Here is a 72089-nt window from a genome sequence, read left to right as displayed (position 1 = left end):
AAAATAAATGTTAATCCGTGTATATGACAATAATACAAAATATTGAATAGTAAAATTGCCATTGGTTACAAATATACAGTAACTAATTTTTGAATCAAACATATACTTTTTTCGCTATTGATTCCTACAACATATTCAGTGGCGCATAATAAATGTTAATCCTTTTTTGATGACAATCATAAAACATATTAAATAAGTAAATTGCCATTTGTTACAAATATACAGTACTAAATTTTGAATCAACCATAGTTCTCTTTTCGCTATTGATTACTACAACATATTCATGTGCGCATAAATAAAATGTTAATCCAGTTTAATGACCAATAATACAAACATCTTAAACACTGCAAGTATAAATTGACCCATTGTTACAAATATACAGTTACAAATTTTGAAATCAAACATATACTTTTTTCGCTATTGAAATTTCTACAACATATTCACAGTGCGCATAATAAATGTTCATCCTGTTTATGACAATAATTACAACATATTAAATAGTAAATTGCCAATTGTTTACAAATATATCAGTACTAATTTTTGAATCAAACATATACTTTTTTCGCTATTGATTTCTACAACATATTCAGTGCGCATAATAAATGTCTAATTCCTGTTTATGACAATAATACACACATATTAAATAGTAAAATTTTGGCCATTGTTTAACAAAATATACTGTACTAAATTTTGAATCAAACATATACTTTTTTTCCGCTATAGATTTCAACAACATATTCAGTGGCGCATAATAAATGTTAATCCTGTTTTATGACCAATAATACAACATATTAAATTGTAAATATGCCATTGTTTTATCAAAATATACAGTACTAATTTTGAATCAAACATATACTTTTTCGCTATTTATTTCTACAACACATATTCAGTGCGCATAATAAATGTTCAATCCTGTTTATGACAATAATACAACATATTAAATAGTAAAAATTGCCCATTGTTTAGCAAATTATACAGGTACTAATTTTTGAAATCAAACATATACTTTTTCGCTAATTGATTTCATTACAAGCAAATTCAGTGCGCATAATAAATGTTTAATCCTGTTTATGAAAATAATAATACAAAATAATGAATAGTACATTGGCCCATTGTTTTAACAAATATACATCAGTAACTAATTTTTGAATCCAAACATATACCTTTTTCCGCTATTGATTTCTGACACACATATTCATTGCGCATAATAATATGTTAATCCTGTCTATGGACAAATAATACAACCATATTTAAAATAGTAAAATTTGCCATTGTTACAAATATACAGTACTATTTTGAATCAAACATATACTTTGTTCGATATTGATTTCTACAACATATTCATGTGCGGCATAATAAATTGTTAATCCGTGTTTATTAGACAATAAATACAACATATTATACATAGTAAATTGCCATTGTTACAAATATACAGTCCTAATTTTTCGAATCAAACATATACTTTTTTTTCGCCTATTGGATTCTACAACATATTCAGCGCTGCGACATAATTAAATGTTAATCCCTGTTTATGACAATAATACTAACATAGTTAAATAGTAAATTGCCATTGTTACAAATATACTACAGTACTAATTTTGAATCAAACCTATACTTTTTTTCGCTATTGATTTCTAACAACATATTCAGTGGCGCATAATAAATGATTAATCCCTGTGTTTATGACAATAATAACAACATATTAAAAATAGATAAAATTGCCATTGTTACAAAATATACAGTACTAGATTTTGGAATCAAAACATATACTTTTTTTCGCTATTGATTTCTACAAACATATTCAGATGCGCATAACTAAATGTTTAATTCCTGTTTATGCACAAATAATACAACATAATTAAATAGTCATTGCCATTGTTACAAATATCACAGTACTAATTTTGAAATCAAACATATACTTTTTCGCTATTGATTTCTACAAACAAATTCCAGTGCGCATAATAAATGTCAATCCTGTTTTATGACAATAATACAACATACATATTAAATAGTAAATTGCCATATGTTGACAAGTATACAGTACTAATTTTGAATCAAACATATACTTTTTCGCTATTGATTTCTACAACATATTCAGTGCGCATAATAAATGTTAATCCTGTTTATGACAATAATAATACAAAATATTGAATAGTAAATTGCCATGTTACAAATATACAGTACTAATTTTGAATCAAACATATACTTTTTCGCTATTGATTTCTACAACATATTCAGTGCGCATAATAAATTTTAATCCTGTTTATGACAATAATACAACATATTGAATAGTAAATTGCCACTGTTACAAATATACAGTACTTATTTCGAACCAAACATATACTTTTTCGCTATTGATTTCCAATCAAGAAAGTATTTTCTTTATTTGCTATAGTTGTGTTGCGTTGTACCACGTTCAAATAGAACTTTCTCAGTTATTCCAAAGGTATACTTCCAGTTAATCACGGAGTTATAATGTTTTTATATTAATGAATACTATGGGTAGATTTAGGAATAATGTCTTTTAATAATTGTTCGGGGCAAACTCTGAGAAGAATAACAGTTGGAGAAGAAATCTAAGAGCTTATATTAAAGATGTTTAATATGGCCAGTTTTTCTTTTAAATCGATTAAATGTGGATAAAATTAATCAATAATATTAGTTTAAAATCCTAAAGTTTAAAAAATGCCCTAATATATTAGGGCCCTAATATATTCCCACCGTTTAAATAATTTTATGACATATTTAAAAAGTTCATTGTTGAAGCAGCAAATTAGGCCGACACATTGAGCTATTAAAAATTGTGACTTTGCATACAAAATATAAGTAATAAAAAGGTATTGTAATTGTAATTCGTTCACTTATTCTCGCTGCGAATGATAAGGAGTGCGTATAGTGGACGTCATCGTCTGAACAATTTCCGTAATTTATTGCATTTTAATTTCCATTGCTTTCCTATTTAACCCAATCAAGCCCAAGTACACACTGGAGATGGACCTTAGTGACTAGAACCTTCTGACAGGCCACCGAACCCAACAAACCACGCATCTGAAGCATAAATATACTGAAACTGGTGTGAAATATGAACAATTGTTCAGGTCACATCTTAAAGTGCAAATACCTTGGATGCAATGAAACTAGGGTAGAAAGGGGGTGGGGGTTTCTATGTCCGCCATAACTCTATAGAGGCTATAGATTGCATTAAAGTGTCCAGATCATATCTGGATGGTGAAATTATAGAATATACTATTAGAAACTAGTTCACAGGAGTTCGCAATGTACTATTAGCTAACAAGAACATCCAAGAAGATGTAACGCAGCTATGGTGGGAAGGGTTGATTCAATGCGAATGCTCAGTTTAGCTTCAGTTCACCTTCCTCTTACGTGCAGCATCTGAAATCTGATCCTGTCGCATACGTGAACCCTGAAATATGGAGTCATTATGTGTAGAAGACTCGATTGCTCCACCGTGCTTTGGGATCGTCTCAGTCAACATCGTAGTGCGCTCAATTGTACATCTGATGAGACAATGAGAATACCTTTTCACCTAGATTGCACAGAATTTTGTAGTTTAAGTGTGTCTGATGTCGAAAAGATGCAAAGCGTTCTTCGTCACAGCCTATTTTTGGGCCTCTTCAGACAAACAAACATGCTCCAGAATCCAGGAATAATGTCTGCAACAGCATAAGGTTTCATATGGTGTACGTAAGAAGTATTTGTGGTGGAGCTAAACTCAAAATTCGTATTAGAAGATAGTTAGGACTTTTTCTAGTACTATTGGAATTATATACGCACAAAGAGACTTCTTAATCTTACCTAGTACCAAGGCTGCACCTTGCTCACTTACTAAACCTCATTACATATATACTTCACTGACGTTTCAATTTGAATAGTTGTGTACTTTCGCTTATAATAATTATAGTCCAGGAGGCTACAACCGATAGGTCTTGGATAAAAACGTAACCCATTTTTTCGTAAAACCTATTACCTTTGGTAAGAAATTGATAAACAGCCACGCTAGTTTTGGTAAAGTCGAAACGGGAACATTGTGAAAGAACTACAGATACGAAACGATAAATTTTCTGTCAGTCATATTGTTTTAACATGATACACTTTGTTAGTCATTCAAATGGTAGTTTTATCGGCGCCACTTAACGAGATAAAGAGATTGAAAATGGCGTCGTTTTAACTGTTAACTATTATTTACGTGGTTGTCTCAATAATAACAGATTATTGTTTCTTTTAACTTTGAAGCTAAAACTATCTGTGAACAGATTTATCGTTTGGTATTTCCTCGAATTTCGATCCTATACCAAAACTAGTGCTTTTGACAACTGATTTTCTTCTTCGCAGAAACCCCTGTCGACCTAGTTCCTTATACAATTCAAATTGTGACTCGTTATAAAAGGTTATACTAAAAAACTAGATTTTTCACAGCTCATGTAATTTTTTCACTTGTCGTTTTATAGACATTACACTGATTTGTTGATATCAACAACTTCATTACTTTATAGGGTACAACAGTGCGAGTAAAGTTTATTATTTGTTATAGGAAAAACAATGTTTTATGAGGATAACACAGGTTTAAAGCTCCCACAAAATTGGGAAGTAAAACAATATTGACATTTATTTTAAGAAGCGCATTTAAAAAATGCAACAAATTACTTACAGTTTCAATCAAATAAAGTTAAAAAAATAAAACCATGCAAATTGATCTATTTTCCTTCACCGTTAATTTATTTAATTTACAATGTAAAATGTTAATAAGTGAAGTCGATTAATATTAATCTACTATGGTTCGCAAGTAGGTGAGGAAGAGGACGTGATGCAACTGAAGTTTAGAAGATTAGCGTCACCGTCTTCAGTCTTGAGCTGTTGGTGTTCTGTGAAGTTACCCGTCAGAGGAGCTCAGTCACGTGACTAAGTGTCTCCACTGTATTCCTCAAGTCACTTGCCGAACACTAATTTTAAAATTAACAACATACACACGGCAGGCATTACTTGCCAGTTCAAAAAAACCAGATCAAATAATGAGGTTTTAAATCAATCATCCTACTTCAAAGTTTTCCATAACATTTTGTAATGGAATATATGGAAATGATAGTCATTTCGAAGTTTGCGACCACTAAATGTAAGCTACAGTTCTTCAAGAAAAACACTATATTTATTTAATCTATTTGATCGATTAATGTTAGTACAACGTTACTCTGTATGGATACGGAGTGATTACAACAGCAAAAATAATTACATTTAGTAAGCAATTTCTATCAATACTGTTTTGAAAAAAATGTTAAATTGTTTAAACGAAGCTTTTTCTAAGCCACTCGCATTTTAGTAAAAATATGAATGTAAAAAAACATTAAGAGAAAACGGTTAGCTTTGTTGAAACAGTGTGCTAGAAATATCAATTACACAAATATATGTATTTGTTGTACAAATGTTTATTAGTTACTTAGTTTATTAGTTAGTTATTAGTGTAGTGTAATTTTATAATGAATGCGTCAAGTGTCGGTAATAAAACATTAAATTTGGTATACATTAAAAAAAGAATTTAAAGGGTGGAGTTTCCTTTACTTTAATACTAAAGTAAGTAAAGCGTTAAATGTGTCATGCATTTTCCATACTATTGTTGAGGGTAGAGCTCCCTTTGCTTTTATACCGGATAGCTTAAGAATATGTCTCTACTCTAACCGGAGAACTGAGGCCGATGAACGATTGCAGACCCCTGCGTCTTATAATGAACATTCATCTGCCATGATTTCCTAAAAAACGTGATTTCATATGATGATTCCGTTTCTCAAAATAATGTGTTTGTTATATTTCAACAAGTAAAAAGACAATTACGAGTTACTAAAATGAAATTCGAATGCGGATCTCGAAACAACTATGTTAACTGAGTTTCAGGGTCACAGACTTGACTCCTGGAACCTGGAATTATGTTTGTCTGATTAGATTACAAAAAGCTGGCAACGAAGAAGCTCCAAATGAAGTCATTACATCGTTCCACATATAGAGAGACATCTAGGTTAAAAACTACAGTGATATCTAGGTGAAGAGTCTCATTGTATCATCAAATGCACAATTAAGTACACTACGATGTTTTAGAGACGATCTCTACTCACTGTGGAGAAACTGAGGTTTCTCCACATAACGTACGTAGGCATGGTGGGAAGGATTGAATCAATTTGAGTGTCGAGTTTAGCTCCAGATACTTCTTCAATTAAATTACAGCATATTTTGTAGTCTAGGTGTCTCAGATATTGAGGCAAGGTAAATAGTTCATTTTGATTTTTCGTCGCTGAATTTTTTAATCTTTTCAGATGAACATGACTCCAGATTCCAGTAGTCGTCTGTGACAACGTCAGATTCATGATGACCACATGACGCTGCACTAAGAGGAAGATGAACTGTAACTAACCTCAACATTCACATTAAATCAACCTTTCCCATTATAGCTACATTATAATGAAATTAACAAATACTTTTTAAATTTATATACAACTTTTATGTACAACATCTGCAAACGTGAACTCTTAAGTCTAGCGGCATGCACCTACGTACTCTCACTCCAGATGGCAGGTTCGAGAACTCATTTGGCCTCAATTTATAGCGTTGGATGAGTTATCTCTTGTATAACTAATAAAATCAAAGGTAGTACGCGTTAAATGCAAGTGGACTACATTTAAAATACGTAGGTAATCGGGAAGTGGTAGATCTAGAGTACTACTTGGTTTGGACCTAATCCAGCTAACAGTGAAATACAAGTGCAGTTTATGTTATAAAGTTCAATTAAGTTATGTTAAAATGTTATATATAACACTAGCAGTTACCCGCGGCTTCGTGACAATGTCGAGTTTACCTTGTTGCCACAAAAATTTGCCGAAAAGTGAAAAAATATGACCATTGAAATTTACTCCGTATTAGTATTTTTGTGCTATTGTTGATTTTGCCTTGCTTCCCCAATCAAGAAAGATATTCTGAAGATGCCGTTTATTCCATTTTGTATTGTTAGATATTTGATGGGAAACTATGTCTTGTTGCATTACATCTGCTCTAATTCGGTTGTTTATTATTCGGTTTAAATAAATTTGGTATCGTAAGAACTGTGATAAAATCCAGTAAACATTTTATTATTGAAATATTTTAATATAATTGTTTGTTTTCAAGGCATTCAAAGTTAAAGGGTTTTAATGGCCACATAAGAAAATTAAAGATAATATTCTAATATTTTCTTTAGTAACTGGCCTAGTTATTATAAAGATTTAATCCCAATTTGCTAGGACTTAATTTATTTTTAAATATTTATTTACATATAACACATACAGACAGACTGATGGGAAACTAAGTATGGGAAACCCATGTGCACGGGTCGAAATGTGTTTGTCTTTATCTGAGCATTAATATGCTGTATCTGTGTCTTTAGAGTTACGGGACACTCTGTATAATAGTATATATTGTTTCACAATACTCACAGTGCTGTAGGCTTACGTAGAAAATAGATATACATATTTATTTTGTGTCTAATTCCAGTATATTGCTTTCATTTTTATTAAAAATTCGTCTTTACTCTTCTCTATCTAAATATCTTTACTAGCCTATTACATTTATGTTATGGTAGCCTATATTTTGTTGCCTTTATCACTGAAGGAGGGTAATATATTTTTTATATATTCCACGTTGATGAAAAAATGTTATGAATTATGTTCTGACCCAAATCAGATCATTTAGTTAAGCAGCGAGATCGGTCTCTACTAGCACATGTTTCGGAGATTAAAAAGAAGAGAAAACACGAATCTTGTTCATTGTTAAAATGTACTCATGCGAAAGAAAGCGTGTAGAAAACAAATACTGTGATTTAAAAAAATCAATGTTAAACAAATTTTTTGATTTTTTTAGTGTTATTGCCGTTGAGATTTAAAAAAGTACACGATTGTAGTAACATATACAAGAATTATCTGTTCTTAACTAATACATTACGTATTTCTACTTAAAATTGACCAGGATGTAGAGTTGCAATTTTTTATACACGTTATAAATTCCCATCTGTATACAAAAAGTGAATAAACTATATTAGTAATTTAAAGGAATGCCCTTAAAAATTCTAATCTTTAGTTTTATGATTTATATTGCCTAAAAGTTATTAGAATATGAAATGGTAGATATTTTGCTAAAGCGTTCCTCTCTCTCTCTACTAAAGCAAAAATTAGGATTTCTTAAATTTTATTCACATTGGAATGATAAAATTTAATATTACACATTTACTTAAATCCCTCAAGTAATACCCTAAATTGATAAATCTACGCTTCATTACAATATCGCGCCTAGGGAAAGATACGTTCTCAGAATTGTAAAATCTGGTGGGGTTACGAAGAAAGTTCCTTATTTACGAGGAAGAAGAAACAAAAGAGAATTAAAAACTAATCAGAAATACACTCACCCAATCAATTTGAGTTGTAAAAATTACATGAGTGTAAAAGTATACTTAGTGTTCTGAGGAGAGAAACCACTCCGCTCATTTAAAACCTCAAGCAACTGTTAGGATGTGGACCCATCAAAAGTTTAGCCAATATGTGGCCCTGATGAAGAAGTTGTGCAATCTCTATACTCCCCTCCCAGCACTTCTTTCTTTTAATCCCTAATACCCCCTGAACCATTTGTAAAGAAGAGTACACTACATCAATTTAAACTAGATTTCCCCTTGTATAAAACGGTGCAGTATTAATTTATTATACATCTTTGATTAGAATATAAAATAGTCAGAAATCCATTTTAAATTCGGTAAAACTCTTTTTCTACGTTTCGCTCTGGTGTTGGGTTATTATACTTCGCTCACCGGAAACGTCACGTTTGTAAATTTACCATAGGTTCCATAAACCACGTTTATGGAACCTACCAAATAGCGTAATCTGTAATTCATCTATAGGCCTAATAACTTTACTGAAACTAATAAGTAATAAATTATGTAATATGCTGACATGTTTACATAATCGTACATCTCGATTCTCTCTATAAATTGTTTTTAACTGTAATTTATTTCATATTAATGCAAATATTAATGGCGTTAATAAGGTAGAATGATTGAGATTCACAATTCATAACATAAACAGACCTTCATTATATCCATATATTTACTCATAGATACGTTTATACATTATACTAGCATTATTTAAAGAACTTTGTAAAAGTAAAACATATTGAATAACAATTAAAAAGGTACGGTATGTATTTATAGCATATGGTACTTTGAAATTAGTAGTATCTCTGGCCAACTCAAAAAATGTGACCGAGACAAATGCATTCTTCTTATTAATGTTCACTAGAACGATACTATTTCAAAGCAAAAGGAGAGTGGGTAGTGTATCTAGATTTTAATTGGCTGATACAATTAATTTATAATTGTCATCTGTTATAAACGAATTAGTATAATCCGGCTAGGATTAGTAGCCTATTATCTCACTAACTCACACGTAGAGATGGGGTCATAATTAATTTCTTCTTCTTCTTCAGTTATGGGTGCTAGTTGGGCACGTAACCGGAAGAGACGCTAATCAAAATCTCGTTTTTGATTGGATGAATGTATTTCAATCGTAAGGTCAAGGTGTCAGGTGGGATAGATAAATTAATTAGAACTATGACGTAATATTTGTAGTTCAAATACGTATATTGGCTGTAAACGTGAGTTACTCAAATTTTCTTAATTATTCCCTTAAAATTTAACTTATTTTAAATAACTTATTTATATTAGACGCATTTTCTTATATATCTTCTGTCGCACTACTCTTATCTTCCTGACACTGTTTCTGAAAGCACAATCCGAAAAATTGACTATATGTAGTTAGTGACTGATTAATCTCACAGATAAGTCAAGATTTTTTGTAAGAGCCCTGTTGGACACCACGATCTTCCGGATTTCTCGTAGTGAGACATAGTTAAATGTTTTCTCTACAGCCATCACAGATTAATCTCACAGATGACCATGGTTATGTGAGCTCAAATCACGATTTCCAGTAAGAGACATGTTGGAGACCACGATCTTCCAGATTTCTCGTAGTGAGACATAATTAAGTGTTTTCTCAACAGCAATCACAGATTAATCTCACAGATGACCATGGTTATGTCGAGCTCAAATCACGATTTCCAGTAAGAGACCTGTTGGAGACCACGATCTTCCGGATTTCTCGTAGTGAGACATAGTTAAATGTTTTCTCTACAGCCGTCACAGATTAATCTCACAGATGACCATGGTTATGTCGAGCTCAAATCACGATTTCCAGTAAGAGACATGTTGGAGACCACGATCTTCCAGATTTCTCGTGGTGAGATATAACTAAATGTTTTCTCAACAGCCATCACAGATTAATCTCACAGATGATCATGCTTATGTCGAACTCATGTCAAGATTTCCGGTAAGAGCCTGTTGGAAACCATGACATCCCGTATTTCTCATAGTGAGACGTAGTTATATGGTTTCTCAAGAGCTGTCTCTGATTGATTTCATCGTTGGATTGGGTGTATGTTACTGATCGTGAAAAATTATTTCCGTTGATATCCCAAATGAAAATTTCAAACCTCAAGGGCATTTCAAGGAAAGAGACTAGAAACTGAAAGTTGGTGGATGGAGTATTATTCAAATATGGTTTACTTCCTCACAACATAAACTTATAATTTATCAAATAGCTAAACTATTTACAACATTTATTGTAGTGTAACATATAATGTTATTGTTAGATTAATATGGTATATATTTGAATTTGTAATCTATAATACTCAATGGACTGCCTGCACTAAGTATACACCTCTCTAGATACCTCTCTAGATTGTACTGATATCACGTTGTCGGTATGGCGTACTCACGATACTCACGCCGACACCGGGATTTCCATAATGTGAGTCGGTGTGTGGTGAATGTCGATCTCGTTGCTCGTTTGAGTAGGGCACATACCTCTTAAAACACTATTTAATTGTACTCTCATTTAAAGGCATTCCATAATGTAACTCTGGCACGTGTTTACGTTGATTTCGTTGCTCGTTTGACGCGAGCACATGCCCGTTGTTCTTTTATTCTCTGAAAACTATGAAAATTCAGAAACAAAAAAGGAGCGGGTATTTTCTCGAATCCTCTTAATCTGCGTTGAAGTTTTGGAGTTGGTATTTTGTGGCCATAAACAGATTTGGTTTCCTACTACGTTTTCTTCCGATACCATTGAAACTTATGTGCCTATGAACCGTATGCTGTTGAGTGCCTGTGAAAGTCATCTGAAGAGACATCTCAGAGCGTCGTGATGATCGTGTGCCACTCGACTTTTTTGAGTGCCATCCTTCATTCAACAATTCTCTCTCTATCCACAACAACACTATCAACACTTCCCTTTAATATCCAAATTTGTTCTTAACATGTATTTAAAGTGAAATTAATTTAAATTACTCCAAATTATTCTATTTACATTAAATACTCAGCTCTATAATATCAGTTTGCAATAAATAAACAGTGTATTTTCCATTGGCACTGTCCGTCAGGTTATATAATGAATATACATTTAAAAATGTAATATTTTATAAATCTATGTATTTTCCATATATTGTTGTATTTTTATAGTAAAAAATTAATTAGGTAATTTATTTTCTTACGAAAAATTATAAAAACAGCTGGAAAATTAAATGCATTTGAATTGTTGGTAAAAGTAATACTAACAATATAATAAAAAAAATATTTACCAAATTACCGCTATTGAGATGTAGTATTTCGGGTACGGATTCTACCAAGCTCATCAAGTATGCATTAGTAGAGTCACCGACTCAATAGGATAGTGACAAACTGCCTTTGATGTGTCGTCTGTAACTTCTCCACACAAGCAGCACTCACACCACCAGCAGGATAGATATACAGGTATAGGTAGTCTGTTCGGTGATCAAAGTGGAAGCTTTCGTCTCGACTACTTTGAGATGTGTCTGTAGCTTCTCCATAGAGGCAGTATTCACATTACTTTCAGGCTATATCTACAGGTACAGGTAGTACGTTCAGTGATCAACGTGGAAGACCTATCTCGATTAGATGTGTCGTCTGTAGCTTCTCCATAGAGGCAGTATTCAAATTACTTTCAGGCTATATCTACAGGTACAGGTAGTACGTTCAGTGATCAACGTGGAAGACCTATCTCGATTAGATGTGTCGTCTGTAGCTTCTCCATAGAGGCAGTATTCAAATTACTTTCAGGCTATATCTACAGGTACAGGTAGTACGTTCAGTGATCAACGTGGAAGACCTATCTCGATTAGATATGTCGTCTGTAGATTCTCCATAGAGGCAGTATTCAAATTACTTTCAGGCTATATCTACAGGTACAGGTAGTACGTTCAGTGATCAACGTGGAAGACCTATCTCGATTAGATATGTCGTCTGTAGATTCTCCATAGAGGCAGTATTCAAATTACTTTCAGGCTATATCTACAGGTACAGGTAGTACGTTCAGTGATCAACGTGGAAGACCTATCTCGATTAGATATGTCGTCTGTAGCTTCTCCATAGAGGCAGTATTCAAATTACTTTCAGGCTATATCTACAGGTACAGGTAGTACGTTCAGTGATCAACGTGGAAGACCTATCTCGATTAGATATGTCGTCTGTAGCTTCTCCATAGAGGCAGTATTCAAATTACTTTCAGGCTATATCTACAGGTACAGGTAGTACGTTCAGTGACCAATGTGGAAGACCTATCTCGATTAGATGTGTCGTCTGTCTAGTAGCTCATCTCGATTAGATGTGTCGTCTGTAGCTTCTCCATAGAGGCAGTACTCAAATTACTTCCAGGCTATATCTACAGGTACAGGTAGTACGTTCAGTGATCAACGTGGAAGACCTATCTCGATTAGATATGTCGTCTGTAGCTTCTCCATAGAGGCAGTATTCAAATTACTTTCAGGCTATATCTACAGGTACAGGTAGTACGTTCAGTGACCAATGTGGAAGACCTATCTCGATTAGATGTGTCGTCTGTAGCTTCTCCATAGAGGCAGTACTCACACTACTTCCAGGCTATATCTACAGGTACAGGTAGTACGTTCAGTGACCAATGTGGAAGACCTATCTCGATTAGATGTGTCGTCTGTAGCTTCTCCATAGAGGCAGTACTTCACACTACTTCCAGGCTATATCTACAGGTACAGGTAGTACGTTCAGTGACCAATGTGGAAGACCTATCTCGATTAGATATGTCGTCTGTAGCTTCTCCATAGAGGCAGTATTCAAATTACTTTCAGGCTATATCTACAGGTACAGGTAGTACGTTCAGTGATCAACGTGGAAGACCTATCTCGATTAGATGTGTCGTCTGTAGATTCTCCATAGAGGCAGTATTCAAATTACTTTCAGGCTATATCTACAGGTACAGGTAGTACGTTCAGTGACCAATGTGGAAGACCTATCTCGATTAGATATGTCGTCTGTAGCTTCTCCATAGAGGCAGTATTCAAATTACTTTCAGGCTATATCTACAGGTACAGGTAGTACGTTCAGTGATCAACGTGGAAGACCTATCTCGATTAGATATGTCGTCTGTAGCTTCTCCATAGAGGCAGTATTCAAATTACTTTCAGGCTATATCTACAGGTACAGGTAGTACGTTCAGTGACCAATGTGGAAGACCTATCTCGATTAGATGTGTCGTCTGTAGCTTCTCCATAGAGGCAGTACTCACACTACTTCCAGGCTATATCTACAGGTACAGGTAGTACGTTCAGTGACCAATGTGGAAGACCTATCTCGATTAGATGTGTCGTCTGTAGCTTCTCCATAGAGGCAGTACTCACAATACTTCCAGGCTATATCTACAGGTACAGGTAGTACGTTCAGTGTTCGAGGTGGATGATCTCATCGTGACTATTTTAAAATGAGTTTTAAGGGGCATTTTAATCACTCTGTGCCAAAATGTTAAAATGTCTATGTCATTCTTACTATTTGGAAGAATAAAATTGAGGTTAGTGGTAGCATACATACAACAATGACTAAATAAAAATATCTGAGTTTATGTTATGGTACCTACAGGTATTCAAAAATTTTTACATGACTTATAATAACATTAGAGGTCTCCTTATAGTCAAATTAAAAAAAACGTCAAATAACCGTTTTGTGTTGTTGGTATTTAGCAAATACACTAATATGACTGGTTGGAAATCATCTGATTATGGGAAAATATGTTGATTAATACTAATGGTTTTATTCTTAGAACATATTATAAAACTAATTCATAACAGCATAAACATGTTAGATTTACTCGAACAACGGCATAGAGTATAAATATAAAATCGGTAACTGTAAGTCTTACTATAATAACATATCTTTATCATTATTTATTTAAAGATGACTAACTTTATGATTATTATAAATTTAAATTACTTCCTTTAATACTGATATGAAGTGTAACAAAATGTTCTTTTATTAACGGTTCCAGTATATACACAGTTATTATAGGTATATGTTTTGAGTCAGTTTTGGTTATAAAAATAGTTTCTTCGTCAATAAACAAATTCAGAGACAACACAAAGAATTGTTTGTTTTATACTCCTCTATATCTTGATATTAAACAAGGTTTAATCAATATAAGGAATGAGTAAGATTAACTGAGGGTAATACCATCTTATGAGGATCCTTAGAAAAATAATTTAGCAAGTCATATGTATGCTTTTGGATACAAAGCACCAAGAGATCACGCTCTAGTGGTCCTGTACGTTACCTCCGAAACAAAGATGAAGTATAAGGTGGAGTCCGTTAGCACCGAATCCGCCAAGACCACAAAAACGATACGTAGGGTATAGCTCCGAAAGATTCGACGTTCATAGGCAGAGTGCAAATTATCCGGAACTATCGGACTAAGGCATTAAAAATTCTACGCTCTCGGACGATGCTACTTTTTGGTACTAACGAGTTGGCGGACTGTCTCAATATTCGGTCCTGTGGGACTCATAAATACTTCAACTATGATCAAACCATATGTTCTCGCACTCTATTCTCACAAAAGTGATCTCTTTATTAACATTGCTATGTCCTATTCTAAGTGTGACGTACGTAATTTGTAAAAGCCGTAATGTTTTTTTTGTCAATGCATTAGAGACTGTTTATACTTTAGTGTTTGTATTTACTGGGCAGGTGGTAACGATCCGTTACGATATTGAATTCTCAACGTGAATGACGAATTTATCAATATTGCATTTTATTTGAGCTGTTAATACAATAAAAATATTGATTTTGTGTTATTTTAACTAATCTTACGTCAAAGACCCAAGATCAAAGTGATGAACGTTTTTCGCTAAACTGGAGAGAGCTGTGGTTGTAATGTGCCACTTTACTTGAGTTAGACTGAACAAAGAAAGTTTAATGTGAAAGTTCTTGTAGAACGAGATATTGGCCTCCCCTACACCCAAGAGCAGCTGTATTTGTTAAGCAATGCGATACAAATTTTGAAACAAAAATAAACTGAAGAAAATGTAAAAATGGATTATGGTCGTAAAACAGCTTTTATCCTAAGAGATAAAGTTATTCGATTTCAATACTATAAAATTTCTGAATACTACACCAAAAGTATTGTAAACACATACAAAACGTGTGTAATAAAGGTATCAGCTATGTGCACATTTTCAAATATTGTATTCCTTCCAATTATACAAGGCAATATCCAATGAAACAATAATAAAAACAAGTAATTGACAAATATGACTAATAATAATAATACTGATAACTAGTCATGCTTTTTATTTCCAAAGTGAAGCCGCCGGAAATGCGCCCTTGGCAGTATGTGTTGTTGTCTTAGAGACAAAAAGGCAAAGAGCTAATCATGAGCGTACAAGGATACACATTAGTGTGGGACACATGAGACAAGGAGAGAGAGAGAAAACAATACATCAAACAGCTAACAGACTCTTATAATTTAACAACGACTCTTTCTCTTCTTCTTTGAGTTTAGCGTCTTTGTGTGTTACGCTCTATCTATTTTAGCCTGAATATTGAATCTGTTTCTTAAGTGCGAAATACCTATCTATTTACGCCACTTTGAGTTTCAACCCGATTCATTTAGTGACGTTAGAAGGTCGATGGTTAAAACTATAAACTAGATAAAAAGACCGTTTTCAGTTGTTATCTGATAACGATGTCTAATTATAACCCTTTAAATTCCATATTTGAATTTTAATATAAAGCTTGTAATTAAATCATTTGCTAATTTTAATATTTAAAAAATGATCTAGTAAGATGAACTTCTTGAATTTATAAGCCCTAACAGAGAAAAAGAAATTATAAATTAATATCTAAAACCATGATTATAAATGCGGATATTTTACAACATTTGTAGCAGAGTGAAGAATTTAACTTTAACTAGTAAGAAACCCCAGCTAATCTATTCGGATATTGATATAAGTTACAATATTGCTTGGAATTCAGTTTAGGAACGGAAATTGAAAACCTAAATAAATAAAAAAAAACACTAAATAAAACGCCTTTAAATATTGTAGTTTTTATATTCTTTTACCATTATATTTTTATTTTATTCACTATAGTTTTTAATCACATAGTATAACTAAGTTTGGGGTATACTTTTCGTAAATTTACATTTTAATTTATAATACCTTTTACCTGTACGTTACATTTTAATAAGTTTAAGACATATATTTAAGTTAGTTTATATCTTTATTTAAATTATGAAAGCAAATAAAAATGTAAGTAGATATGTATATAAATTTACATACCATTAATAAATACCATTTTTGCGATTAAATTTTATTATTTTATTTAGATTTGTTTGTCCTATTTAAAGGCGTGTTAAAACAGATAAACAATTGGTGTATGATAAACTCTAATCTAATGAGATATAGATAACAATTAATTAGTCAGAGTATGATTATATATAATATAATAAGCCACAAATAACAATTGGCTGCTTATGTCAATTAGTTCATTATTAAATTTTATCTAATCGAAAATAAAAAACTGAGTTCAGTAGTTTTTAATAAATATGCCAGTGGGTCATGAACATATATGTTATAATAGTTCGACGCATTAGAAGTATCGAATCTAAAAATATAACCTTTGGAATGTTGAAACATTATTGGAACCTAATGTACCTGTATCTTTATTCCGTCTGACTAGGATCTTATTATACTATCTCAATAGAAATTTACTAGACATCGATTGACATTGTTAATACATTAGTTATTATTGCTGCCCTATGGAAAGTATATGTGTAAAAGTAATCATTTGAGACAGAAAGTTCTTGCAAGCTGTAACAGTTTATTTAATGTACTCTGACACCAAGAAGGGTTTAAATACAATAAAAGTGTTGCCTGAATGTATGGAAACTGATCTAGATTATACAGAAATCTATGATGAGTTTATATGAAAACTAACCGTAGATTAAATTTAAAATATTTTCAGAAAATGTTTTGATATTAGATTATTTTAGAATTTGTAACTATAACAATCATTGCATCTAAGATAAAACGGAAAACTATTATTCTTTGGGTGAATATTTGATTATAGTCTTAACAAGTACTAGTAATCCCTATCACACCTAAAGACAAACAATTAAGTATAATTAAAGTAACACTACATTTTACTTCAAGTGTTAAATATATATTATTGTTACTTTAATTGTATATATATATATATATATATATATATATATATATATATATACACATTAAATTGTATAAATGGCAATAGCCTTATTTAATTTCAATAAACATTGAATCGCAAAAAGTACTTGCTCCGCCGGGAGTCGAACCCGGATCTCTCATTGTTTAAATTTTTACATACTTTAGAAATCCCTTCATGGAATTGAGCTTAGCGTTAGGAAAGTCTAACAGCCCGTAGGATTTTTCGACAACGAGTTGAGCTACAAAGTTTGCATATATCTATATAGACTAGATTGAGTTCGGTGATGTCCTTTGTGGTGGAATTTGTCTTAAAGTCAGCGAAGTCTAACTCTCTAAGGTATCTCAATAACGAATTTACTTCAAAATTTACATGAAACTGTATTTTTAAATAGGTAATATGGTGAATGTCAAAATCCATCCATGCGATTTGACACAGAAAATTGTTCTGTCTGTCTGTCCACAGGAGATCTAGAAAAAATGAACTATAAATTTGAAATTTTGCATGAAAATCCAGCGAAGCCTCATATGTGACACAGATCTGAGGTATTCTTACGTTGTTCCAAAAATTTCTAAATTTCCTAATTGAGTTGGATAGATTTTTTACGAGCTCTATCTACATCTACGTAACAACACCGAATATCCGGTTCCACATAAGTCATGTTTCTGTTGTATACCATTGCCGTTTGTCTGACAGGTATTCAGTCTTCTGACGATACGTTAGATGTTCGTTTTGTTATTTAAACACATGTCACAGAAACGGTCAAATACAAAATAATTAAATGGTACAAAGCAAGGCGTCTGTGGTGTAGTGGTAGCACACTCACCCGGCAAATATAAGATCCGGGTTCGAGTCTCGGCGGAGTAAGTAATTTTTGTGATTCACTCATTATTGAAATTATACACCTCAAAATAATTAAGGGGCCACTTATATTGCTTGGTGTTGGATAAATACAAATAACATGACACAGTCATACTTTGCCCACATATAAATGCAGCATTTTGACAAGTTATTTTGTTTCATTTCGGAATAGTAATATTGAAGATAAATACTGCTGACTTGGTTATCAATCCGAAATAAAAATGAAATAGGAAAGATATCAGGTGTAGTCATGTAAGTAGCTAAACTTGTATTGATTTAGATGTTGATCAGTTGATGATTTATGGTTGTTCTGTTTGGTATTCATTGTAATGTCTGGTTTAGCCAGCTTTTGTCCGATGCAGATGTCAGTAGAGCGGTCACTGTAAAATAAGAAGGTGTGTGTCCCAACGGGATGTGGGTAGTCGATTAAATGTGAGTCATTCAGTGATTTCAAGATTGTAGTGACCGGTACTAGTAGCAATACACTCTTCACAGAAGACCTGGGAAAGGTCGCACATAGGTTCCACCACACACATAAAGACAGATGTTTACGAGTTAATGCACTTCGTAATCGGTTTTAAACCTCTAGAGAACTTCAAAATGACCTTAATCAAGCAACTAGAAGGTCTATATCAGACCAAACTGTGAAAAATCGACCTGCGCCATTACGCGCGTCTAAGAGAGTAAGATTGCAGTTCGCAAGAGAGGCGCCCATATGCATTGGCAGTTGAGGCAATGGCGGAAAGTAATATTCACAGACGAGTCAAAATTTACAATTTTTGGTAATGCCGGCTCTGGTGGGTATGCAAACTTTTTGAAACTGTTGCCTAATTTCTAGTGTTCTGTTCGAGTGGGGCTCAATGCTAGTGTGGGACGGAATAGCAATTTATGATCAAGCAGACTTTTTTGTTGGACGTCCGTATTCGTCCTAGAGCAGAACGAGCAGGTCAGGATTTTTTATACTATGCAAGACGGTACCTAATCACATGTAGTAGTTTGACAGACTGCTTGCAGTCCAGGCCTAGATCCAATTGAACACTTCTAGGATCAACTATGGAGAAGCATCTGGGAAAGGCCTAACCAACCCAGGACATTGGATCTGCTGAAATTAGAACCACAGCATAGTCAAACAGTTATCTCAGCCAGAGAAGGTAATCCCAGATAATGATCTTTAACAGTTCATTAACTGTCCAAAGCTAAATTGGAATTCAAAATTAAAATAATATTATGTGCTTACTGGTACTACAAGATTTTAAACACATAACATAGTGTTTAGATTATAAAGCAATAAACTAAGTACAATTTATTAAAAATGTGATCCTTTAATTGTTTTGAGGTTTGTATAATGTTCTTTCAGCGGTTGCATGTAAAGTAAAATATGTTTAATAATAAATCAATAAGCTAAACAAACGTGCATAGCACGTACAAGGCGTTTAAACTTGAATTATTCATTTGGTTGTTTAGTAAAGTTTATTTTAGCTACTTTTAATATATGACGTATTATAATAATTAGTATAATAGGCGCTACTAGTCTAAAGTTGGGCGAAGTTCTCCATTCATGATATATAGAGCAGTTATCCCATTGTAGGAATGGACAGTGTATAAGTGGTTTTACTGCATTGTCATAGAATAACATTGTTTCAACACTTCCGCCCCGACCTCGCACCACAATGCTATTGTCTCCTAGCCTTTGTGTTTCTTTGGTTCAGGGAGGGACTCTAACTCTCTTACATCTGATCGTTTAACAAGTATTATTAATTTATCTGAATATAAATGCTACATGATCAGTTCTTTCAACAAAACTTATGTTAAATGTATATACAATTCCAATAGAAATGTAATATATTTGCTTAGTTAACTTATTAAAAATAAAAACATATTTGTAATTTAATTTAGCTGAAATCTTTTTTTTATACTCATGAAAGACCCGAAGAGGCCTTTTAAACTTTTCTCATACTTCCGCCGATCTGTCTATGCGCTCTTCACAGAAATAAAATACAGGCTTGTAACTTGATATGTAGGTTTATCTTGGTCCGAGGAATAACTACTGATTTTGGGGTCAACAGGTGAAGGACAGTCTGTCCGTCGGTGATAACTCTCCGTGTCGTTCTGTCATGTCCTTCGCTACTTCGCCGTTTCGGTATATTATATACAAATGGCAGATCCCGTAATAGGTCTAAAATCTGATAGAGTTAGGACACGAGATTATTTTTCAGGTCTGATATCATGTATAATATAATATTACAAATATACGCTTAGCGCCCTCTTTGTGATGAAGATTCTGGGACGTCTAGAAGATGTGAGTTTAGTGGGATACTCTGTTCTAGTGTCGTACTACAACTACATTTGGCTTTTGCATACGTAAGTTAAATAATTGGGATGTCATATAATGCAACTGAAACCTTATAAAATAATATACAAACTTTTATTTGTTGAATTTGATTTATGAAATGTAAACCGGCCACGATAGCGGTATATTTTGTAATTGTAATCAGAGTGAAATCAGCCAAGTAGATACAAACAGATGGGTTATATAGTTAGGCTGATTGGCCATCAGTAGTGGGAGATAATGGGCATAAATTAGTATAATAAGGACGTGCATGATCATCACTCGGCACTGTAGACAATTTTACATTTATAGTCTATCATTTAAATGAAATATACAGAGAATTTGGTTTACACATTTGTTATGAGATAAGGTAAGTTTATAAATTCTTAATTATTTTATTTGTAAGTGAAATACGTAAAGGTTTAACATATCATAAACAACATTTAAATTTTTTGGGGAGGAATTCTTAATAACACGTAATGTTTGTAAACAAGAGTTGTTGGAATTGTTTTAGGCCAATGGCTGCCATCGCTATCTTGGTTAAAATCAAGGTTGGGACTCCTCTTATTTCAAACTTACATTCTATTATCTTTCATAGACTTCTGCTGTACGAAAGGAAGGTGAACATGAGCAAAATTCAACAATCGAACCAAGTCAACTCTTAACGCTTTGATAGCAGATTTAAAAACCTCGTAAACTTGTATACTAATGAAATATTTAAACCCATGGAGTGCTTACTTAAGGTTTAAAGCATTCTATACCACAGCAGGAGGACTACGAAAAAAGTTTAACTTGCCAATGTCATAGGTATTTTCGAATGAACGTATACTGTTTATGATCCAATCGTATGTGTGTGAAATAAGAGAAGCTTCAAACCTTGATTTTTACCAAGGTAGCTATGGCAGCCATGGGCCTGAACAGAATCCCAAAATCTCATGTGTAAAGATAATGATGTGTTTTTAGGAATTTATATCAGAAAATTTAAACGAGTAATTAGCCAATAATCCGTTAGATTCCAACGGTTGTAGCAATTAAAGTGTTTTAAACAATATACAGGGTGTAAAAAAGCCCCGCACTGGGTTTGTAACTCTAAAAAGATTACAGGTAAAGCAATAAAACTTTGTACATCATTACTAAACCTATAAATCTAATGTTTGAAGTAAGTACAATTTTTCAATGTTTTGTCATGTCAAGGGGATGGCTCGCAAGGCGTCAGAAAAAAAATCTTAAATGAGAGCACAGTTCTTTATTAGTAGAGTACAATGCAGCAAATCCGACCTCAAAGAGTTCATTCTTTAAAATATTTAATAGCTGGTTTAAAATCTGAAATATTCACAATATAGGTCCTTAGACAGATGGTGTAATATTCTTGTCTTAGCTCAAGTTGTAAAAGTTAAACTTACAACCAAGCAAGTTTTATTGCTTTACCTGTAATCGTTCGGGAATTATCAAGTCCATGCGGGACCTTTTTACACCCTGTATGATGTTTAATAAATAATATTTTTAGAATTTTCACAATTAACACGTTACAATGCAATTAATTAAACTCAAACTCTTATAGATCGAACGTATTAGTGTAGAGTACTCGGTGAAACTACTACTGAAAATTCCGTGGCTGTTAGAGGAGTTAAACTTTAAGATTTCAAGTCCAGCACGCCACAAAACATAAAGTATGACAAAAAATATAAATCAAATAATTTAAGTAGCCTAACTTTAAATTAAATACCTCTTTTATGTATAAATGTAAATCTATTTTGAAATATATTCAATAAGTCAATGTGAATTATTGAAATTATTATCTTTTTCAAATTGAATTCCATATATAGAGTTTCATTTAATATCTTGAATGAACCTGAAACAAGAATACAATCCAAATATGTCAAATTGAATCAATTGTCTTCCAACTGAATCGATTATTGCCTGGAGAATGATACGTTATTGACGCCTACAACTCAGTGCACTACAAAAGTATACAAGATTATTAGCATTGCCTACATTACAGTTGAAGGCGTTAATAGAGCGTAATGTAAGTTTTACAGTTTTTAACATGGGCAAGTTCCCTTGTAACACTAAGTATGATTTTTAACTTGAATTGTAATCAAACATATTGGGCTTAATTTTCCTCTGAAAATTGTATTAGATACTTTATAAAATTACTATGTGGGATTAAAATTACATCGAGATTTTCCATTAAGAATACTATAAAACGTTCTACGGTTCAAGCAGTAAATACATGTAATGTCTATTTAAAAATAAAAATAGCCTTAGCCAATGTTGTTTTAGTGACATTTGCGAAATTGGTAATATCGTGATTTCAGATTAAGGTGAAATTTGGAATCTTGATTGCTGACATTTTGTTACGTTATCACACGTTCTGAAATCAAGCGTCGAGTCCACACACGCTGCGGTAGCGATGTGAAACCTTTGTCATTTACTGTAGCCACCAATCTCACTCTTGTGTTTTACTGTCACAGCTTGTTTAGAAGGAAATCGAACCATTTATTAAAACCAAGCTACATAAGAAGAGACACTTTTACTAGAAGGTATAATACCTGTGTTAAGCTGTACAAGTCTAAACATGTCTCCAATTTAGTTTAATTGCAATACTACTGTTACGGTGGTTATTTGTTATAAGTTTATTGTAATGATAGAATTGAAAAAACTGAAAGTCAATTGAAAAACTATAGAATATTTTACATTTTCCATTGCTAGTGTTGCAAAAATAGAACTTTACTTTGAGGATTGGAATCTACTCCTTTCTTAGATGAAAAAATCCCTTAAGCAAAGTGTACGTGAAAATACAACAAAATGTAAAGTAATAGAAAGGCAATCGCGGGATTGACCAACAGAAGTGACTACTTTTTGTAACGGACTGTGAATATATATCTCGCAAAAGTACGTTTTCTAATTATTAAATGGTTACTTTGTTATGTTTTAAAATAGTATGAGACACTCAATTTTTAAAAATAAAAAAATTGTATAGCTTTAATAAATGTTTTGGTAATATTTTTTACATTTCTCATATTAAAATGATAACTGACTTATAAATGTTAAAGTACTAAATATTCACACATTTCCATTTTTATCAATTATATTTTAGTTTCCACAATTTGGTCAGAATAATTTTCACTACAATCTTTTATTTACGAAATAATTATTTCACTTTTATTATCATTATAATCTAAAAACTGAATTATGGGTTTATACTAACTGAAAAAAACTGTTGAACAAAATCTTACTAAATATCTTGTAAACAAACCATCTTTTTATTAATATTGGTAGTGGAATAATTTCTACATTAGATTGACTTAGCGGTTCGACGGTTACTTTTATGCCTGAAGCCTTAATTAGTTTACGTTTGAAAAATGCTCTGTAAACGCATATGTGGAGTGCTTATGTTGGTGTTTTTAGAACGTCATGTTAATTTCAGATAAAAAATATTGCGCAATTTTAGACTTTTTTAGCAGTTTACATGTTGACAGTTTGGTAAAAAAGCCTAGTTTAGCCTGTCTAGTTTGTCTAGGACACTCAGGGTGCGTTGAGTATGTAAATAGTTAGTGGGACCATGGATAACAATATCACCCATGCAGCTGATGCTATTCCAAATGGAAGACGCAAGTGAGAGTATCTACTCAATGGTGTTTGGAAGTACCTTAATCTACTAAATCCGCTATCCTCGGTTACATTATTCATCTGAGAAAGAGATCGGATTGAGACCTCGAAAAGTAGTGTTCTTGATTTCTTTTGTATTACTTAACAATGGAAATTATTCGGAAAAATATTGTTCCCTACAAAATCCAGCAATCGACAAAAAGAAACTTCAAACAAAGTATTAATTTTCGGTCCGTCCCGGAACTAGTAAACTAATGAAAGATCTTGAGAGATCGCATCTTAAGTTAACTAAATACACTAACAATTAAACCTTTGTGCACAAATAGGTGTGCACCTTATACCTGTAGGGTCAACTCTAAAATCTCCTTTTCATAGTCGGAAAACCAGTAAAATTTGTCTTCTGCATCTAAATCATTACTTAAAGAAAGCGATGAAAATTATCATCGCAAATGAAGCCTCCTATAAAATAGGATTGAATGTAAAAACTGAATAAAAATACATGACCGGTACAGAATTCAATAATATTTAATTTTTGAGCTTTTGTATTGTTGGCTGAGAACCCCAGTTTGGGCCTTGTCTTGTCATAATGTAATGTACTCTAAATCAGTTATTTATTATTCCATTTAAATAATTATTTATTAGTAGATTTGGTAAAGTACACTAAAAATGTAATTATGTGTAATCCATTAGTAAAAATGCTGGTTTTTTATATATTAGAAATTCAAAAGTTTAATGGTTGCCATTTTGAAAGTATTAAAAATATTATAGTATTTTATACTAATTGATCTTATTACCATAAAAATTTGACCCATTTGGTAGGATTTAATCTACAAGTTTTTAAGATTTTAATAAAAATAAATAAAAAAAATAAAATAAAAAACACGTACATACCGACAGATAGGAAAATAAGCACCAGGAGACCTATGATCACATGGAGAACTGTGTTTTTCTTATTCTGAGAAATAGTTGAAGTACCAATATACAGCAGTGTGAGTTACGGGACACCATGTATAGTATGAGCTATTATACTACTCTAAAATTGGGCGAAGTTTCTCCATTGATGATATATAGAGCAATTATCCCATTGTAGGGCTGGACAGTGTATAAGTGGTTTTACTCCATTGTCATGAAATAACATTGTTTCAACACTTCCACCCCGGCCTCGCACCAAAATGGTATTGTCTTCTAGCCTTTGTGTTTCTTTGGTTCAGGGAGGGACTCTTAACTCTGTTACAGCTGATCACTTCACAATTACTACTGTTGTGTCTAAAGCTGAATTTTAAATCACCTGTTCTTATAACAAACCTTATGTCAAAACATTTTGTTTGTGATCGATTATTCATTGTATTATCGTAGATTTTATTCCATACAAAAGAATATCTTTCACCCTAACCTGACAGTGTTTTAGTTAGATAACTTTATTGATTCCGCGTTAAGTGCCTACTCTAAGCTCCTAGTTAGGGAGCGACCGGAAGACTTGAGTGCAGTAAACAGTAGTTACATTGCAAGGAACTTTGTGGTTGTGGCGGAATTACGTTGGGTTTGAATGATACAAAGTTAAAGAATTGGTGTTTTTATTACGTATAGTTAAGTGCCGTTTGAAATGAATTGTTGCGTGAACTGTGTAGTACATAGCAGCTTAAGTGGAGCAAAATTATTTTCAACTGAATCTGTGGATTGGATTTAGTGGGAAAAGATTTAAACAAAAGATGTCAAATTTATGAGAGTGTTCGCTGGTAGTCTGATACCATCAAAATAGCAATTCACTTTTATTATGACAAAAAAATCTAAATTTTCTAACTCACTGTGTATTTTTTGTGGTTTCCTGTAAGTTCAGGTGTACGGTACCTAATCACCGAGTTAACAAATCATATTTAAATTAGGTATATTTGATTTGGACTTTTGGTCTTCAAGAATCAAATGAATAACTTATATAAATACCCAACTTAATACGGGTCAGAAAATCCGTGAATAGCTGTTATAAAATTGCTCTTTGAAGAATATGATACTTCAAATTTTAGATTACAGTTACATTTTCAATACATTACTTGAGAAATTGTTTTTAAAAATTACACTTTTCATGGAAATTAAAGTTGTACAATTATAATAAATTTAGCTGATTTATAAAACATAGTCCTGCTTTGATGTAACTAAAATCTTAGAGAAAATTTAAGTTTTGGAATTGAAAATTTTACTTGTTAACAGGCTAAGAAGATTTAAGAGAGTCACAAAATACAACATAAGGTTGGATGTTTTGCTTATTCTGTGATAACTCCCATCAAGTGTCTCATTATTTGTATCTTATTATTTCTGAAGTATAATATTAACTCTTCCTCTCATTCGTTGTTTATTTTAAAACGTCAAGTGTGGGATAATTTAAAATTAATCATCGTTAGGGATAAATTGTGAACTACTGTTATCTCTCGATACAGGAGTAGGTAATTCAACTGAATGAAATTTGTGAGTACATAATCATGTTTACGGCCATTTATTTACAGACTCGCAGTACTATATAATCATTCTTGTAAACTTAGTTTTGATTAAGTATTACCTAAAAGATAATAGTTTGCGAAGTTTGAAATAGCGGTAAAAATGGAATCTTGATTGTTGACATTTTGTTAACTTATCACACATACTGACATTTCAAGTGTCAAGCCCACACACGCGGCGGCAGCGATGTAGAGAAGTCTTTGTCGTTCTCTGTAGTCACCAATCTGAGTGTTGTGTTTTACAGACGCATCATGTATAAAAATAAAATCACATCTGAAATCTAATAAGATATTTTGTTACGTAACCACATATAACTAATTATAAAAAAATTGTTAACATTTTTTATTAAAATAATATCGAATTCAATCTGATTTAATTTTTGTTAAAAATAAATTATTTTATAAAACGGACAACACACTGTGAATAAAACAAGTCTTTATAAACAAAATATTTAAAATACAAGATGATTTTTATACAGTTAGACATGACTTCTCACGCAATGTCCAGCTAAAAAGCATAGACATAATAGGAATATTCTTTTCAATTGTGAAATGAAGGATTCTTAAGATAAGCAACGGTCACTGGAAGATATTGACATCTACTGAACCTTTTTTAATTCTTCGACTTTTTGGAGAGTCGATTATTGAGAGTTTGGACACTGTTTAGGAGGTCTGAAGCTGGAGTGCGAAATGTCGTCATCAAAGAAATAATTCTAATATCTATGCATCGTTATGTAATGTTTGATTGAATAGTTCGGTTATGTAATGTTTGATTGAATATTTCGGTTATGTTATGTTTGATTGAATAGTTTGGTTATATAATGTTTGATTGAATAGTTCGAAATAATTCAATAGCCAATGGAAAGGAGTTCAAAGGTTGGAGTCCATAGTTGGGGAAACTTATGATGTAAATGTGTGCAGCTCTATAATAATCTTAAAAGGAATTTTAAACATTTTTATAGTACTAATTGTCAATGTTGGAGTAAGAAGTATTATTCAATACCTATTTGCTTAAGTGCTTAAATGTTTGATTTGTTTTATTGTCAATATTTACTGGATGGGCGTATATTCATAAAATATTATATAAATTGAAGCCTCAAATTCTTGTTTTGAAGAAATTAAACATCTTAGTTAGGCTTACGTGGATGATTTCATAGGTAAAATCAAGGTTTATCGGGTTAAAATCGCTAACTGTTAAAAGCCATTTTCAGATAAAAACTGAAAATAATTTCCATTTTGGTTTAACTTAATTTTTAACCTCGAAAAAAGCAAATAATTCAACAATTTAATCTGAAACCATTGTTTCCGACCGGTGATAATCGTAAAACTTTGATATAAATTAAACAATAATAATCTTTACTGGAGTTACTGGACACAATGAAAATAAATATTAATTTGGTATCATTGAACTGATCTTTGACCAAAAAGACAAGATGAAAGTGAAGAACGCTCTTTGATAACTGGGGAAAGCTGTGGTTTTAATGTGCCACTTTACTTGAGTTAGACTGAACAAAGAAAGTTTAATGTGAAAGTTCTTCTAAAACAAGATTCTTGTAATTTTACTTGGCCTCACTACACTCAATATCTGGCAGTGTTAAAACCATAAAATCGATTTCTCTCTACTAAATAATTAGTGTCAGAAAGTTTTGTTAATTTCTCTCCTAATCGTAAAAAGTAGATTAACTTTCATAGTGTAAAATTGTGAATGTGTGTAATATTATATTTTAATAGGTATTTTGTTTTTACTACAAAACCTTGTAAAGACAGCAAATGAAAAAAAATGCAGAGAATAACAACTTTAAGTGAAAAAAATATATTCTGATTTATTTTATATATTTTTAGAATGTTGTTATGTTAAAACAACAGTGTAGAGTCACACTGAAAAAAAATTGTTTATTTGTGATTGCTCTGGAAAAAATGACGAGTCTTAGTATTTTAAAATACATTACAATGATTTTTTAAATATACAAATAAAGAATATCTTTGCAAATCTACATTTAAATAAACATGTCATAATGATGATGCATTATTAATAAGTTTATATTTCCAGCAATAAACCTATAAAACGGAATATCGAACAAAACGACAAAACGTAACGAGTATAACGCACTACGGGCAGATTTCCATCTGACCTTTTGACCCCAAAATTATTAGAGTTCATCCTTAGACAAAACAAACTATTTACAAATTTCCAAGTATTTGTTAATCAAGTTACGGTTAATACCAAAACTAATAGGGTTATTTCTTGGACCCAGATCAACCTTTGTTTTTAATTTTAAGGTGTCTATGACCTTTCTGCCAAGAGTTGTCAAAGAAACGAGTAGATGGACAGTTGGACTTTAGAACATTTAACCCCAAAATAAATAGCGTTCTTTCTTGCAATAAGAGAGACTTTTGTTCAAAATGTAATGATCTGTTATAGAACAGAAGAGCGGAGAGTCAAAATTGGACAGTTCTTTAACTTTTTTTTTTTACGTAGGGGGAATGCATTTGCGCACGGAGTGTGGGACTCCCTTGTGGACTACCCACTAAACCCCCTACGGGTCACGGAGGGCCCCAGGCGGGAACCCTTTCGGATGACATCTTGCCTGGTCCGTTTGTCTTATGTCCCAACCAGGACAAAGGTACTTGTTTCGGAAGCTAGGGGTCAGCCAGGCATCCGTCTTCACGCTTCTGATGAAGGATCGCATGTACATGAGTGGTGACTGCATTCCAGGCGTCCTCACTCTGCAGCATCATCTCCACAATGGTCTCTGCCGAAACATCGCCAACTGTGGTGGCGAGCGTTCGCCTGGCCTCGGTGAAGCGCCCGCAAGCGAAGAAGGTGTGATGAACATCATCATCTTCCTCCGGGCAGTAAGCACACCGAGGCGACCTGACTTTTCCCATCCTGTAGAGTTTCTTTAACCTTTTGGTTCTCACACACGTGCAGACAGTCATACAGGCAGAAGATGAAGGGACTGTTCAATAACTTTTCGACCTCAAAATCAATTCGATTCGTCCTTGGATTGGGGTAGCTATTTGCCTAGTTTTAAGTGTATAGGACCTTTCTATCGAACTAATGCACGGACGGATGGTGACACAATTTCAATAGGTTTGATTTTACAGACACTCTATATTAAAAGGTAGTGATAGTTATAATTTAATTAAATTAGAAATATAAGTCCTACAGCAATAGCAAATTTTAAAGTAAAACTTGCACTAATAAACTGGATAGAACTAAGCAAATCCACAGATTTTAACAAGCATGCAACTGTTTTATTTGTTTACGTAATTATTGAAAAAATCATTTTATAAATTCTGCAAAATTGAAGAACTAAAAGTTGAAAGATATAGAATGTAAAATATTAAATGGTACACTCCCGATCTAAAGAAATAAAAGCATTTGTTGTAACTTTATATGACACGTTTAAGAATAGCAGGAGTACGCCTATTAAGTAATCAATAAAAATGGTAATTTTAAAGGTAAGATTTGTACATATATCAAATCGGTAAAAAGCTATTTAAAATTATATTAAAGTGCACAATAAAACATGATATCAAGATATTGTTATTCATTCCATATTATTAATTAACTATTTTGTTAAAATAGTCACAGAATTGTATTTTAAGAACATAAATAATTAATTGTGCATCTGATAACTATGCTACAGAATTTGTATTTTAATTTTACATCGTAATATATAATATGGCAAGAAATCAAAAGTTTTACTCGTATTAAAACTATATTCATATTAAGCTCTTTTCGTATTCAAAATTATTAATTTAATATTAGAACTACTGGCATTATTGTATAATATGATTTTACTTTAAGGCTCTAAAGCTTACAAAAATGACTCCAATTTTTAAAAAGGGAGATAAAGTAAGTTCATTTAACTAGAAACCAATCTCTCTGCACCAACCTTTAGTGAAATCATAGAATCATGTGTTAAAATTCAATTTAATACATTTTTCTTAAAAAAAAGGCATTTTATGTGAGGAGCTATTTCATTTTATATCAGTTAGAAATACTGTTCAAGCAGTTAAAAATATTTTAAATACAGTGTTGATGAACTTTGTAAACAAATTGACATCATCCGCAATACTGATTGATTTGACAAGGACATTTGACTGTATATGCTATGAATGGATGTTTTACTAGAAATTCAGATAAGTCTGATTTAGAAAATTCTGTACTTGGCGTGCCACAGGGTTCGTTCTTCGATCTTCCTATTTGTAATTTGCAGTAAATAATTTTGCATTTAATGTGCATTGTTCATCAATGTTATATGCATCTGATACGACACTTGTAAATTAAAAAGAAAAGTCTAGATATATTTATATTAGTGAATATCATGCATTAAACAAGCTCTTAGAATGGTTTGAAGACAACTTTTTGTAGTAAACGACATAAAGATGAAACAATATTTTATTTCAATCATGCAATATATAAAAATGTAAAAATGGTACGTTATTGCGGGTTCATCTTGATAGTAGATTAATGTGGGATTTTCATATTGAACAGTTATGCAAAACATTATCTAGAGTTATTTGTCTTTACCCAAACTAAGAAAATATATTACAATACATATGCTTGTTACAGTCTGTTATGCTTTTTTCATTCTGATGTAAGTTATTTAACAACTTTGTGGGACACTGTAGCAGCTCAAAAACTGTTTTTATTTGAAACAAAGGCATTGCAAACTATTAAGAATGTTCATAAAAGGGAAACACCTGTGCGTCTTTTTAGAGAACTTAATTTAATGAGCGTTCCAAGCTCGTATACATGGTTGTATTACAAATGTTAAAGAATCTTTATCTAATTTTACAACCAGACAAGATATGTATAGTTATCAGATCAGAAAATACGATATACTTTACAGTAATCGTGTATACAGATAGACAGAGATCGGATTTTGTCATCAGCAACATCAGAAACTAGCGGGAAAGCCTTCGGGAAAGGCTCAGCCAACAATTCGATAAAAAACGAATCCAACTGTAGAATATGGTTTTAACAGTACGTTTTCTGTGACATTCCAAAGGGAAGCCGCAGGAAATGCGCCCTTGGCAGTGTGTTTTTGTTGTCTTAGAGACAAAAAGGCAAAGAGCTAATCATTAGCGTACAAGGATACACATTAGTGTGGGGCACATGAGACAAGGGGAGAGAGAAACAATGCATCAAACAGCTAACATACTCTTATTATTTAACAACGACTCTTTCTCTTCTTCTTTTAAGTTTAGCGTCTTTGTTTGTTACGTTCAATTTACCCTAAGTATTGAGCCTGTTTCTTAGTTGTTAAGCTATATGTTTCAACCATTACATCTCTTTTAGTTTCAACCCAACTCCTTTAAGATCGATTGCTAAAACTATAAGCAAGATAAAAAACAGTTTTCAGATAACGATGCCAAATCACAATCATTTAAATCCAGTATTTGAATTTTAATATAAATTGTGTAATTTAAATAATTTAATAATTTAAATATTGAAAAAAAAAAACAATCAAGTAAAACGATTTTCAAGAGTTTATAAACACCAACACAGAAAAGAAAAAGAAATGTAAAATTAATAGCTAAAACCTTGATTATAAATATGGAAACATTAAAATAGAGTTTTAGTATGGTGAAGAATGTAAGAATGTAGTAGGAAAATTTCTTTTTTTGAATTTAACGTCTTTGTTTGCTACGCTCTATTTATTTTATCCTGAATATTGAGTCTCTTTCTTAGCTATGGAATACCTATGTGTTTCAAATATTTACGTACCTTTTAGTTTCAACATAATTCCGTTAGCGAGTTGAAGGTTTCAAGTGTAAACAAAAAAGCAAGATAAAAATCATTTCAAAGTATTACCAGATAACGATTTATAGTTACAATGATTTAAGTTTCATATTTTAATTTTAATATCAAATTTATAATTTAAATAGTTGGATAGTTTGAATATTTTAAAATAATGAAATACAACGAACCCTGGCTAACCTATTCTGATATTGGTATAAATGATAATGTTGCTTGGAAATTTGTGCATAAACAGAAACTGAAAACTAAAATAAAAACACTAAAAACAGCATCTTTATATACTGGTTTTATATTTTGTTAACTTTTATTCATTAAAGGTTTTCTCATAACTAATTTGATATTAATTTCTCAAGTTAAATTAAGTCAACTAATATATTTATTATATATAATATATTAGGCATAGTTAACATGAACCAGGAACTTTCTCCAGTTTTACAAATTCAACTATATTCCCAGCTTTGCCAAATTTATAAGACAGGGAAAAGTAAGCAAAACTGATAGTTGAACCCATGATACAAATGCTCAAATATTAAAAAGTGAATTTAAGCAAAGTCAAGTATTAACTGTAATTAGTTAAATTGAATTTTAAATATGGCACGCATGTATAGAATGGTATATTAAGGTAAACATTGTAGTAAGTGAAAGAAACACAATAATAAAATCATCCAGAAATTAAAATACGAAATTGCAAATAAATAGAAGCCATCCATATTTTCGTTCATAATACACTATGGTACCGTGTTCGTAGCTAGTATTACGTTGTTTCAAACAGGTTTCCAATCAGTTGCCTCTTCAGGTGTACAATTGAGTGCACTACGAAGTTTCTGACACGATCCAAAATCACGGTGGAACAACAGAGTTTCATACATATAACGTAGAGGTGGAAAGGATTGAATTCCCACCATTGCTCTATGTTTTGTGTTGATATCTAACGTTATGTAGTGGACATAACGTTCATTGTAGTATAAAGTCTTAATAATTCAACAGTTTTAACGTTTCTATTAGTATTATAACATCTATTACCACGATCTATAAGTCCGCAATAACTGGGTACCAGTTTTTAATAATGATAGCTATCAAGTTGTAAAATAAGAATGGACTATTTTCATAGCTCTACAGTAATTAAATCGAAATGGGTTCGTGTTTTCCTGAAAAATACATAATTGTATGTTGGATGAGTCGAATGGTTTACTTCTCTTTGTACACACCGTGCCAGTGAAACACAACACTCAGGTTGGTGACTACAACAAACGACAAAGACTTCACATCGCTACCGCCACGTGTGTGGACTTGACACTTGAAATGTCAGAACGTGTGATAACGTAACAAAATGTCAGCACTCAAGATTCCATTTTTCACCTCTATTTCAAAACTACGCGTATTATTCTTTTGATACGATGTAATTTAATCATAACTGGCACTTTCGTTGGTTTATATATACAGAGTGTCCCACGTAGAGGTTTAAACGTTTGATTTTATATTACTTGGCCATTTATGCACAGAATACTTTCGGAACTCTACACAATTAATAAAGTTGTGTGAAAATTAAAGCTCCTTAAAAATTGTAGAAACAAAATGGTGACACATTGAAAATTGTACCATTTTGCTTCGTATAAAAATCAATTTCTTGAATTATCTGATTTGATTACTGCTTTGCAGTTTTAAAGAACAGCTATTTAATAACGCTCATTATTGAAAACAGCTATTTGATTAAAAAATATTGCATAAAACATAACCTAACCTCCTCCATTACAGTTTTACTGATATTGAAGTTCGAGAAATGGCTTTTAATGTTGAACAAAAAGTGAAGTGTTGTGCGTGGGCTATTGCTTTTGGCAACATTACAGGAGCAATTAAATAATTTCAGGTTGCCTACCCAGGAGTTGAACCAAATAGCAATCCAGCAATAACTAAGTGGAAAAATCTTTTGTTAGAAACTGGAAGTGTAAAAAAGTACTCTAGAGGATCAAATGAGGAAAGAAAAGTACTAGTATATGCATCAATGCTCCGCTCTCTAGGTAAACCGAAATCACTAAGGAAGGTTGAACTTGAAACTGGTGTTCCAAAGTACAGTACAGATAATAATTAAGACAAACAAAATTACATTTTACAAAAGTCACCTAGACCATGATCTTCTTGAAGATGATCCGGACAGGAGAGTGGAGTTTTGTTCTCGCTGGTATACTCAAATTGGTTTTTCAAACGAATCCTCTTTCTATCGCAATGGTGCTGTAAATAGACATAATTGTAATTATTACAACACCGGTAATCCACACATTCTTGAACAGACTCTACTCAAATCAAAAGGAATTACTGATTGGACATCTGTCAGTTGTAATGAGGTGCTATCTTACAACATTTCAGAGGGTACAATGACTGGGAATAGGTGTGAACAGGTCTTGCCTCATTTTATTGTTCCAGAAATGGGTCAAGCAATCTCCCAACAAGATGATGCTCCTCCTAAATTTGCAAATCCTGTTAAGCCATTACTAAAATAACAACCTTCATGGCCATTGGATTGGTCGTGGATGTGATTTTGTTTTATATCGGCCACCCCGAAACCCAGATTAACTTGTGTGTGATTTTTTCTATGGGGTTACTAAAAAGAAACAAGTTTATATTTGTAGCTTCAATATTGATGAGGAATTAAAACAATAAATTAAAAGGAATATCTCCGGATACCGCAGAATTTATCTGTAACAGCTTAAGATTCTTTTGTTAAGCGCTGTTTTTATCAGTGTGTCGCTTTGGATGGATTATAGTTCAAATACATGTGGACTTTTTTCGAAAGTCTAGGTTTTTTAATAGGCTATGTTGTAGTTTTCTGATTGAAATGCTTTATTTTTCTAGAATGTGACAATAAATAAATTTACAAAAGCAAAAATACTGTTTTTTTACTGCTTTTAAAGTATAGTTTTTCTAAATGCCACCATTTTGTTTCAACAATTGCTAGAGAGCTGAAATGTTCACAGAATATTTTTAATCCCTATTTAATGAATTGTGTAGAGTTTGCACATGTTCGGTGCATAAATGGGCCGGTAATATAAAAACAAACATTTAAACCTCTTCGTGGGACACCCGGTATTTGGCAATAAATATAAGAGAGCATATAAACAATGATGCATAAATTGCCAGAATACGGGGGCTTGTATTTCATTCAATGGATTACCCCTCATTCCTGTGTTAGTTATCCAGACCTTACTAAATACTAATACATATTTTTATTTTCCACTCAAAATACAAGTACCTTGGCCTATTTTCCTCAATTCAGACAACAGTACTTTGTTCAAAAGTGTTTTATTTCACACAAATTAAATTGTGTTTATATATACCTGAAAGAACAATACGTTAACTTTAACATTGATAAGAAACTAATATATACACGAGTTTTAAGAATTTTTCTTATTCCTACAACGGTTTCAGAGTACATAAATGTCAAACTGATTTATTTCTGTTTAACTCTTTACTTTAGTATGTAGTGAGGCAGATACATAACTGTGATTACGCATAGCCAGGATGATAGACACATGCTATGTAAAGGGTTAAGTTGAATGTTGTAATGTTGTTAGTAGTTGTTAAACAAACTAGTAATTTTTATAAACTAAAATTTATACTCCACTGTTTGTTACAATAATTTTGACTAGCGTCTTTAACTTATATGTATACAATATTATTTTGCATACATACTTACTTATTTTAATGAAGTCAATTTGTTGGCGTCAAAATCTTTTATTCTCCGTGTATTCCAAACAATCCTATCCTTTCCTTGAACGTTCATAGGCTAAAATTAAGTCTTTTAATTTCACACTTGAGCTCACATTGTCAGACAATAGAGAACAAGTAGTATTCTAAGCAATATAAGTATTCTATGCATAACTCGTAAATAAAACGCTCAGTAAATTAATTTAACAGATAAGTTTACTTATTTTAAATTTTTGTTACATGTTGTGTAATGTATCGTATACAATTTAATAGAAAATAATGTAATGTTTGAAACCTGGAGCAAAGTAGTAGATTAAGTTGTGATAGTAATAATATACTAAAAACACACTTGGTATTAAAAACATTATTACATTATTTGAAATCTAAAAAAAATCTTAATGTAGTAAAATTTTGGTTTTTAATACTCGTTTTTAAACTGTAAACGGACATAAGTAAACCTCATCTATCAAAGTAAATAAATGAGCGTAAATATACCATTGTCCATTCCTATCTAGTGGTGTTAACGCAACGAATCACATTTATATAACTAAATGATTATTTTTACTATTAAAAGATTCATATTAGAAATGTAGACCGAATTGGGTTTGGTGTAAGTAAACAATAATAAACCTATGAACGCTTTTGTAGATTTTATTTTTACAATGCACATTCCATATTCGAAGAATCCATCATCAGGTACTTATAGGTTGAGGGAAATCAACTTATTTTAATAAAAATATTAAATACATCAATAAGGTAAATACACACGTAATAAGAATTGATTTCACAAAGCAATGATATTTCAACAAAATAAGAAAACAACGGTAACAAATACCGTAATCGTTTTATACTTTTTGTTATAATTCACTTTCTGTGTTGGAATTTATTGACGTTTATTGACCACTAAAAGAGTAAACTGTAAAGTCAATTGATCAAGTACTGTATTTTAAATTAAAATGTAATCTAAAAGTTGGAGCAAAAGTTTGTTGAAGGAGCAATTTTGCCTCAGCGGTTGCTCACAGGTGTTCTGACCCGTATCACTTGGTTAGATCAGTCTTTAATTTTGCCAGACCCCTGTTAACTCTTTCATCTAAAGAACGTTCTGAATCAAATAACACGCAAAGCAATGTTTATAACTTAGTTTTTAACTCGATAATGGATGAAAAAATCTTTTCTAAGTGAGAACACTAATTGAAGAACAGAATTTAAATGTTTTACTTAATGTTTAAAATGTTTTTGAATTTATAGAATACTGAAAAAAAGCACGTTACACCACCCAATTTAATACCACTATATTTTATATAACTGACTTAAACATTTCCTTCAAAATATTTTCCTACCGAATTCGTATCAAAGCCCGTCCAATCTGTATAACCTTTAAACATCTTACAATTTTCACAACCGTCATCTCTGCTCGCTAAATATCAACTGCAGTAGATTATAAAATATATAAAATTATAAGATCGAACATTATTTTCCATTATTGTTGACTTTAGAAGACATTTCTGTTCAAACAAATACATTTGAACAAGGAACAAAAGTGTGGAGTTGTTTAAATGTTTTGGAGAGTGACCAATTTAATTCAATCTTAAAATTAATAATTTTAAATACAAACTTACACGCGCCCTCATATTTTCCTTGTTTGTCCACCTCATAAATCTTGATAGAAAATATAATAAATAAATTTATAATGAATAATTAATAAAATTAATATATATATATATATATATATATATATATAAATACATACATAATATATACATATATATATATATATATATATATATATATATATATATATATATATATATTAATTTTCAATAAACATTGAAAGTTTATTGAATTATTTATGAATTATGCAATAAACATTCTATATATATAGAATAACAAAAAGTAATTGCTCCGCCGGGACTCGAACCCGGATCTCTCAATTGCCGGGTGAATGTGCTACCATTACACCACAGAGCCCTTTTTACGATTCAATTATTTTGTATTATGTATTTGGCCGTATCTGTCACATGTGAGTTTAAATAACCAAACTTTATATATAAAATAACCAAAAGCATTGAAATAATCGGAAGACCAAATAGCTGTCAAACGACTTTTATTTACATTACTTAAATTTGTATAAATGGCAATAGCCGAATTTAAGTTTTTAAATAAGCATTGTATATGTAGTTACAAGTCTTAGTTCGAACAATAGTAATCAATATAGGAACAGATGTAACATAGTTCAAAATCTCTCTATGAACCAAAGAAACACAAAGGCTGGGAGACAATACCATTGTGGTACGAGGTTGGCGCGGAAGTGTGAAACAATGTTATTCTATGACAATGCAGTGAAACCACTTATACACTGTCCAATCCTACAATGGGATAACTGCTATATATATCATGAATGGAGAACTTCGCCCAACTTTAGATTAGTACTTCCTACTATATGTATTAGTTGAAACTTCCAGAACAGATTCGGCTAAAAGAACAAGTTGTCAAATAACCTATTTATTTTTTATTTATAAAATATAAAATGGTACTGGTAGGTATGCTTTATATTGCACTTAGTTATTTTTGCACTTAAGTGCTTTTAAACCTCTTGTCATACTTTAGTTTTTGTTAAGAATAGATTACATTTTTAAAATACCACATTATACAGATCGTCTACTTACAACCAGTTATTATGTGTTTTTAGGTATATAAATTTAATTTGTACTAATGGTAAAAGCGTAATTTAAGTGTCAATAAACACTGAATTCCAAAAAGTACGTGCTCCTTCAGTACTACCAACCGGGTCTCTCATTTGATGGACAAGCATGCTACCAGTACATGACAGAGCCTATCGTTTTGTGATTAAATTCATTACAATCTATCCGCTTCTGCTAAAAATGTGTTTTAAATAACCAAACAAACATGGGCTCGGCACATAATATATCTGTTAAAAGATTCGCTTATTATAATAAATAGTATTTATTGCAATAGGCTAATTAATTTTAATAGAGATTGATTATTAAAAAAAATGTGCAAGTTAATACTTATAACTACATATATATTTATAAATACATACCCAAATTTATGAAGTGGACAGACAAGAAAAAATATGAGCGAAATATATATTTGACTTTATAGTTATTATAATCTACAGCAACTGATATTTAGCGAGCAGAGATGACGGTTATTATCATACTTGTTTTAAATAAAAGGAAATCTGTGAGCATAAAGTTTGTAAGTGTCAATTAGTTGCCTGTTGTGGCTATTCTGAAAATCCAAGATGCCAAAATCTTAGTGTCTTATAAAAAGACACTGAAAAACAAAGCCCAGGGCTACTTGTGTTCACGAGTTTTTCAATTTTGGATATCCATCCATTAGTACTACTGTTACCCCTGATATTTTTGGAAGCAATGCAGTTTTTACATTTTCAGTCTTTTTACCTTTCTAATACGTTTTAACATACTTCCTATGAAAATCAACCTCATAACTATCAGAACACAAACCTCATTCTATTATTTGTTAACTGAATAAATACTGCTTTTGATTGTACTAGTTATACATTAGATAACTCATTATTATTCAGTTCTTTGGATAAATTTAGTTAGTTTGAGGTCCATTATTTGTTAACTGAATAAATACTGCTTTTGATTGTACTAGTTATACATTAGATAACTCATTATTATTCAGTTCTTTGGATAAATTTAGTTAGTTTGAGGTCCATTATTTGTTAACTGAATAAATACTGCTTTTGATTGTACTAGTTATACATTAGATAACTCATTATTATTCAGTTCTTTGGATAAATTTAGTTAGTTTGAGGTCCGTATCTGTGATTGTTGCCGTTGTAGATAGTATTTTCTACCCATCACACTTCGATTAGTGCAGCCCGAGCACTACTTTTAATTTCGTGCCTCGGTTTACAGTATTGGACGAGTTATCTCTTTTGTAACGAATACAATTATGGTACTATAGAAGCCACAGATTAATGAGATAACAATTTTACGTATGTCAAGAATGGTATATGGTGAGCCGAAACTGTTGTAATTTTGATAATTGGTTTTAGAGAATCATTTGGGAATTCTGGTAATAATTATCTTTGGGAAATTGTCGCGATCATGGCCAGAAATAATAGAAAGAAAAGGCATAAGTGAAAAGGAAATAGTCTCTTGTATAATCAATGGTACCATGATTCATACGTATCCAGGGTGTTTGGGGCATCTTTTCCTAACATACAACGCCTTGCAGTAACCATAAATGCATTCTAGTGTTCTTGATTAGTGCTGTCGTCTGGTGAGCTAAATGAGAATTACTCTATTGAAGAAACCATGATTTGAGGGAGCAAGACCAGTTAGTTATAAGTAAAATGTCAGAGTTAAATCAGTACAACTAATTTGTCAAATAGATATGAAGAATTGGTAAGGTCTATACAATTCTACTACAGAATACAGACATGATATGGCCACGACCAAACCTTTTCTTCCTTCTTGATCAAACATTTTTAGGAGGTAAATTTTAAAATCTGTCAGTAAACCAAAAGATATTAACATATGATTAAATCATTATTTTTGTATTGAATTCTTGACACGTGTATTTCAACAACATATTTATATTTTTATGTAAGGTTTAAATGAACATGCCTTTTTATGTTCTATCTCACTTTAAGTATGTAAAATAAATGTTGTAAATAATGTTGCATTCATCGGTAATAGATAATAATTTTCTTGTCGTTTATTTGAAATTAGTCGTAACAGAGAGACAAGTGAGGAAAGACTTGAAGGACAATAAGAGTTTATTTTTCCGTCATCGAATTGAAAAACTGTTTTGACTGAAACATTTGTCATGGATATTAGCTAGCAGTACTATATTTGTAGAGGCTAATATAACTATATTTTAGTATAAAATGTTTCCCTTAAATTCAACGGAAAAAACATAAAATGACGCTGTATTATTTTACTATGTTTTGTTTGTTTATTATTTTGGTACATCTGCCTTATAAAACGATAGGCATAATAATGGTTACTTATCAACATTTTTTAGACATACAGATACGTAAACATAACAGTGTACGTTTCTTGTACGTTGTTTTACTGGTCATGTACGCATCGGCCCCATAATGACTATCTAATGTAACAGTGTAAGTAACAGTAGTTTATGGTCATTGTCTAAGTATCCAATTGTTCCTCCTTCAGCATTTCCAGAGCATTGTCTCCCAATATCCTCTATGAATGAAAGCTCTTAGTTGTAGTTTCAACCTTTGATTTTTCATCATTTAATAAAATATAAAAGTGTATGTTTTGATACTAAATGAAGTTCTACAGTAGAAAATATACTACCTTATACAAATATTACATACTTAAGAGTATACAGATAATGCCAAAGAAAACGATGCTTACGCTTACAAAGCAATAGTGAAATTAGAATAATAATAACTTGAATGTCGCTAAAACAAATTTAAGGAAATGAAATGGGCTATGTACGTTAATTTTATGTACACGTTATTTAAAAGGCATTTTCAAATTGAAATAGTGCACAAATGGCACAACAATAATTATAAAAACCTAAATGCAAATAAAATTTGACAGGCGGCTGCTGAGTTTTATTTTGGAGTATTAAGCCGGTAACATAATAATAGATTATCACATTGGATTAAATTAAATTAGTATTATTTCTTACAATTTATGAGCTGTAATAATTACACTGGGGCTTTAGTGAAGCGTGTAGTAAACATTTTTGCCAAACGTGTTTGCTGAGCGTTAGCGAAGGGGGGCTGGAAACATTTCATTTCGTTCTGTCTGTCCGCACGATATCGCAAAAATTGAGGTCTATTGTAGCCTATCACTGTTTTTACATTGCAACCTTAGCGAAACATGTTACGTGATGCGTAGTGAGAGAGGCGTACTCCTACTATGTAAATAAACAATAATATATTGAACATTTATTCCGTTGCATCTTTATGATAGTATCATGTGTTATTTTGAATTATTTATAAAGTAAAGAACTAACTAACTTATAACAATATAGGTATAGAAAGATCAATGACAGACCTGTACCAATCTGGGTATAAAATGGATCTGTACACATCTGTTGTTATTTGAAATGGACCACAGCAAATGTTTTCCAGCAATACTCATTTCTAACATACAATCAGCATTACCTTTTAATTTTACGTTTTCCGGTAGTTGTACGGCGTTTTTAAAGATTTTAGCTCCAAGACATATTTTGATATAGCTTTAGACAGCCTCAAATATTTGATGGAACAAAAAGTGAAGATGGGCTTTTTCAGTATTTGAACTAAAGACAGAATAATGATTGGCAGAGAGTCAGCAATCTTACCAGGGAGATGGTAAGATTTCACTCCAGTGCAGAGATATTTAGAGCATGACATGAGCTATAGATTTGAAATAATTTTTCCATACATTTCTTTTTTATTTAGAAAAAATTGAGATCGGTGATGGAATATTTCCTTCCAGGGGATTTGCTGGGTGTTAGAAATGAGGGGATATATCTCAAGAATGAATAGGTAGAGCTATAAATATAACATGCTAAAACTTCATTTCTGCAAAGGCATGATCGAGTTTGATGATAGTGCATATTCATTCGTGAGATACACGTAATTAGGTCTATACAGAAGTATGTTTACTCATTCCGACTTCCTTCTACTTTGCAATAATTGAGTTTCCATTTCTTGTGAACCTCTAACGAAACTGTTGGAAAATCGAGAAACATGAGGTGGACGAGGAAAATCCACCTGAGTTTTGCTTGCACTTGAACTTGAACTCAGAAAATTGTAGGTTGGTTTCCTAATGTAAAATATATAAGAAATAATTGTCTTAGCGTACTTCAGGAACGATTAAGAAATTACCAAAATCTTACTCAATTACTAAATTTATGATGCAGGAATTCCTCAATAAGCAAATATTGTACGGTCCAAAAATATCCAAAACCTGATACAATTAATCTTAAATATTTAATATTGTGAACCATAATCAAAACTGGTTGTCATAAATCGAAGGGAGTAACAAACAACTAAACCAGATTGTCAGTCACCAATGCCAACTTCAAGACACTTCAGTTCGACTTCTGATGGTGAAGTTGCCGCTGTTACCGTGTAAATGTGTAATGCAGTTTTGAGGGGGGGGGGGGTGACAGAGACACGGACATCCCCATCCACTTCTACTCTGCTTACTTGGAATTCTAATCTGGAATTTTCATCAGGGTTGACAGTCAAGGCGCTGCGCCTGGACATCTGAGTAAAATGTATGTTACAATGATTAAAAATGTAGTTTCCGTAGAAATCCCAACAATATTCAACACTATATACTACGTGCTCCATCTTCCTTAGGATACATTTCTTAAGTTAACGTAACATTGATGTTTATTAATCTTTATTCCGTGAATATATCCGGCCTTCCAGATTGAAAACAATGGACTAATATCCAGTTACCGTACTAATATTCTACAGGAATCAAAGAAACATGAAGTATGCCATAATGAAATTACATTTTCTAGTAATAATTTTCTCGTTGCACATAAATGTTCTTTCTCCGTTTGGCTCATTAGGTACTGTTGACTAAATTTTAGCACTATAGAAAGACGATACGCTAATCTTTGAGTGATTTGTTCATTATACGATTTGTACATAAAAATATGTGTACTTTTTAGGCAATCCTAAGACCAAATGGCTTTACCGATTAGAACCCAGTAGTCAACCACATGGGTCACCTCAATAAATGTACGTCCAGAATTTTAAAAAGTTTCTGTCACTTTATGTCCATATAGTATTGTTTATGTGGTTTTTAGATTTTTTATTATATATCTATGCTTAACCGAAAAATCCAAGTTTGTTAATTTTTTGTAGGAAATAAATTTTATGACAACAGAATTTCCCTGAAAATATGATATGTTTAACTTTGTCCTGTATATAAGTTTTTATTTTTTGATTATAATTTCGGATGATTTATGAAATGGATTTTGTTCAGCAGAATATAAAAAAATACCAGTAGGACCTACTTTTGTATTCATTTTCAAATAAAACTTGTCATATATTTTAGTTCTCCCATCCAGCATAAAATCGTAGGCATGCCTAAATATTTTAGTTTAGTTTCCACCTGACTGTTAGTCTGAACTGTACACAATTGTGTTCATCATTTGATTTTCAGTATATTTACTGTATCTAAACATCAATATGCAATATATCTTACATTATGATGTGGCAGACACGTATTACACATGTGCGAAGGCATGCTTAAATATTTTAGTTTAGTTTCCACCTGACTGTTAGTCTGAACTGTACACAATCGTGTTCATAATTTGATTTTCAGTATATTTACTGTATCTAAACATCAATATGCAATATATCTTACATTATGATGTGGCAGACACGTATTACACATGTGCGAAGGCATGCTTAAATATTTTAGTTTAGTTTCCACCTGACTGTTAGTCTGAACTGTACACAATCGTGTTCATAATTTGATTTTCAGTATATTTACTGTATCTAAACATCAATATGCAATATATCTTACATTATGATGTGGCAGACACGTATTACACATGTGCGAAGGCATGGGTAAACAGATCAAAGCTCATCTTTGGTAGGAGAGTCACTCTCACTGGCGCAACTAATGCATACCTGATACACTCATGAATATAGTAATTGTATGATCGTACTGAGCTAGAGAGTTTGTAGTTATAATAAAAACGAAAGAGCTTAATAAATGTAAAATTACCACGTTGACGTACACACGTTACGAGAAAGAATATATTGGCTCGTCATAGTGAAAGTAGAATAAGTATTTACTTCTACCATTAGTATCCGTCTGCAACTTGCATGAAATCACACTGGTCATAGAAGAAAGTGATATATTGGTATCTTATGCCGTATAATACTCTACAACTGCTCTGTACTTCATGTTCCATAGCAGTTAAAGAGGGGGTTCAACACTGAAAAAACTGACCAAATGGAACTTCTGAGATTAATTCAATAGAACTTTTGCACTTTCTTTGCCTCTCTAGGATAGATTCCACTATGCCTAAGATTGGAACTTCATTTAAAACCTGAGAATGAACAGCGAAATATTCACGAAGATTGGTAATGTAACTGATAGCCTTCGGTAACAAACATAATATGTAATGTTACTAAAATTACATCTAAGTAACGTACGATACACTGCTAGTTGTATATTAAAGGCCTTCAGAGGAGTGTTATCTGAAAACAGGAGATAAACAGTAAAATCTTCCACAGAACTTCTGAGATAACTTACGGTTGTTTGAACACTTTCAAACCATTCTCTCTTTGGTCTATGCCTGTATATCCTGCAGCAGGAACGTATCCTCAAAGCCATACAAGAAAAGTACAAATTTTACTTTAGCGGTAAATATAAACTACAAAAGTATTTTTCTGAAACCTGTAAGTTATGCTATTTGGAATGAAAATTTGTGTAGTACTAATTTATATTTTACCTTTTGTTTTGTAATACATGAAATAAATTGTTAAGTGACATTGAAATTGGCAAGGTAATGGAATTAAGTCTACTTTAAACCTTAATAATAAAACAAAACTGCAAAGAAATAACGAGCATTATTAGATACTCGAGCTACCATTTTCCATTTATAACATCCTAATTGGCCCTCAAATTGTTACGTCATAACTGAAACACGTTCTACGTGGGAAGATTGTATACTTGAAGCATTCATTAAAGTCAAGAAATAGTTAACTATAACCGATCACAGGTGAGAGACAAGACTGAACAGGTTAAGTGATTGCAACGTAAATGTCATTTGTGAATATCCCTAGTATATTTTAATTCTGATATTGGTTTATTTATCGTTCAACCCAGGGTTAAGTACATACAATATTTTTTTTGACAACTGATATACTGATTATGATTAAGTTTGATCATTTACAGTCAATTAGCTAACAATATAGAGCAAAGCCAATTTCAATAAAGGTACGTAGAGCGATTTATTATGTATACGTAATATTATAAACACATGTATGTTATAGTGTTTTCTTAAAAAAATGCAATTGAAAACTTTCATAAATTTAAAATTTGATATAGGTTTAAAAATCATGGATAATTAAAAATACTGTAGATATGTAATGTTATAAATTTAGACATAAGTTTAAAATTTGATGGATTATACTAGTATGCTCCTAATTCACGAATGCTAGGAAAATGAGTATTTATTTAAACCTCTTTGAGACAAAAACAAGCAAAAGTCGCAGGTAGAGATGTATTCTTGACCTTACTGTGATACTGATAAGTTTCTTTTGTAGTCAGTATACAATCAATAATCCCAATGCGCCCTAGAAGCTAGTGATACAGTTGGCGGGACGATATATTCTTGACCTTAATGTGAGTCTGATGAGTTTCTTTTGTAGTCAGTATACAATCAATAATCCCAATACGCCCTAGAAGCTAGTGATACAGTTGGCGTGACGATGTATTCTTGACCTTAATGTGAGACTGATGAGTTTCTTTTGTAGTCAGTATACAATCAATAATCCCAATACGCCCTAGAAGCTAGGGATACAGTTGGCAGGACGATGTATTCTTGACCTTAATGTGAGACTGATGAGTTTCTTTTGTAGTCAGTATACAATCAATAATCCCAATACGCCCTAGAAGCTAGTGATACAGTTGGCGTGACGATGTATTCTTGACCTTAATGTGAGACTGATGAGTTTCTTTTGTAGTCAGTATACAATCAATAATCCCAATACGCCCTAGAAGCTAGTGATACAGTTGGCGTGACGATGTATTCTTGACCTTAATGTGAGACTGATGAGTTTCTTTTGTAGTCAGTATACAATCAATAATCCCAATACGCCCTAGAAGCTAGTGATACAGTTGGCAGGACGATGTATTCTTGACCTTAATGTGAGACTGATGAGTTTCTTTTGTAGTCAGTATACAATCAATAATCCCAATACGCCCTAGAAGCTGGTGATACAGTTGGCAGGACGATATATTCTTGACCTTAATGTGAGACTGATGAGTTTCTTTTGTAGTCAGTATACAATCAATAATCCCAATACGCCCTAGAAGCTAGTGATACAGTTGGCGTGACGATGTATTCTTGACCTTAATGTGAGACTGATGAGTTTCTTTTGTAGTCAGTATACAATCAATAATCCCAATACGCCCTAGAAGCTAGTGATACAGTTGGCGTGACGACGTATTCTTGACCTTAATGTGAGACTGATGAGTTTCTTTTGTAGTCAGTATACAATCAATAATCCCAATACGCCCTAGAAGCTAGTGATACAGTTGGCAGGACGATGTATTCTTGACCTTAATGTGAGACTGATGAGTTTCTTTTGTAGTCAGTATACAATCAATAATCCCAATACGCCCTAGAAGCTGGGATACAGTTGGCAGGACGATATATTCTTGACCTTAATGTGAGACTGATGAGTTTCTTTTGTAGTCAGTATACAATCAATAATCCCAATACGCCCTAGAAGCTAGTGATACAGTTGGCGTGACGATGTATTCTTGACCTTAATGTGAGACTGATGAGTTTCTTTTGTAGTCAGTATACAATCAATAATCCCAATACGCCCTAGAAGCTAGTGATACAGTTGGCAGGACGATGTATTCTTGACCTTAATGTGAGACTGATGAGTTTCTTTTGTAGTCAGTATACAATCAATAATCCCAATACGCCCTAGAAGCTAGTGATACAGTTGGCGTGACGATGTATTCTTGACCTTAATGTGAGACTGATGAGTTTCTTTTGTAGTCAGTATACAATCAATAATCCCAATACGCCCTAGAAGCTAGTGATACAGTTGGCGTGACGATGTATTCTTGACCTTAATGTGAGACTGATGAGTTTCTTTTGTAGTCAGTATACAATCAATAATCCCAATACGCCCTAGAAGCTAGTGATACAGTTGGCGGGACGATGTATTCTTGACCTTAATGTGAGACTGATGAGTTTCTTTTGTAGTCAGTATACAATCAATAATCCCAATACGCCCTAGAAGCTGTGATACAGTTGGCGTGACGATGTATTCTTGACCTTAATGTGAGACTGATGAGTTTCTTTTGTAGTCAGTATACAATCAATAATCCCAATACGCCCTAGAAGCTAGTGATACAGTTGGCGTGACGATGTATTCTTGACCTTAATGTGAGTCTGATGAGTTTCTTTTGTAGTCAGTATACAATCAATAATCCCAATACGCTTTAGAAGCTGGGATACAGTTGGCAGGACGATATATTCTTGACCTTAATGTGAGACTGATGAGTTTCTTTTGTAGTCAGTATACAATCAATAATCCCAATACGCCCTAGAAGCTAGTGATACAGTTGGCGTGACGATGTATTCTTGACCTTAATGTGAGTCTGATGAGTTTCTTTTGTAGTCAGTATACAATCAATAATCCCAATACGCCCTAGAAGCTGGGATACAGTTGGCAGGTGACGATATATTCTTGACCTTAATGTGAGACTGATGAGTTTCTTTTGTAGTCAGTATACAATCAATAATCCCAATACGCCCTAGAAGCTAGTGATACAGTTGGCGGGACGATGTATTCTTGACCTTAATGTGAGACTGATGAGTTTCTTTTGTAGTCAGTATACAATCAATAATCCCAATACGCCCTAGAAGCTAGTGATACAGTTGGCGTGACGATGTATTCTTGACCTTAATGTGAGACTGATGAGTTTCTTTTGTAGTCAGTATACAATCAATAATCCCAATACGCCCTAGAAGCTAGTGATACAGTTGGCGTGACGATGTATTCTTGACCTTAATGTGAGACTGATGAGTTTCTTTTGTAGTCAGTATACAATCAATAATCCCAATACGCCCTAGAAGCTAGTGATACAGTTGGCGTGACGATGTATTCTTGACCTTAATGTGAGTCTGATGAGTTTCTTTTGTAGTCAGTATACAATCAAATAATCCCAATACGCCCTAGAAGCTGGGATACAGTTGGCGTGACGATGTATTCTTGACCTTAATGTGAGACTGATGAGTTTCTTTTGTAGTCAGTATACAATCAATAATCCCAATACGCCCTAGAAGCTAGTGATACAGTTGGCGTGACGATGTATTCTTGACCTTAATGTGATACTGATGAGTTTCTTTTGTAGTCAGTATACAATCAATAATCCCAATACGCCCTAGAAGCTAGTGATACAGTTGGCGTGACGATGTATTCTTGACCTTAATGTGAGACTGATGAGTTTCTTTTGTAGTCAGTATACAATCAATAATCCCAATACGCCCTAGAAGCTAGTGATACAGTTGGCGGGACGATTGTAGAATGTGAAATATTCGAAAGCGGGCAGACGAGAGAGAAGAGATACCTTCAGATGCTTCTTGGCCTTATATGAGATCTCACCAAGAGTATACCAAAGGATCTTTTAAAAAAAATGTTGGTTCAGAAACCGAACATTTTTCCGCAGATCCGTCGCCTCTTCTCTTGCCAGTAATGATAATCATTCGCTTTCGGCTCTTCAAGGACCTCGTATGTATAATTTGGATGCACCCTTGAACGGTGAACCATTCTTTGTTGGAATGATCTTAGGAAACTCAAAACACTGAAAAGATTGCGAAGACATGAACACAGACAGGGGTAGTTTGGGGAGAAGAAATGGTGGAAGCATTTGAATCTTATGAGATTGTCTTTAAATAGTTAATTTCTTCATCTTTAACTGGGTAAACTGACGCGAGCCTAAGTTTCTGAGCCATTGATGAAGCTAAAATGCTTTCAACCAGGTGCTAAGCAGTTACCAGGCTTCTCTAACTAGTATATTTGCGCTTGGTTATACTAGACCGGTCTGCAAAATTGCAACGGGAAGAATAAAATGCTCCAAGCACAATCTCACAATAACTTGAAGGAGAAAAAGACTGAATTTTCTGTGCTAATTGGTTCCATGAGATGAGGTTGTCACGATGCTAGTGTATTCTTAATGCTGTTATGGAGCTGAATAATGTGTCGTTGTTGAGGAAAGTGTATTTTCAATAACAAATACAGTATGTCAAAACATTTGTAAAGATGGCGTATTCTTAGTACTGCTTCCAGCAAAAGGGGCTTCTTTATAAAAACTTAAGGAATTTTCAAAATATTTTATTACATATACAATATAATTTACTAAACAATTGTTTTCAACCGAATAAATATAATGTTGCATTAAGAAATACAGTAGAGAATTTATAAAAAAAATACTACCAGCGCGTATTGATTCAAATGTACAAATTATATTAAAGAAAGAAATCAATCGTTAACCACGCCAGTTTTTAATGGAGGTTGAAATAGAAATGTGTACCAAAAGGGTTAAAAACACGAAAAGACTGTGTTAGATTGTGTTTTTATTATCTTCACACACTTAAACCCAATTTATGTTAGATGTAGCTAAATAAATATTAAATGAGCTCCAGTAAACATATACAGGCCTTAAGGTAATGACTTTCAGACCCTTTATCAAGGTTATAAAGGTTCATGTAGTTATATTTTTAATAATTATGTTATATAATGATTATGGTTTTATTGATTATTTGACGATGGCATCACTATTATTTATATGCCTGTTTTAATTCTACCGACCTAGGAAAAATATATTCTGAGAAAAATGATATATCATATTTTAACACACACAAAATAATGTCTATAATGTAATGTGATGTGTATAATGTATGTAAATAATGTCTACTTTATAACATGAAATGGTATAATAAAATCATCATAAAATACGCCTGTAATTGCACTAACATGAGTGTTGATTGTCAGATATATATATATATATATATATATATATATATATATATATATTTCGTAAACCGTAAATCGACATTACTGAAATATTTTACGTACACAAATGAAACCTAAATAAAATATTACTAAAAACAAACACTTCAAAAACATGCTCATGTTTATGCAGTGAAGTATATATATATATATATATATATATATATATATATATATATATATATATTTACTATAACATAAATAATACATATAACAGAAACATACGGTATGAAGCGAGTTACTGTTACATGAATTCCAAATGGTAAAGATTCAACAATTATTATTTTTGGAAAGTTATCAGCGAATAAGAGCAACATCTAAAAACATTTGGGGTATTTTTAGATTTATACGGATGAGCGAAAAGAATTATTAATGAAAACTTCGCATGATAAAGCTGAGTTTAAGAACACTAACGTTGTTTTATGAAAACGTTATTGTAAATAATGATACCATATTTCAATAGAATTTCCAGACTGACAAATATGACGAACATCACATAAAACTCCTCGTAGTTCTGTATACATCACGTGTAGAAATTTGTGAGTCCAAACTGAGCCATAAACCTTGTGTTATAGAAGAGACGGGCGCCCAGATCTGTAAACATCCGTCATTTCATGGGACGACTGTTCAACAGAAACTGGGACATATTAGTTGTGCGACTCGACGTCTTAACATCAGACATCCGATTGAAAAATAATCATCTCTAGTAACTAAAATTAAATATATACAAGTATAGCCGTTATTGAAATAAGCAGAATAATATTTTATCATAAGTTTATAAGGGTTTATATAAGTAGTAACCTCAAGTACATTCAGAATTATAGATTCAATTTCACAATTTCCTTCCGCGTTTTAAGATATTTTAACAAACTAGCTTATTGATTTTTCCACTTTCCTCCAATTCATGTATGAATTACAAATATATGGAATAAATTGCATTGTTGTCAGATTTATTAGAAATGTATACACTTCCCACAAGAGCCGTTCATAGACAATGCACGTTGAAGAAACAAACTACCCTAATATATTCTTTTGTTTTATACGGCTTGACTTAAAATGTTTTAATCTAAGACTTTTGGTCAAAACCAGTTTTTAAATTATATTTACCTGATTTTTACAGAATGGCACCAGCTATATGTCTCGACTTTGGGTAAGAAACATTATGAATGAATGAAAATACTCCATTGAGGCGAAAATTTGGACGTTATAAGTGGTCCATTCTTTCATTTAACCTCACAATTAAAAATATAACTAAAATTGTTTTAGAATTATGCTTATCAGACGATGAGTGAAGTAAAAAACCATTACAGATTTAAATATTTTGTATATTAAAAAAAAAATAACAGAGCTTAAAAACCGAGACAGAATTTTTCACGAACAACTTGTCTCATCATACTTTTCTTTGAATTTGGAAGACCTGTATTGTGTGTTTGAATCGAGCATTTGCTTTTAGGCTTGTTATACTATTTTGTTTGCATTTCACCTTAATTTTTTACTTAAACATGGTAAAGAAGTTTTGAAATATTGGCCAATCTATATCTCAATAATTTGTTGCTACTACAAAAATGAACATGTATCCAGTAGTTAGACGAAAAATAGTTATAAGTATATAGGTAACTTGAAAGTTCATAGATAATGTGTTAACACTAATGTAAGGTTATGGCATTATTTAATTAGCTAGATTACTTACAAGCCAATCAAACCACGAGATAACGGGTTTATTCATGTTATAACATTGGGATAGAAACACGCTCCATTTGACTTTTTTGGACTGTGTACTCGTATAATAAACATTTACTTTTTATTATCTCCTGCAAAGTATTGGTCCGCCATGTCTATTGTTCTCAGGAAATTGATGGTCTTCTTCATATAATCTTCTGGACAGTGTTAGTCCGCCATGGCTATTGCTCTCGGGAAATTGATGGCCTTCTTCATATAATCTTCTGGAAAGTGATGGTCCGCAATGTCTATTGCTCTCAGGAAATTGATGGTCTTCTTCATATAATCTTCTGGAAAGTGATGCTCCACCATGTCTTATGCTCTCAGGAAATTGATGGTCCACTTCATATAATCTTTTGGAAAGTGATGGTCCGCCATGTCTATTGCTCTCAGGAAATCGATGGTCTTCTTCATATAATCTTCTGGAAAGTGATGGTCCGCCATGTCTATTGCTCTCAGGAAATTGATGGTCTTCTTCATATAATCTTCTGGAAAGTGATGCTCCACCATGTCTTATGCTCTCAGGAAATTGATGGTCTTCTTCATATAATCTTCTGGAAAGTGATGCTCCGCAATGTCTATTGCTCTCAGGAAATTGATGGTCTTCTTCATATAATCTTCTGGAAAGTGATGCTCCACCATGTCTATTGCTCTCAGGAAATTGATGGTCTTCTTCATATAATCTTCTGGAAAGTGATGGTCCGCCATGTCTATTGCTCTCAGGAAATTGATGGCCTTCTTCATATAATCTTCTGGAAAGTGATGGTCCGCAATGTCTATTGCTCTCAGGAAATTGATGGTCTTCTTCATATAATCTTCTGGAAAGTGATGCTCCACCATGTCTTATGCTCTCAGGAAATTGATGGTCCACTTCATATAATCTTTTGGAAAGTGATGGTCCGCCATGTCTATTGCTCTCAGGAAATCGATGGTCTTCTTCATATAATCTTCTGGAAAGTGATGGTTCACCATAGGACGGTGTAGGGATAATTTTATAAAATTAATCTTAAAAAAAGTTAAGAAATACAATATAGAAATATAATCTTATCTTAAAAAGAGAAATTATTTTCGTAAATTGGTGTGTAAAGGTCTAGAAAAGAAGAGGTTAACCCAATACAACTAAATAATTAGACATAACCCTAAGCCTTTAAAACATATATTAAAAATACCGCATGTAATAATAAAAGTAATTTGTACTGTCTTTAAGCTGGAAACCAAACTCAACTATAAAGAAAAAGTATGTTACCAAAGAAGGAAAAAATTCTAACAAACTAACATATTTAAATTGCTCCATAGAGGTTTTTTAGATGTTCCAGAACACAAAACCGTATAACCACACATAGCAAATGATTGTAAAATTACAAAAGAAGGACCGAGGAAGAATTTCAGTTCTCGAAATGTAGTGTTAAAAATGACAATGACATATCACAATGGAAAATACCAAAAACCGTATTATCCTTTTATAAAAAAGATCTCCGCGTTAATTAAAACATATTTTTTAACTGAAAAAAAAAACTTTAGACCTGTTTTATACCTACGGGCCAAACACAAGGAAAGCTAGTAGACAAATATTTTATGGTCCGAGGACTCTTTCTTCGGCAATAAAACAATGCTTTAAGTCAGGGAAGAATTACTTCCTCTTCGATTGAGCATTATGGGTTTAGCCAGACATCTTAAGATAATTCATGTAACTAGTAAAACTTGGTACTACGATAAATTTATATACGTTAAATCAGGTTGTAACTTGGTTAAATGGGCGAATGTAGAATTTCTGCTAATCTGGCGAATTGATTAAATGACGACGTTTTACTTTGAGGAAACAACTTCCTTCTCAAATCTAGTGAGATAGTCACTCAGCAACGGGTTTACAAACACAAATACGAGTTCGAAGACATTCGAATGTTGGTACCAGGAATTAAGATGCTTAATATTTAAAATTTGGCATGCAAATTTTATTTATAAGTTTAATGTATGTGTGATGATTACTAATAACATTTTATAGCATTACAGTGCATATGTATATGTGTTACTGCAAGTACTAAATGCTACCTATCTGTGTCGGACCGAGTAACCCCTCTGAGCTCGTCTCGCGGTAGAACTCACCGGCTCAACTAATGCATACTAATAAACTCAATATCTTCTTCATCAAGGCTGCAATATCAATTAAATCGGATTTGAATTTATATTGCTTGAGAATATAATGCCTAAAACCCCTATCTGTGCCATACTAATTCAGTATCCAATTATCAATACATAATATAAATTAAAGTTGCTTTTTGTATTGGTCTGTTTGTGAATCGATATTTTCTAAATTACTCAATGGATTTTAATACTGTTTTCACTATCGGCTTCGTTATGAAGTTGGTATGATAAATCAATATGTTAGTCATAGAAAATATAGAAATGTTTGTATATTGTGAAAATTGATATTTTTGCGCACTTTCATTCTTATTACTGACTAAACTTATAACAATATAATGCACTACGGAACTTTAGACAAAGTAAATACTTTGATTCTTTAAAAAAATAATTTATACATGGAAAAAACTCTGCAGACAAAATATTCTGTGCTAGATCTTGATGAGGCAGTTCATTTCCCTGCAGAATTTCTTGCAGCCCTCTGGAGTACCTTCACATAAATTAATGTTGAAAATAGGGTTCCGTTCATTTTATCACGCAACCTTAATCCCCCTAAATTATGCAACGATACACGATTACTGGTAAATCTAAAAACACCTACAGTAGAATACACAATACTGACTAGATGTGGAACTGGAGAAGTTGTTTTGTCTCCTCGGATTCCTTTAACTTCTACAGACTCACCTTTTCAATTTAAGCGACTGCAATTTCCTGTAAAATTGTCTTTTTCAATGACCATTAATAAGTCATAGGGTAAAAAATTCAATGTTGCAGGATTAGATTTAAGTGTTAAGTGTTTCTCACATACTCATGGATAAATATATGTTGCCCTTGCATGGTAAAACTCCAAGAATATTTGTGTTGCCCAACGAAAAGCCTGCAGTAAATATTGTGTATAAAATTATTGAAAATTTATCAAATTGCATAATATCCTTTAATTGGTAAGACGATTGGTTATTATGAACTAGGTTAGTAAAATAGGTTATTTATGAGGAAATTCTAATTAATATCAGAATCTTGAAGATAAACAAAAGATTGCGATTGAATATTGAAATACTAAAAAATAAAAATTTCTTGGACCCGTGCGGAGCTAATTAATAATAACCATTAAGACACGTGATTTTATCAGTTTACCAATCGACACTAGAACCAATGACTAAGGAGCGATCTGAATTCATTGGTAAGAATGATTTGACTTTCTACAATATGTTGTTATTAATAAATAAATATATACGAAATGGTTAACTCTAGAGTACATGTTATAAAATGGAAAACTGGCACAAAATGTCGAGGAAATTAGTTAATTTTAATTAGTTACTTGTTCCTTTCTTAGTAATGATGTAGTTTGGAAGTAATAGTTTCAGAGATGTACTTAATTAAAGATGTAAACAAATTAACATGTGTTCGTGTGAACTGACCGTACATATGAATAAATTTATGTAGACGGTAATCTGTTATTTATGAGTCTTACAAAATACTCGTATATCTTCAAGTAGCGAACTTTAAAGTTTCTAAGTGAGAAAGACGAGTATTAAGAGAATACTAAAGAGAGCTAGAGTAGGCCGGTGAGGGCTTTCCTCTAATAAAACAAATGAATACTCATTATATTGTCTGGTATGAGTAAATAATGACAATATTCACTATTAAAAGTGATATGAATCATGAATTAATGAATCGATTTAACGAACCATTATAAATAATAACCAACGTGACTTATTTAAAGTAGTCAGGAAAACAACCACTTTTACAAGATGTTATAAAGAATACCTACTAACTCAAGTTATTCCAAGTAATAATTTTAATAATAATAATGTGGAAGAAGTAGGGCCACCGAACAAAAAGGCCTTGTGAAGAAGTAGGTTAGATTAGATAGGTTAAATTATGTAATACAGAATTGTCTTGTTATTTTACGCAGAATCATTCGTCATTACACACACACACACACACACACACACACACACACACACACACACACACACACACACACACACACACACACACACACACACACACACACACACACACACACACACACACACACACACACACACACACACACACACACACACACACACACACACACACACACACACACACACACACACACCACACACACACACACACACACACACACACACACACACACACACACACACACACACACACACACACACACACACACACACACACACACACACACACACACACACACACACACACACACACACACAACACACACACACACACACACACACACACACACACACACACACACACACACACACCACACACACACACACACACACACACACACACACACACACACACACACACACACACACACAATGGCGTTACTTACGTTACTTAGGTTTCGTTAGGTATAACATGATTGCTTACCTTTTTCCGCACAATATATCTTCATTACAGAAATAGAGCTATACAGAAACAAGATAAACTGATTAACCCATTAACCTAGTGTGTAATGTTGTAATGTTGGATAAAGTAAAAATTATATACATAATGACTGGATTGTATATATATGTATATACTGTATATACTGAATGACAGGAGTCTTGTAGGAGCTTAATCCAGTAAAAGGAATCCAGCTATTTTATATATTATACCCAGCCATTACGTTTATGTTACAGTCATTTGACTAATTTGTAATTATGTATAATGTTGAGTTATTATGTATAATAACCAAATTACGAGTCAAAATGATATATATATATATATATATTTATTTATTTATAGAGTGTAAAAAGGTCCCACACGGGATTGATAATTCCCGAAAGATTACAAGTAATAAAACGTGGTATAAAATTACTGCTTTGGAGTTAATACGATTTTTGTCATGTCAAGGGAATGCCTCAGAAGGAGCCAGAAGGAAATCATAAGGTAGAGCATAGGTCGATTAGTAAATTAAATTAAAAGTCTCTATAAGTACACTTTGTTCTTTGGAAATAATGTACATCTGTGTATGTTTACGTTAAAATTGTTGCCGAACTCTTTGTAGACCATTCTCCATTGAATGTGAGGAGTCAATAACTACCTTAAAAACTATTTGTTAAGTCCAGTATTCATTTACATCTTTCACAAATTGAGCCAAGACAAGGATATTAACCACCTAGAAAAGGACCAACATTGTAAATGTTTCTACCTTTATACCAGTGTAATTTTTTAAAGAGTAAACCTTTTCAAGTCGGTTTTTTGGCATTGTTCTCTACTATATATATTTACTACAATTCATAATTATAATGCATAAATTAGAATTTAACGGTTTTAGAAACAGTAGGAAGCGTGTTAATCATACTATATATAAATTTTTGTAAAAATCTACTACAGGAAAAATAATTACAATGATTGATTCAAGGTTTAGCGAAATTCGCATTCAACGAAATTCAAGTTAGTTGATATACAGAAAAGACTGCATTATTCGGGTTTCAAAACACATGTTTAAGGTTTACTATTTAAGTAGAAAATCTTCATTGTTGCGTAGTTCCAAAATAGCATTTAAAATGTGCAGGCCTTCAAAATGTTTTCCACGATTTTACAAGTAATGGCATTATATTAAAACAATAAATTCAAAATAAATATAAAATAAAATTAAAAATTGAATCTTTCTTTTTAAACACTGTTATTGGCCTCCTTGTTCATCAGTCCGTGCTAACAAACGTTCTCGTTTGTATTACTCGTGAAATATTTACGAAACTGCTTCAACAAACTTTGAACGGAGAAAAGGTTTTATTTCACACAGTTTACCATCTTGCAATAAAATAAATTAAATAATACCCCTTAAACAATAAAAAACTAATTTTTCACATCATTAATTTCTATGTAAAAGCTGTTAATTTTCAGTCATGATCAGTCATAAAGAAGGTTTGCTGTTACACTTCTCACCATCGGGAAAAAATAACTGTTACGCGAAAACTGGTTGTATAATACAAACGAAAGAATTATTATGATATTATTGGGAAGGATTTACAAAAAGATGTCACTTTGTGACGTCGTAAGAGGACTAAGTCTAATCTCAGAGACTCAAATGCCACTGACGAAGCAACTGCTTTTTGTGGACCAATCTTTGTTAAACAAATTTATATTATACATATATAAATTTAAATTAATATTGTTAATACCGGTTACCACTTGAGCTGAGGGTTAATCGTTAAGATCCGTTTTTACATATTATAATATATATATTCGTATCGGAGTAGACATTTCGATATTTGAGAGTAAAAATATTCAATATATATTCAATATATTCAATAAATATACCCTCTTTTAACACGTCAATAACGTGTGGTTTAGTTTTATAAATAAAATGTAGTTAGTATTTTAAAGTAACGATAGACCACTTGGATAAACATTTAGATTGCAAATATAAATGTTTTGATATATAATTCTTTGCAGCTCAGTATGAATTGATATGTTTTCTAACATGTGCTAGCTTGTAATGCAAAAATTTGTAAAAGTGTTGTTATGAAGATAAATAAATTATAATTTAGTTTAATTTTGCTATGAAAATCACATAATAGATGGCCTTGGCTATTTCACAAGATACTGAAACCTGATGTCGTGTGTGGTCTAAGATGACATTTAGGATGGGAGGTGCGACGTCGGCTGCCTAACAATCACATATGTAATTGACGTAATTTCGCAGAATTAGTCTACTAGTAAATTTTAGTAAAAAAATAGGTATAGATTAAAATATGAAATTGAGTAATTGTTTTACATATTATGTTGTCTAAAAGTTAACAGTACTGTTTTATGATTAAATTCTACCCATTCAAAACAACGTAGTCATATTCATAGTTACAGTTTCTTTATTATCCAGAATGACTCAACTATGTTTCTAGAATGTTCATTAGAATAATAAAAGCTATAAGGAGGAAACAAATGGCAACCCCCTAAATTTCATACTTCCATCGTACTTAAAACATTTAAATACAATTTAACGAACAAGATGTCCCAAAACTGCAGGTTTCGGATCCATTTATGAAAAGAAGCCTGTGAAATATGAACATTTTAGATCACTTTTTTTCATAAAATATTTAAATTTTTATATGGGAGATCAACTGATCACAAAATTGATTTTAACTTAATAACTTGGGATTTTTACAAATTAATCAATTAAATAGTGAAATTAACAAATTCTTACCGTTCCAAGATATCCGTTTTCACTATTTTCTTAAAATAATGAATAGAAACACTGGGTTTTTATGTAAAAGACCAATTTTGTGTATTTTGGTTCGCCATTTTTAAACGGTAAAAACTGTTGAAAAAACAAACTGCATCAAAATATTTCTATCGAATAGACCACTAAAACAATGTGCCTTGTGTTACAGGTTTATATTCGAAAATTTTGAGATTCTTACCCGGAGCATCAAGTTTTGCATACCTTATTCCTTAAATGTTATTAAAATACTTTAAATAGATTGCCTGATGTGACTTAGTGAGTTACATTGTGTTTCTGTGTTGGAATCTTAACGTTGTAATATAAATTATAACGTAATATAAATATATTTAATCAACAAGAAAAACCGTTGGTAGTTTCGTGTCTTAACAACAATTACAATCAACTCGATTTATTGAATAATCAACAAGCTAAGGGCCAATTTGCATTGTATAAGGAGATAATCTAGTTTTCATTCAATAGGTAGTGCAATTTCCTCTATATGTTGCTAGATTTTAAAATCGATCGTTGGCGTAGCTTTGGTGGGGGTCATTTTTATTGATATCGAGAAATACCATGGTGTTTTCTACACATAAAGTAGCTATGGTATGGTGGGAAGGGATGATTCAATGTGAATGTTGATACTATCACCGACTTGACTCCTGAAATCTGGAGAGATTAAAAAGACGGCAACGAAGAAGCTGAAAACGAACTCTTTGCGTCGTTGCGACAACAGAGACACCCAGATAATAAAACAAGTTTTATCTAGATGAAGAGGAGTTCTCATTACATCACGTTTAAGACGCTACACGAAGAGGAAGATGAAACGTATCCATCTTAACATTCGTCCCATAAATTGTGATGAGATTTGTAAAAGTTATTTGAACATATAATTGAACAGCTCATTCTTTGGCGTGTCCCTCAGTCTAAATCTCTAATAATTTATAATTATTATTACACTAGAAGAATAAAATATAAAACCCTTATTTACATAACCTTTTTTTATAATTTATTCATTCTAGGAATATATGTTGATGTTCACCCAATCATAAGAATAGTCAAGTAACTAAAATTACTTTTTTGTCTACTTGGCGACGATACGGCAAAACAATAACTTACCAACTGTATTAGCACACATTACGAGCCAGAGTGTCCCCTACAGTCCAGCCTGGAAGGACGCCGGCCGCACTACAACTTCAGAACAACGACACTAAAACACTGACCTGTCCGTTTCTGGAGCGTCAATATCTGGCTATGATGGATAGTAACGGTTGTAGGCGCCGCACTTTACTACGCTCCCTTACTACGTATACCGTGCAACTGTTCTATTGTCTTATCACATGTTTAGTAAAATAAAGTTAAAATGTGATGCCTAAATATTGTAAATTTCATTAATTGTGTGTGTATGCAGTATTTTTATGTTTTTTCATGTCACTTCTACATCTTTTCAAAAAAGCTATTAATAAAAGCACATACATACTCAGTAAAGGAAAAAGCTGTTTTTACACATTTCCTCGCATTAGGGATTAGTAATCTTAGATATTAGGCTTATGCGGTCGGCTGTATAACTAACATCTATGTTGCCCGACTTACATCGTGCTGGAACATTGCTTACACAATGAACTTCTTAATTTATTTGGACTTCTCTGTGGAGAGCCATATTCAGTCTATAGATGTAAAACCAAAATCTTCATCCGGAATGTAACTGGCAATAGTTCATCCGTCTACGTGTGAGTTGGAAAGGACTAACAGTGATCAATATTGTTTGTTATACAAAGCTGTCGACAATTTCACGCTGTCGTAATTGTTGAAGTAGTTTTCTTTCTTCGATATGACGAGTTTCCATTTTTGTTAGCATATTATTCCAGATGACAGGCATAAAAATGTACTTTTCTCCCATTTAAGCCGGAATGTACATTTTTCTCTCAGTTTCAAAACGTGTATTTACCTTAAAAGCAAAATTAGTTTTCACGGAGAGGGAATAAAAATAAAAGATCGCTTAGTATAATTATAAAAAGTTAAAAATTTATATTTTTTGAGAAAATTTAAATATATACATCCGTCATAACATAAAATCAATACTCAAAAAGCATAATTAATAATTGATTTTAAATTAATTAGTAATTGATTTATTTAGGATATCTATAAGATATCCTAAATATTAGATATCCTAACTATTAGATATTATCTAATTATATTATCATTGTAGTTTTAGTCTGTGTTAGTTGTTAATAATATTCACAGACGTGGGAAATCCAACCTCTGCAGTCTGAGGTCTGCCACCTGAGTTCGGGACGTCTTGCCGAAATGCATCGATAATCTCTGGAAATCTCAGGTTCACGAGGACCCCAGTGGGTGTACCTGAATTTTTGGCCTGTCGAGTTCCACACATAATCACCTCGTGCATTTCTGTCATATCCGTATATCCATACGTTTTCTAATGCGCCTGGAAAAGAAGTGTTATTAGAAGCAAATGCAAAAAAACCAATTAGCATAGTTACACATTTATAAGTTTGTAAAATCATGAAAGAGAACTTTCCAAAAACTATAATTCTCGATACTTCCAAATCCCTATATTTTGAATACAACTTTATTTTGAATGTTTTTGAAAGTGATCGAGGCATATGCGCGTATGAGACAAAGACAGAGATATCTACCGAACTAGTAGACACAGAACTTAAGAACCCTGCCTTCACAGGTGGGAAACTACGGGCAAGGATGGCCTAGGTGTTTGAAAACACTTTAATTTTAAACAGTGGTGAGTTTATGGCAAACAAACGAGGTGTCTAATCTCGTTTAGTATGGCATATTGGCACAATCGAAAGGCTGAAAACCGGTACTGGGAGTGAGAAAGAATTGGCAAGCAATTGTGGTATGAGTAAAAATGTAAGGAAACTAGGATTCTGCAGAAAATAATCGCATTTCTAGGAAATATTCTAGTAATAAATATTATTTGAATTTATGAATGATAATACACAGTATGATAAATAAAAACACTCTAAAGAGTTAATATCAAATTCTTTAGTATTTTTAGTTAGTAACCATACCAATTTAAGATGGGAGCAGTATTTCTCGTAGTAGAAATTAAATTAACTTAATTAAAGTTATTAAAAGTTTTCGAATTACTAACCAATAGTCTAACTAAGGAACAGAGTAAATTTTAAATGGTACCACAAAGTTACCGACCTGATTCGGTATATGCTCTTTCTAGTTCTGCCTGCTCCTCCGCACTCGTAATGGAAGCAAGGCGCATATCCTTGTCGAGGCATCGCTGGATGGCACCATACCAAGTACCCTTTGAACGGTATAGAAATAATAAGAAATTGTACATAATTTAACTCAATTGTGTTACAGTATCATTGGGAAGTAGGAGAATCACAGAAATATCTTTTGTGCCTTTTCTAGTTTACATCCAAAGGTTTAAAGGCAGTAGTTTTAGAAAGAAACATTTTTATAAAACACACTGTTTTCCAAATATGGCTTAACTGTTAAAATCTCTAAAAACTCACCATTTCATTTCCTATGGAGAACTTCTTCTTTAGTTTACCGGTTTCTGCAACACAAGAACGAACACATGTTAGTGATTACTTCGAATTAACCTTATTAATCTTGGATATTATATCAAAGTTTTAATACACATAGCACTTTTTATTTAAAAAGTCCTAAATGATATCCTTAAGATATTTAAGTACATCCAACAGTTTTTACAACCGACAGTCAAATCCTAAAAACTGAGTATCGCGCATGGATAAGCTCACACGAACACTCTTCACAATCCACGCAATATGCACCTCGGTCATATCAACTCACCACTCGGATCGTTGAGGTCACCAACCTTCGCAGAATCTACGTAACCACGGTGGAGAAGCAAAGACAACAGTTATCTGCTGCCATCCTGTGCCCTATTGTTTACAGCTACAACGACAAACTGGTAGTTCTTGACATTAAGATTGTGCTTGCGTCAGTATCGCAAACTCTGACCGCTAGGTAGCATGAGCATGATCGTTTCCCGTTATCTACCATTCCTGAGATAACACAGCCTGCTGCCCACTTCCCTTACACTCCGAGCACCGCGGTCACCAACCTTTGCAGAATCTACGTCACTACTGTGGAGGAGCAGAGACAACAGTTATCTGCTGTCATCCTGTGCCCTATTGTTTACTACAGCGACAACGACAAACTGGTAGTTCTTGACATTAAGATTGTGCTTGCGTCAGTATCGCAAACTCTGACCGCTAGATAGCATGAGCATGATCGTTTCCCGTTATCTACCATTCTTGAGATAACACAGCCTGCTGCCCACTTCCCTTACACTCCGAGCATCGCAAAACAGTTAACTTTGTCGCGCATGCTTTCCATTTCTCTCCCGATGGATCTTAGATTTGGCAATTTCTATAGTAGTAGGACATTATTTCATGTTAGCAATAGTTCTTTTAGAAAATCATAAAACATATTTTCTATAATAAATCTTTCAAGTGTGAGTTTTTGATTTTATGACATTCTGGCGTTTATTTATATACCAATAAATATACAAATATGGCCAAAAACGACTTCTTCAAATATTAGTATTTGAAGTGACCTAAAAGAAGTTTGTACCTACTTTTTACCTTAAGGATTGTGGCTATAACATTAAAATAAATTACTCAACCTAAAATAGATTTCACCACTTTAAAGTCACAATAAGCCTGAGATATGAAGTTAGTTGAGGTATATTGGAGTTATTAACGGGAAATATAACATTTCTCACTTAATTAATATTTTATACTTGAATTAACAACATATTTAAGTTTATTTTTACTGAATTTATAGTTATAACAACAAAATCCTATTTGGCTGACCGCATTTTAAGACAGTAACTCAATAGCCTGACTAAATTTCTCTTTACACTTTACATTTTGCTTGCAGTCTGAGCGAAGCCTGCTACGTGACACCTGGTGTAGTGTTCAAGGTTCTCCTACCTTATATTATATTTTTATTCATGGACTTACCTGGAGCCGTACACTCGTGAAAAGGATTCCCGATAAAACCTGACCTGCAGGCGCAGGCAGCATGGTGGTTCATGACGTTACAGATAGTGTTCGTGCCGCAGACGCCATTACAAGGGTCCACACATGCCTCATCAATACAAGCTTCGCTTGAACTGCAGTCCGAGTCTTTAGAACATGCCTTAATCTCTGGAAATGCCATAAATACATATTAAGCAATGGATACTTATTCAAATATACTCGTGTTTGATTATTAAACAGATGCATATTTACTACAAGTACTATAACATACTATAATTTACTATATGTACTAAAGTACCACTCACTGGTATGTTTTACTTACGTTTAAACACAAACACCCCCCTCACCACTAATAACCCGCTTACAAAAATCATATATTTATCAGGACTCTTGAAATATACAAGTACGTAGTAATATTATTTGTTAATTGTTAATTTGTTAATTAATAAGTTAATTGTGCTAACCTGAGTATTAATATTTAAAAGATATCCAGACACAGTTCTCTTTCAAGTTAAATACCCGATTAAATGTACTTATTTAAGTTTGATATTGAAGTTTTTCTATTAAACCAGGTTTTTAATTAAAAAAAATGCATGTTGAAAATATTGCAAACATTCCCAATATGATTTTAAATTTATAATACAATTTTCTACTGGTTTGCACAAATTCAATATAGTTATGATACTGAGAAACGAAGTTTTAATAAACTCACCCTGGGGAATAAACATAAAAACTATTGTTCCAACCACATAGAGTAATACTTAAGAAACTCAAATTAAAAAAAAATGCGTGCAAGTCCTAAAATGTATGTTCGAAAAATTCTTAAGATGAATGTTTTGAGTTGTGAAACATGTAATAAACAACACTGCAGTATTTGAAATATTATAAGTAAGACCGATCAATTAAAAAATAGTGTCACTAAAAAAATTAACCAATAGTACATGATGTGTTGGATATCCACCATAATACAATTTTTAAGGATATCTATGAATTCAAAGCTGTTAGCATTGTTAAACTGTATAATAACAGCATAATAAACGATTTAAATATGAAGTATTTTTGTATTAGCACATCAGTTCATATGAAAAACTATGTACTGAATACATGCTAAATTATTGTATCTTTCCTGACGTCTAAAGTAATATTATTTTATTGTAATATTTTTATTAAAAAAAACCTATATAATTTTTTATGTATGAAACATTTGACACGCTTTTTATAATTTGTGTTAACAGGTGTTAATAATTTTTCTTCTTTCGTTTGTTTATTTTTATACATGGTTGAAGTTTTATGTCTGTATTGAAAAAGTTGTAAAATACAACGAAGTATTGTACAACTAATTTTAGTTTTAGAGCCAACTATCGGCAAGTCAGTTGTAAGCAAGAACTTCTTTTTTCCCATAACATACTGCATGAACATACTTATATATATGTATATATATATATATATATATATATATATATATAAGCTGTAGGATTATTTTGTAATATATTGTTGAAATATTGAAAGAATAAAATGTCATTAACCATTTACGTCTCGCTTAGTTTAAAACTTTCTCAAACCTTTTATAGGATTTTCAGACATAAAGAATAGATTTTCCTTTTTGCAGTAAAAATTGTACTGATCGATTTACCGGATCGAAAATATATTTAAACGAAAAACTATATGTATTTTTCAATTTTAACATAAAAATATATTACAATACAACATTTTTTCTGTTTTTTGGCTGATTTTTTATTAATGAATTCTTGGCTATATAACCTGAAGAAGGGGATAGAATCCACTACACGAAACGCGATGTATTAGTTTTCGTATTAAATAACGACGGAAAATGTCCAAAATATTTTCAGATAATCATTAAGGAGATTTAAATGAAGATTAAAGTATCATTAAATATTTGCTATATATCCTACGGGTTTCTAGTACTGAAGTCAGAATAGAGTGTACTAATTATCTAGCATCGAACTATAACTGAGGTAAGGTTACCAGAGGCTAGTGTCAGTAGCAGGCCGCACAATGCAATCCGTGTCAAATATGTTACTGCCATCACTAAGTCAGAATAGAGTGTACTAATTATCTAGCATCGAACTATAACTGAGTTAAGGTTACCAGAGGCTAGTGTCAGTACCAGGCCGCACAATGCAATCCGTGTCAAATATGTTACTGCCATCACTAAGTCAGAATAGAGTGTACTAATTATCTAGCATCGAACTATAACTGAGGTAAGGTTACCAGAGGCTAGTGTCAGTACCAGGCCGCACAATGCAATCCGTGTCAAATATGTTACTGCCATCACTAAGTCAGAATAGAGTGTACTAATTATCTAGCATCGAACTATAACTGAGGTAAGGTTACCAGAGGCTAGTGTCAGTACCAGGCCGCACAATGCAATCCGTGTCAAATATGTTACTGCCATCACTAAGTCAGAATAGAGTGTACTAATTATCTAGCATCGAACTATAACTGAGGTAAGGTTACCAGAGGCTAGTGTCAGTACCAGGCCGCACAATGCAATCCGTGTCAAATATGTTACTGCCATCACTAAGTCAGAATAGAGTGTACTAATTATCTAGCATCGAACTATAACTGAGGTAAGGTTACCAGAGGCTAGTGTCAGTACCAGGCCGCACAATGCAATCCGTGTCAAATATGTTACTGCCATCACTAAGTCAGAATAGAGTGTACTAATTATCTAGCATCGAACTATAACTGAGGTAAGGTTACCAGAGGCTAGTGTCAGTACCAAGCCGCACAATGCAATCCGTGTCAAATATGTTACTGCCATCACTAAGTCAGAATAGAGTGTACTAATTATCTAGCATCGAACTATAACTGAGGTAAGGTTACCAGAGGCTAGTGCCAGTACCAGGCCGCACAATGCAATCCGTGTCAAATATGTTACTGCCATCACTAAGTCAGAATAGAGTGTACTAATTATCTAGCATCGAACTATAACTGAGGTAAGGTTACCAGAGGCTAGTGCCAGTACCAGGCCGCACAATGCAATCCGTGTCAAATATGTTACTGCCATCACTAAGTCAGAATAGAGTGTACTAATTATCTAGCATCGAACTATAACTGAGGTAAGGTTACCAGAGGCTAGTGCCAGTACCAGGCCGCACAATGCAATCCGTGTCAAATATGTTACTGCCATCACTAAGTCAGAATAGAGTGTACTAATTATCTAGCATCGAACTATAACTGAGGTAAGGTTACCAGAGGCTAGTGCCAGTACCAGGCCGCACAATGCAATCCGTGTCAAATATGTTACTGCCATCACTAAGTCAGAATAGAGTGTACTAATTATCTAGCATCGAACTATAACTGAGGTAAGGTTACCAGAGGCTAGTGCCAGTACCAGGCCGCACAATGCAATCCGTGTCAAATATGTTACTGCCATCACTAAGTCAGAATAGAGTGTACTAATTATCTAGCATCGAACTATAACTGAGTTTAAGGTTACCAGAGGCTAGTGTCAGTAGCAGGCCGCACAATGCAATCCGTGTCAAATATGTTACTGCCATCACTAAGTCAGAATAGAGTGTACTAATTATCTAGTCATCGAACTATACAACTGAGTTAAGGTTACCAGAGGCTAGTGTCAGTACCAGGCCGCACAATGCAATCCGTGTCTCCAAATATGTTACTGCCATCACTAAGTCAGAATAGAGTGTACTAATTATCTAGCATCGAACTATAACTGAGGTAAGGTTACCAGAGGCTAGTGTCAGTACCAAGCCGCACAATGCAATCCGTGTCAAATATGTTTACTGCCATCACCAAAGTCAGAATAGAGTGTACTAATTATCTAGCATCGAACTATAACTGAGGTAAGGTTACCAGAGGCTAGTGCCAGTAACCAGCCCGCACAATGCAATCCTGTTCAAATATGTTACTGACATCACTAAGTCAGAATAGAGTGTACTAATTATCTAGCATCGAACTATAACTGAGGTAAGGTTACCAGAGGCTAGTGCCGGTACCAGGCCGCACAATGTAATCCGTTGTCAAATATGTTACTGCCATCACTAAGTCAGAATAGAGTGTACTAATTATCTAGCATCGAACTATAACTGAGGTAAGGGTTACCAGAGGCTAGTGCCAGTACCCAGGCACCCGCACAATGCAATCCGTGGTCAAATATGTTACTGCCATCACTAAGTCAGAATAGAGTGTACTAATTATCTAGCATCGAACTATAACTGAGTTAAGGTTACCAGAGGCTAGTGCCAGTAGAACCAGGCCGCACAATGCAATCCGTGTCAAATATGTTACTCCGCCATCACTAAGTCAGAATAGATGTACCTAATTATCTAGCATCGAACTGTAACTGAGGGTAAGGTTACCAGAGGCTAGTGCCAGTACCAGGCCGCACAATGCAATCCGTTGTCAAATATGTTACTGCCATCACTAAGTCAGAATAGAGTGTACTAATTATCTAGCATCGAACTATAACTGAGTTTAAGGTTACCAGAGGCTAGTGTCAGTAGCAGGCCCGCACAATGCAATCCGTGTCAAATATGTTACTGCCATCACTAAGTCAGAATAGAGTGTACTAATTATCTAGCATCGAACTATAACTGAGTTAAGGTTACCAGAGGCTAGTGTCAGTACCAGGCCGCACAATGCAATCCGTGTCAAATATATGTTACTGCCATCACTAAGTCAGAATAGAGTGTACTAATTATCTAGCATCGAACTACGAGGGTTGTTCAATAAAGACTGAGACTGGGCCCGGATTTCCCCATACTGCTCTGATAAGACATGATGCCAGGTTTTTCCAATACCTTTGGATCCTATTGTTTACCAACAGACATTGAATTGCTTAATCTCTATCACAAAGCCATCAGTGCTCATTTGAACATCAGCTTGGTAGGTGCCCGCCTCCAACGTTTTATCATGTCCAGTTTTGCGTGAACAACAACGATATGCGGTTAAGTTATGTGTTAGACTCAACAAAATTGCGACTAACACTTATGAAGACATAAAGCAAGCTTTTGGGGATGAACGCAATGTCTCAGTGCTTCCTGTTTTCGCTGGTATTCAAAGATTTTAAGAAGGGAAGAGAGACCCAGAGTTTGCAGGGAGGAATGGTGCCCCAGTTACTGCTCTCACTGAGGAAATCATCAATACAGCAGCGGCAATGATCAAAACCGACCGACGTCCTGACCGTCAGGCCACAGATTGCTGAACTCCTTGACATATCGGTAGTAGTGCTCACACAATTTTAAAAGACAATCTTAACATGTCTAAGAGTGTGTGCTCGTTGGATTCCTCGTTTACTCACACCTGAAACAAAAACAAAACCGTGTCGATGTTTGCCTTGAGTGGAAAGCGGTTCGTTGAAGAAGATAGGGATTGGTGGAAGAGTGTAATTACTGCTGATGAGTCCTGGGTTTATCAGTATGACCCTGCAATGAAAATCCAAAGCACTGAGTGGCTAGAAAAAAATAAAGGTCGCCCGAAAAGAAAGCTAGGGCAACCAAATCTGCAAACAAAGCAATGGTCATTACTTTTTTTGACTATAAAGGAATGGTGTTACACTCATATCAGTTCCACGTGGACAGACAATCAATGGAGACTATTACAAACAAGTTTTTGGCTACATTAATGAATGATCACATTTCTCGAAAGCGTCCAGAACTTCGAGGAAACTGGAAACTTCATTACGACAATGCGCGGCCTCACATTGCACACGTTGTGTGACAGAATATTTGGCCAAACGAAACATTAAGGTCGTGCCCCACCCACCTTATAGTCCTGACCTTGCGCCCTGTGACTTTTTTTGTTTCCTACTGCAAAAAAGGAATTAAAGGGACCGTCGTTTTGATTCGGAACAGGATGCAGTAAAGGCTTTGGCTTTGGAGGTGATCCTGAAGAACATGTCAAAGGATGGCTTCTCCTAAAGTTTTCCAGGCATGGCAAAGGCGCTGGACAAGTGCATTTCACTTAATGGGGAATACTTTGAAGGTGAAAAATTTTAATGTAGATCAGAATTAAATAATAAATGTTTTATAGACACAGTCCTCAGTCTTTATTGAACAACCCTCGTATAAAACTGAGGTAAGGTTAACCAGAGGCTAGTGCCAGTACCAGGCCGCACAATGCAATCCGTGTCAAATATGTTACTGCCATCACTGCTCGAGAAAAACTGCGAGCAAACTCGACGATCGTCTCAATGAACACTTTTTATCACAAAGTAACCTCGACTTGTGACCCATGAACTATTTTGAGATTTGTTGTCACCACCAAAATGTGTAATTGCTTCACAGTAATATTTCAGCATGTCTTACAATAATTTGCTTTATAGAACTAAAAACTATGATAATATAGTTTCTTCCATTAATGCTCTCTGTGTTTGGATAAAATATTAAGCATTTAACTGAATATAAAGTAGACTACACTTTAATGCTGCAAATTAAAACTATTTCTATTTGCTGCTAATGAGGGCAAAAAAGGCCTGCCTCCAAGTTCAATATCCCTAGTCTGAAGAACGAGAGTACTAAGAAGAGTAAATATAGAGCTTCTAATCTCAAAGTGATAAGCGAACAAACTGCATTGTCTTTTAATCCACTTCCATTGAGTCTTTGCCTTCAAATCTTAAGAATTGTTATGAAAACTAATTTTTAAAATGACGTTTTCCAAAGCATAATTGAATGTCAGCCGCTTGAAATAAAAAAAGTAAAATAATAATCTCATGAAATGGACGGAGCGGATAATTATTATATTCTGAATACCTAGATCATCATATAAAGATTTTAGAAGTAACTGACTGATTCACTATTGATTTTACTTTTGAAAAACATTTATTGTCTGAGTATATTTTGTTTTTTACTTTCCCTTACCTTAGTAAAAAACTTATATATAACTGGACATTTCTTTTCACAATAGCT

General features: G+C 32.9%; 1 protein-coding gene across 4 annotated transcripts; it reads right to left on the bottom strand.

Moving 5' to 3' along the window:
• Positions 1-62193: 62193 nt before the first annotated feature.
• On the bottom strand, positions 62194-71370 carry LOC124353376 (secretory phospholipase A2 receptor-like). Of its 4 annotated transcripts, none has more exons than XM_046803220.1 (5): positions 71271-71370; positions 65179-65364; positions 63700-63743; positions 63377-63485; positions 62194-62636 (listed from the first exon to the last, which is right to left on the bottom strand). In XM_046803220.1, the coding sequence occupies exons 1-5, from the start codon at positions 71329-71331 to the stop codon at positions 62419-62421; spliced, it is 618 nt and encodes a 205-aa protein (XP_046659176.1). In that variant the 5' UTR covers positions 71332-71370; the 3' UTR covers positions 62194-62418. The 4 variants fall into 4 exon arrangements, with proteins under 4 accessions (XP_046659176.1, XP_046659173.1, XP_046659174.1 ...); XM_046803217.1 differs by lacking the exon at positions 71271-71370 and adding an exon at positions 67306-68639; XM_046803218.1 differs by lacking the exon at positions 71271-71370 and adding an exon at positions 68044-68639.
• Between the last annotated feature and the right edge of the window lie 719 nt (positions 71371-72089).

The sequence above is a fragment of the Homalodisca vitripennis genome, chromosome 2 (assembly GCF_021130785.1).
Source record: "Homalodisca vitripennis isolate AUS2020 chromosome 2, UT_GWSS_2.1, whole genome shotgun sequence".
Lineage (NCBI taxonomy): Eukaryota > Metazoa > Arthropoda > Insecta > Hemiptera > Cicadellidae > Homalodisca > Homalodisca vitripennis.
The sequence above is the reverse complement of the archived record's forward strand: the minus strand, read 5'-3'. Positions and strand labels throughout refer to the sequence as shown.

What these genes read in the sequence shown, in the direction of transcription:
- LOC124353376 (XM_046803220.1), bottom strand. Translation starts at nt 71,331, where the DNA reads ATGGCAGTAACATATTTGACACGGATTGCATTGTGCGGCCTGGTACTG. An exon ending in TCACGAGTGTACGGCTCCAG is followed by an intron (nt 63,744 to 65,178) that starts GTAAGTCCATGA and finishes CTTGTGTTGCAG; the next exon opens with AAACCGGTAAACTAAAGAAG. An exon ending in TCTCCATAGGAAATGAAATG is followed by an intron (nt 63,486 to 63,699) that starts GTGAGTTTTTAG and finishes TACCGTTCAAAG; the next exon opens with GGTACTTGGTATGGTGCCAT.